Raw genomic sequence first — 53,088 nt, forward strand, 5'->3', positions numbered from 1 at the left:
AAGATCTCTTTTCCCAGACATAAGGAACAGGGCACTGGGAACAGGAAGTGGTGAAAGGTATCTGACGTTGGGCTGAGGGATTCCATTTAGGTGTTGACCAGGAGCCCGTTCAATTATGGTCACCTTGGACTGCACCTGAGCTGTGAAAATGATTGTTCACAACAAATCATCATCATACATCACAATGAACTTGCACACCCCCATTGATGGGGGGCATCAATGTCAGTCAAAACCCAGCCCCAGGCGATCCAGGAACATGAAAGAGAGCAGAGCATTGAGTTGCTACGGTCACTTTATTTCACCTCAGCACAGGTACAGTCTGTGTATATATATAAATATAACCTTGTTACTGAGAGAGACTACTTTCAGCTAGTCCACAGATGGACAGTGAAGCACGTGATCAAAAATGCAACAGATCTACACAACACAAGAATGAACAATTACAATGTTTTTATAAAACCTACCTACACCTACCTACCCTCTACTTTAAAAAGGAACACACGCTGAGATGGCAGATGGAAATATGAGCACCGACAAACACTCAACACTGGTACCCACTGCTTAGCCATAGTGTTATGGACTTCACATAACAGACAGAGAAAAACAGGATTCACATCGCAGGAGGGAATGCTCCACAGCCACAGCACGGCCACCAGCACACACCCCAGCTGCTTCAGGACTGATTCTGTTTTTTATATTGCACCGGGGAAGTTGAACAAGAACAAATTCTCATTTCCAGCGACCTTCTCGGAAACCTGACATCACGGCAGCGCATTTCGAGGAGAAGCCTGAGTCCAGTATCCTACTCAAGGATACAACAGCAGTGTCTCGCCCAAGATTCGGGCCCTCAACCCTTCAGTCAGTCTGAAGCCCGGCTCCCCAGTCCTCACTGCTGGCTTGTGGAGAAAGGGACTGCACACATTTCTTTGACAACTTCACTGGGTTTACTGGAAGTATTTCAGAATACAGCCGAGGGAAAGACGCCCAGCTTATCCCAGATGAAATTGAGTGAAACCTGCTGTTTCACCTTTGTGAAAAAGGGTTGAACTTCTCACCTCGCGTCAGGTGAGTAAGTTTATTTGTTCTCACAGATTGCCGATCTATTGGTACAATTTTTTCCCCCATCTGTTCTCCGATTTAAAAGCCTTAATCGTCTCTGGGACACTCATTCTAAATCACTTCCAGGGAACACCCCAACAGACAGAGAACGAATACATTTCCGCAGAACTAATTTTAGAGATCCGAGTTCGAGAAATTTGCTGAGGCACGTTTCCCTGAACGCAAAACCGCCGCGTTCAGAAAACGCAAGTATTCGACAGAAGATATATAGAACAGCCCTGACCGGACTTTTCCTAGGACACAAAAAGAAAAGTTAGTTTGTTCCTTTGCATAAAGATTCAAGTCCACGGACAGGTGAAAAATAAGACAGCACTGTGACAAAACATGAAATAAAAACAACTCTAAAAAGCCCCTGTGGACAGAGAATAGAGACTTGCAGTAAACTGTTCTTCATGGAGAATGATCATGTTTAAAGCTTTAGCCACAAAATCCCAGAAGTCATTTTGTCAGAAAAGCCAGAGAGAGCAGAGAAGTTCACTGGCCCTCACAGATGTAGTTAATCACAACTTCAGCCGGGCTGTATCAGTCACTGGGACAGACACACAGGCCTTGGTTGGTTATACTACATAAGAAGACAGCAGCAAGAAATCGACAACCACGAGACAGCTTTCCAAGCACTGCTATGGCTCCAAACTGGAAGGACAAAACCAGGACGGACTGACTTGATTTTAAAGGATAGATCCCAGAATGGACTCTCCCTGGGAACTGCTTACAGACTCACGTCTACAGATGCATTATCACTGGAAGCTGCAAGTCCTGCCTTCTGACTGCACAGATGCAAGCCTGTCAGTGTGTTTCTGTGAGCTGCGTACAAGCTAGGGACTCGTTCTCACGTTCAGGTTTTTACAGACTGAGAGCGTATGTGTTCCACCCCCGTTGCAGTTACACATCATGCAAAAAGCTTTGGTTGGCAGTTGCAATGAGCTGCAAGACCTTAAGCACAATGAATTACTATAGAAAGTTCAAAAAGATCTTCTTTCCATGCCTTTTAAACAAAAATAATGCAATTCCTAAAGACTAAAAAACTGTTTTTACAGCTTGCTCATAAGAACACCACTGTAGCATGCAATCTTCTGTACCTCTGTACTTCACAACTTGAAGACTCCTGAGCACCTTGGTGTGATTTGCTCTCAGTAGTATTTCGTACACAGTATCACCTGCAGTACCTGCACAACACTCCTTTAAAAGCACAAAGGTAAAAAGATTTTTAAAGTCTGCTTCCCTGTTGCCTTGGCATCTTTGATTTTCCTGACAGGCTCATTCACGAATGAGCCATTCGATCGATGGCTCTCTGCTCACTGCCCAGTGCCCAGTGCCCGCAGTGCCCCAGAGGATTCAAGTGTAGACTGGTATATTGCAAAAATGTGACGGAAGATTTTTATTTAAGGGTACTATGCTATTTTCCAAACTAAGATACAGGTCTTGTGATTTTATTTTGAATACACTGGATTAGGTCACCTGACATATTGCCACACTAAAGTTTCACAATATCTGCAGTTTCCCTCGGCTTTTCTATATTCTTATACCATTCATTGACCTTACAATATCTTACATTTCCTCGTGTTCTGTACGACCCTCTAACCTGCTGCTCCATGCTTCAACCACAATTTCCCTCTGCTTTACTCTGTTTTTACTGCATGGCTGCTCTTTGGCATCTTCGTTCTAAAGCATGACCCCGCCTGGCACCCACTGCAGCGCAGGCCTGCTGCTCTGGGACACAGCTCTGCTCTCAGTCTGGCACAACGACACGAGACTGGAGGACTGGCACCTGAGCAGGGCTCTCCTTTGCCACCCCGAGGACGGATATTTGAAGCCGACGCAACCTGACGGACTTTGGTTTGGACTTCTGCGCTCCAGAGACGGCAGCAGTCCAGCAGCCTCTGTTGAGGAGGCTCCTTAACGCACCTGTCATCTGCAGGCAGGTTCTGGGAATTCCCTGGGAACGAGAAATGCAGCCGGGAGCCCCGCATTACAAAACCCTGAGGTTTACACACCCCTCAAACGGCAAGAGGAGGAAAACGCTTTTGCACAGCGTGCCCCACGATTCCTCAAATATACATGCGATGATGGGAGAACACATTTTGTTAAACAAAATCCAGCTCATGAGCAAGGACTCTGATGGGGCCCAATTGGTTTGGATTTGTCTTGTGTGCACTCAAACACCCACCTCAACAATGCCAGCTGAGGACTGGACTGAGGAAAAGAGCTCCTAACATACTGGGAACTGGGGTCACCAGCCTGTCCCTGCTCTTCCCATCAGCCCCCGAGCAGTCTTGCTCCCTCAGCTGACAGAGGAGGCTGGGTTGAGGAAATCGGAAGGCAGGGAGAGGCTTTACTGCGGTGCTATGGCGGACTCTGTGTGGCTGTGGTATGATATAGATAAGACCTGTATGGCCTTATCGGCAATCTCTCTTTAAATTAACAGTGTCACCCGTGCGTGCTTCTTCTCCAGAACACAGTACGCCGAAGTGTCTCAGAAAAATGCGAACCATTCATTTACAATAAAAAACAATTAAAAAGGAATGCATATGTACAAATGACGCCATGTGTTGCCATGGTGCCAGACCCAAACAGATCTTCCCTCCTGGGCAGACCTCCTGCCGGCTGAATCCTGCGCCCGGACGATTTGAACCACCGGGTTTAAAACTGTCCCGCGAGTGAAGGTCCGATGGGATGGAACAGTTCCTCCTGAGAATAGCGGTTCAGAAGTTCTGCAGTACGGGCAGGTTCTTGTAGAGATCCAAAGAGGCCGGGTTCGAGAACGCTCCTATCTGGGTCACTTCCTTCCCGGCGATCACCTGCTTGACCGCGACTTCCACCTTCTTCCCGCTTATTGTGTACTAGAACGACACACAGAAAACACAACACAGTCTGAGCCTGATCCAGGTCTGAACAACGCAGGTGAACTGCATTTACAGCACATACAGTAGCACTCCTCCCGGAGGATCTCACAGCACTGCTCTTGGTGGAGGGGACCCACTTCATCCTCCACCGAAGATCAACCACCCGTCTAGGTGATGTTGGGCGGCCATTCTGCCCCTGCAGCCCCACTACACAGCAGATCAGGGGGAGGAGAGAGAAACTGCTTCTCCAGCTGGATGGAGGGGGGAGTGGAACTTTGCCAGAACGCCGGGCCCAACTCTCCTACACTTCCGAACAGTCGTGAGATCTTTCAGGACCAAGAGGTAGACCTCTGTTTGATGTCTCACCCCCAAGGGCTGAACCTCCAGACACAGCGATCGGGCCCTCTGACTGCCCACACTGCCTGGCCTTGTCGCTTGTGCAGCTGCGATGTTTGTGCCATCGCTCACGAGAAGGAGCTCGAACGGCTCACCTACAGAACTGCATCACCAAGCAGCTCCGCCTGATCATCGGGATGGGCTCCAGGATTTTCCGGTATGCCCGCCTGCTGCTGCCATTCACCTCAACGCCCTGCCTCACCCTGCGCTGTGCCCGGTTACTATTCAGTCTGTGCCCTGTCACCCTGTCTCACTTTTTACTGACAACCGATAATTACCTCTAGATACAATTAGGAGGGCCCTTTGTTCCTCAGACACGTTCCTATAAAAACAGGCTAATTGCAAGGCAAGTGGAAAGGTCCCAGGTAGGCTGGCAGCGTTTTCAGAAATTGGGAATCTGTACATTTCTCCTCTAGGTTGATTTAAGCACCCTGGTGTCTGTCTGTTCTTATAGTGGCCCTGTATCTTTGCAGAGTCTCAGATACTGTGAAATGAAACAGCTTCTTTCCTTGTTAATTTGACAAAACTGCACCATCTCACATTGCTTCCACTCCTCTGGGCTAGGACTGTTAAAAGCGAAATGAACAGCAGAATATTAACTCGGAGCTTCAAAAACAGAAACATCTTAATGCTACTGAAGAGAGGAAAAGGCTTCATTGTAACACTGTGCTCTTTTATCCCCGAAACTGGATAATTATTTAAGTCATTATGGAGACTCCCAGAGACACAGACTGCAAAAACATACAATATTATTATGAGACAGAATCAGAATATCATGTTTTCACTTGAATGTTTTCTGTCCGTAACGGTTACTGGAGCATACAGTAAAATCTTTCATATAATACTTCACCAAGAAGGAAACATTAAAAATACTGTACAGTGTATACATTCTTTTTTCCTCTCTCACCGTTTCATTCCTTGTCAGCGTACCAAATTGCCGATCCATTTAGAACATTATCCTGTTCAACAACTGAAAGTCACACACATGCAAAAAAAAATTGGCACACACACGCACAAATTCCTTGATCATTTCCGAAGTGCTATGTGCCTCAGCTCTGTGAAAGCTGTTTTTCTCTGCATGCTGTTCACACAGTTTGGGCTCAACCGGAGGTGTCTGAGAAACACGGCCACCTTTTCTCAGGTGCCATGAGCACAGAGCCAGACATGTTTCAAAAACAGAGTGGGGCTAGGGCTATCTCTGAGTATTACAGCATGCCACGATGTTCGAAAATGTTCGTTTTATTTGGATGCTACCATAATCATCCAAATACTAATCAAATGTCAAAACCAAAACTAAAAAGCTCAAGCCTGAGGAATAAATGAAAATGAATCAGTTTTTACCACTGGAATTGTTGCTGGGCAGGAAAGTGAGCACATTTTCATTTTCTAGCTCTGCTCTTGGCCAGAGACAAAACCAAAATGGTGCCTTCACACAAATATTTAGAGCAGTGTTTCTCAATCTTTTACTTCCTTCACGCTCACATAAATATAAAAAAAATATTGCGACACACTGCCCTGAGCATATTACTGATGATGGTGAAACAGTGAACGAGCAGCACAGTGGTTCACGTTGCTGCCTCACAGCGCCGAGGCTCTGGATTCAGTTCTGGACCTGGCGTGCTGTCTGTGTGGAGTTTGCATGTTGTCCCCATGTTTGCGTGGGTTTCCTGTCACAGTCCAAAGACATAGCGGTAGGTGAATTGGCTTCTGGGAAAACTTCTGGCCAGTTTTCCCAGAAGCCAGTTCTGGCTTCTGACACTGGTGTGAGTGTGTGTGTGTCTGTGTTTGTGTGTGCGTGCCCTGTGACAGACTGACATCTTGTCCAGGGTGTACCCTGCCTTGTGCCCTTTTCTTGCTGGAAAAGATTCCAGCTCCTCTGCAACCCTCACGAGCTCTGAAATCAATCATTTCGGGGAAGGTCTTCTAGTCTGCGTACTAAGTACTATAGTTAAGAAGTGATCACTGCAAATGCATTAGAACCTATACAAGGACATTTCCACACAATGGCACGATGGCTATTTTTGACAATGGTAATACCTGCTTTTCGATTATTCTGAGCTGTCACAGGCAACAGATGTCCTTCTCCCAAAATTTAGAATGAATCACAGATCGGGTTCTACGCTGTGAACACACTGAGAAAGGCAGGAGATGCGTCCTAACCCCTTAAATTTAAGACTGCAAAATTTGAGAGCTACTAACAATTAAACAGACGAAGAAGCTAATGTGCATGAAACCAGTCCTGGTAATGGTTTAATACCCGGACTGTGTCACTAGCAGCAATGGCACTGCCTAGGATCTGGAATGTGAGGCCAGCACTCATTCTGCTCTTTTAGGCTATATTGCACAGAGCACACCCAGCTCTCTACGCACAGAAATGAACAAGTCAGGGTGCAGAGAAGGTGATCACAGGCACACTCCAGCAGTGCACTGTCCTCTTTCTTTATGTGCCACTGCAGTGCTCTATACTTGCCTCATCTTGTGACATCCTGCTACCCCACCCAAGCCCCGATGCACGAAAGCAACAGGCAGGTTAATTTAATAAACCCCGTCAACAGCTGAGAGCACATAAGCTCCTTTTCATCAACGCGACGTGCCGCGCAAGTCATCAAGACCCCCGTCAAAAAAAACCCAAAGGGGGAAAGAGACTAGAAACAGACCCCCGATGTTAAATTGCTATTTAATTGTAATTCTGCTCGTTTGGCTCGTGGCTCGTTAAGGAAATGACGTCACTGCCTTCCGAAAACTAACATTGTACCTCGACTGGCCACCATCGACCGGGCAACTTCATCAGCACACTGTATGAGAATACCCAGTGAGATGGAGAATAAGGCAAGGAATTAAAAAGGCAAAAACAGTGGTTTGTACTTAAATCCAATTACCTCATCCTCATTTCATTTCTTTCATACATTTGCCACTGAACGCTTTCCCGCTGTTGCCTGGGAAACTTCAAAGCAGACTATGAGCTGTGGTGACAGCCTCTTTTGTCTCCGATATGAGTTATCTGTGGCGTTGCTGTCCCAGCTCCATTTTCTTCTCAAGCACAGTCAATCCCCCCACCTCCTCAGCCCATCATGTCTTTAGCGGAAGTGTAACGCATTCATTTCATTACCTAATTAGCAGAGAGGTTTGTGGATGCTCTGCTGTTAATAGCAGCCAGCTGTGTCTCAGTTAAACTGCTCAGAGGCGGACTCTCTCGTAATGACTGAGGACAGCCTCACCAAGACCTAGCTAAGCACTAGTGCTCACTGTGAGACTCCCAGCCAAACAGAATCGCTTCTGAATGACAGCTGTCTAGCCATCTAACTGTATCTTTGCTGGCTGCAGACTCAATGTCTGTGAAATAAATATTTAGTGTGGCTCTCAAAGTAACTTAAAAGCCAACGTATTAAAGCAAAAATTTTGTCATTCTTTACCAGCTGAGCATGAGGTGACTGGGTCAACCTCTCAGTGTGTCTGCAATGAGGTTGGGCAGGTTGTCGCCTCGTTTCCTGAAAGTCCGATTTTTAACTGTCATTTCTTTGGTCCAGTTTTGTGAGGCCGAACCCGTCCAGTCTACCGAATGTTCGATTACACTCCAGAGCAACAATGAAAAATTCGTTTTGTTTTCTTGGGAGGCTCCTTTTCATACCCTAGAACTGACAGTGACAGAATGACCAGTACCGGGATGACATTTTTTCAGGTAGCTCAAGAGAAAGACTGGGCAGGGCCTGTGTATCACTGGAAGCCTGTATAGGGAGGCATGAACAGAGGTGATGTGCTACATTTTAAAAATGATCACCTTCAAAAAAAGAACTTTTCTCCTTTCTTGACTGCATTTTTGCACCCCTGATATAAATACCATCCTCCTGTGCGATCGTCCTCATCAGGCCCTGCACGGTCTCCCAGGCCCATTGCGTTCTGCTATGATATTGTTTGTTTTGTGCGTGGTGTCACACCAGACTAACTTCCCAAAATATTAGGAAATACCAGTCAGTTCAACAGGTACCCTCAGTACAAGGAGATCACTGGCTGTCTTGAGCAGAGAGAGACAGACTTAACTCACCCTCCCTGGGCAGAACAATCTCCTATCATAGTCCTGTTGGAAACTGGTGGAAATGGTAGTGTGGAATCCCACACTCCACCTTCAACTGAAGGCAAACCTTGCTGGGAGATAGAATGGGGAGGAGATTTAAAACCATTTTCACACTCATTTTTAAGATGGGAAGAGCTGAGTTAAAGGTGGAAAGGCAGCCTGGTACGAGGAATGAGCGAATCACATTATTTGTGCCGAGTCCAGAGGCTGGCTCTGTGATGCACGTGGGAGGGATATAAATGAGGTCCAGTTACCGGAATGTCCTGAGTCTCGAGGATGAGGGCTGGGATGTGGCGGGCAGACAGGGCCTCTCGGATGGCTTGGCGGATGTTCTTCACCAGCCCCTCGCTAAAGGTTTTGTCGGGACACATCTTCAGGAACAGAATCACCCTCTCCTCGCCGTCTTTGTTGTACTGGGGAACACAAAGGCTGTCGGACACTTCCTCAAACGCTTCGACTGCAAAAGTGAGGAGGGAGAGAGAGCGAGCGAGAGAGAAATCGGTTGTTAGTCTTTGCTCCAGACAAGACACAGGGCAGAGAAGGAAACTAAATTGTCACTCTTTTTTCACCCGGGACAAATTTAGGAATACAATCCAGTGTTTAGTTCAAGCCATCTATTATAAATGGTCTAAAAACATGCTGTATACTGCAGGATTTTAATTAAACTAAACAAAGCATTTATACACTAAATGTTGCATGACTTCTATCATATAAATATATGGAAATAAATAGAAACATTTAATCAAGAAAAATAACCTGATAGATATCAATGCATTCTGTATTCTTCAATTTGTGTTTTTTCAACACCCGTTTTTTCTCTTGCTTTTTGATACTTTCTTATACTCCGTCACACTCCATCAGGGACTCAAGACAAGGTCGGTGTCACACCCGCGCAACCTCACCGATGTTGTAGATCTCCGAACTTCCGAACCGCACACCGTTGGGATTCAGCGTGCCATCGCTGCAAACGACCAGAAGCAAGCGACAATCAAGCCGACGGTTTTAAAACCGAGGAGAGCAGAAACGCAAGACGGAGGGGAGTCTGAACATTGCGTCTGAGGCTCACCTTCTGCCGAGCATGATGACGCCTCCCGTGTGGGGGTTGATTTTGCAGTAGTCTCCATGGGCCCAAACTCCTAGGAGACACGACACAGCAGCTGTCAGAGGCTGAGCGGAGCGCCGGCTCGCGCGCTGCTCTATCGTCTGTGAGGAAGTGCGCGTCTCTCCTTGAGAAGAACTCTCCCCCCCCCCACGCTTTGCTCGTAATGAAAGAGCAGCAGACTGAACATGAGGAAACAGACTCAAGGGAATTGAAAAAAGTTCCCAGCAAAACCCATTTGACTCCCACTCCTGCTGGAGACTGTCCGTGGGGCTAGATTTCTGTTCCGCAGTCTGGTGACCCTGGTGTCCTTATATTAACTGCTCCGCTTCAGCAGAAGAAGAGCAGGTTCGTGCTCCCGGCTTCTCCCTTGCTGATGGCCTGTGAGCCTGCGTCTCCCACACAGGCGACCGTCAAGGCCGAACCGCCTGCTGTAAAGGCAGCTCTCAGCGCCTCCTCTTTCACTTCGACAAACCGCAAGAAAGATAAACCCCCTTGATTTAAAAGCTTCTAGAAAAAAAAAATCCACCTAAACTCCAGCCCAGCAGACGCACGTGTGACAAACACTCCTGACTCTCTGTGGTCATTGAAAATCCCAGGGCGTTTCTCGAAAAGAGTAGGGGTGTTACCCCGGCGTCCTGGCCAAATTTCCCATTGGCCCCTACCAGTCATGGCCTCCTAATAATCCCCATGTCTGAACTGGCTCCATCACTCTGCTCTCCTCCCCACTGAGAGCTGATGTGTGGTGAGCGTTCTGGCGCACTATGGCTGCCGTCGCGTTTCTTTTTGAGAAACGCCCCCCTACTGGTCCCACTAACACCTCTTCCAGCAGCAACCAAATGTTTCCCAGGAGTCTCCCATCCAGGTACTGGCCAGGCTCACACAGCTGAGCTCCAGTGGGCTGGTGGTGGTGAGTTGCAGGGTGATATAGCTGCTGGCCAGATTAAAAGAGATTCACAAGCCTGCTAAGCTTGTCACTGGACGTTTCTCTGCCTCGTTCTGAATTGCAGAACATGGTGCTGTGCATCCCTGGAAATGTGATGTGGTGTAAATTGGATGTTTTACAAGTTATTGTGAAAATGTTGCTTTCAGTGCGGTTTGAAATGCAGTCATCAGTGCTGAAGCCCGATATCTAAAGATATTGCTGCAATTCCCCATTAAACTTGCGTCTGAAGCAAAGTTAGTTGTGCTCATGCTTTTCCAAGCTCCCCCCCATAGTGGACGCGGAAAAGCCTTTTTCTGATGTTGAGCCCTGAAGTAAAACCTCAGATACCACCAGTCAGGACGTCCCGGGGGGCAACACACAGCTGGCAGAGAGCCGCCAGGGCTTTGGGACAGACTCCAGCAGAGACCCCTGCCACTGCGTCGGGCACCGCGGGGCTGGCATTAACGGCCCCGGGACAGCAAACCGATCTTCTGATGCAGCCGAGGAAGGCAGGAGCAGAGAGAAGGGAAAGGTGGCTCACCGGGGAAGGTGGAGAAGTAGGCCTTGTGATATTTGCTCCCGTTCTCGTCGTTCCAGAAGTGTGTTGGCTGGCAGGGCATGGGCTTCAGGCACACCAGCTCGCCGCTCTCCCCCCAGACGGGCTTCCCTGGGGGGGCACAAAGAGGGCAGCGGGTTTGAGCGGCACCTGTGAGCAGCGCAGCATCCTCTTCCTCCTTCACGCGGGACCGGATGTATCTCCGAAGCCGGAAATAAAAAACTGCCGCAGCTCAGCGTTCACCTGGCCAGGCTGTTCAGTTGTTCATCTTTAGGGATGCTGAGCAAAGCAGGTGCACAGCACCCACTTACAGGTGACGTCCAAAAATTAATTTCTCTATTGTTATAACTGTCAAATTTTACGAAAAGTAAAGATTAATGTCAGATGAAAGACTGGTGCAATTGCAGTTACGCCACGCCTTTTATACTGAGGATGACATTTTTTCAGGTAGCTCAAGAGAAAGACTGGGCAGGGCCTGTGTATCACTGGAAGCCTGTATAGGGAGGCATGAACAGAGGTGATGTGCTTCCTATACTTTACCTTCGTCACTCCAGGCTTCTACCGCCATTCCCAGATTCCGGGCCTGGATCTCCCCGCGGTGCACCGGCACTGTGAAGTTCTGCCCCATGAAGCAGGAGACGATGTCCGTGCCACCTAGCGAGTCAGAAGGAAACGGCTTAGTTAAGACGCACAGCCAATTTCTTTGCTCAGGTTCGGACGTACATCATTGGGATCTACAGGGGCAGCAAAGCGCAGTGGGTAAGTCTCTTCACTCGTGAGTGGTGGGCTGTGGTTTGAGTCCCTGCTGCAGACCCTGCTCTTATGCTTTGAGTGAGGTGCTCGACCCCGGTTTCCCCCCTCTGTTTGAATGTTGACCAGCGTGGCTGATGTTCCACCCCAGTGCTCTCTGATCACCTCACTTGTAGAAACTAGGAAGAGCTCTGGCCAGATAAGCCATACCTATTGGGCTTTACTGCATTTCCTGCAGTTTGGGATAGCACAGTGGACTTTCTTTTAACAACTCTCAGTGAACTTTAGTAAGGTTAACCATACCCTCAGATAAAAACAGCACTTGAGTCATGTGTTTCGAGCCCATTTAACACAGACGCTAGGAACGGTAGGTTGAATTCAGCACTAAACTGCCAGACATTAGGGTGAAGGCCTAACATAATTACAATGCAAACACTAACAATTCAACTCCTTCAGAGGAATTCCACACCTGTTACCAAACCTCTGCACAATTGGTTTTGCACTGCTGGTGCATCGTTAAGCTGTTTTAATGACAAAAAGACATTTTTGTGCAACATACAAACCCCTTCGACTGCAGTCAGCATTAGTATGTTTTTCTGTTCTTTGACACAACAGCTTTTGTGAATTTACTAAAGACTAAAGACTAAAGACTAAAGTCAACATGAAATGAAGTGGTTGGGAAGTGGCCTGTGGCGCACCAGATCTGAGCTCAATATCTGAATGAAACAGCTGAATGTCTGGAGTTTCGGATCAGTGCTCTCTCGGGTCAAAAGTGGCCGTCCCATGACCACGCAACAGTGTAGGCCATGCTGGATCCAGACGGCTCTGGGCTGCTCGAGAACCGGTCTGCAGATTCTTTACCAGGTGGAGGAAAATAGCACACCATACCAACCCCCCCAAACCCCACACCCCATGCCCTTGCTGAGGATGAGTCAGTCTCTCGGCCAAGATCGCCCACGGCCCCGAGAGGACCAGGGGGTGCAGAGCAGGACGCGAAGAGGAAGGGGAGTTCTCCGACAGCAGCGACACAGCACACAAGACGGAGTTGTGCTTCCTGTGGACGATCCACACTTCTGAGCAAGGTGGAAAACGATCAGACAGGCGTGTAGATGGGAATTTTAATTAGGGCTCATGTGGGAAATGAAAAGACCAGAAAATATCTGGGGACCACCTAAGAGCCCTGGGGTAGCTCACAAACTGCGCAGAGACTTTTTAAAGGGCTTTAGATCCTATCTTGCTGTTGCCATTCCTATTGAATTCAGTCCTGAAATTTCAATGAATATTAAGTTCTTGCAAAGTGAAGTTTTTTTTTTTTTAAATTAAAACTACATAAAAACAGCTTTCTCCCTTCCCCCTCTGTTTTTTTTTTCCAGACGGAGAGAAAACTGGGTTTTGTTTGTCTGTGTGTGTTTTTTTTTCCGGTTTTCCAAAAATACAACAGCTACGCATGATCACAGGCGAGCTGTAAGAACCGCTTGAAATCAAAGCCAGGAAACACCGAAGTCCCAGAAGAGTACGCGAGAGTCGTGCTGCTGGGAGTTCGAGTTTACCGCAACTGCTTAAACACGAAGGAAATGCTTTTTTTTAGATAAAAGCACATTCTTTTTCATTTTCTTCGGGGTGCGGGGTGGGGGACTATAACACCTTCCTCCTACGAACAGGCTTGTCACACTTGTGCAGCTTCACACCAGATGTCACACCGGAGCCGGATGAGAGTTCAACAGCTCCCCTGTTAACGCGGCGGGACTATCGACGAGGCGGACCAGCACTCAGACGGATCGCACATGGAGAGACGGCAACCTTGCTGCGAGGCCAGAGCCGGTCGCTGCCCGGGAAGGATCAGGACCTGCAAACCGGGCTCCGCAGCGAGGAAGTGGCCAGCCTGTTGTAGCGGAGCTGGTGTGGTGACGATAGCGCCCTCGCTGCGCGTAGCAGGGACCTCAGCTGCCTGGGCTGAGAGAGGTCTCCTTCAGCTGACACGGTTGGTGCCCTGTTGCGTTACGCCGGAGACCCGGGTTTGTGCCCCAGGTGTGGGGGACGGAACGGGTGGCGGGGGGCACGACCCCGTGCGGAACCGTGACTAGCACACTGTCTCAGTGGGACATGGGCTCCCTGGCTAAGCCTTTGACACAACGTCACGCCTCCTCAAGAGCTAACTGCGGTGCCTCAGTGCACATCAGCACTTTTTGCCTGGTCTACCATCGTTTTGTGGTTCACTACTACATATTTCTAGTCCCACGACATACATATTGTTCTTCTGTTATTATTTATTGTGTTTGTGATGTTAATCTGTCTACATTGTGTGGTGTTGTCTTCTGTTCTGTGTATGTCCCGATAGTGCGATAAACTACTCCACCCACCCTTCTCCTCCTCTTTCCTGCTCCCTTCCTCCTGTTATCACACCTGGAAGCCATGAGCGTTACCGACACATTGCAGAATTCCGGAGAGAGGTTCTGAGCATTTACAGTTCTGGCCAGGAGTCTGCAAGGGCCTGTCATGGAGACCAATGTTTCATTCCAGGAGGACAAACCCCTCCTGGGATCCGGAGGCAGGATATTCCATTATCCAGAGGGGATGGGTGAGGATTCAGTACGGTTTTGCTAGTCAAGAAATATTTCAGTGTACTTGTGTACTTTCTTTCTTCTGAGGCAAGGGGAGGACTGCTTTGTGACACCATTAGAGCCAGGACAGCTCATAAGTCACACTCAGGGCAAGCCTTTGCTTGCAGACAGTCAGAACGCATCTATGCTCAAGATCTGAGCATTGCAATCCATCCATTTGAAGATTATTGAGTACGGGACAGTTACAGCCTCCGAATGTGCAGTCTTCCTGCTTTACAGAGCTTGTTCTGCGACGAGGCCCCAGCCTGTGTATCTCTCTCACCTGTGTACCTCCCTCCTGCTACAAGCCCTCTGACCAGGGCTCCAGCTCTGATCTTGTACAAGAAAGAATTAAACATCATTCATGGAGCTTTAAAATGTTATTTCACGAACCAAGACAGGGGACCACCAACTGATGTTGTTGTCATCATTTAAACTGATAATGTCCCAGAGTGTCAAAGGGGTAATGTGAGCTGCAAATCTACTCTACAGGCACCTATACTTGTTATAGCGTGCTAATTGGTTTGATTGGGGAACTAAGAATGAGACAGAACTAAATCAAGTTCTCCTGTAACAGAATCTGGGTTTAAAACAACTCTGAAACATCAGACATCAGTGGTCTAAGCCATGTGGGCTGTAATGCACTGTACTCACAAATCACATATATGAGGCTGAGACAAGAAAATCTAGTCAACCTGCAAATATTTAGCATTCTGTATGCAGGACGTGACTTTGAAACTTCGTTCATGATCCGCAATCTGCTTTTAGGGAACAGACAACCCACAATGAAGGAAAAAACAGAACACACCTATAATGACTCACTACAAAATGTGCCCTATTTCTCAAAAGCTACAAGGTGCTTTGCTACAATGAGCGGATTAGCTGATGTCACTGGAAGCAGCTGCCATGTGTAAGTGCTTCCCTATTAACAATTAAATGCTCACTTTCTATGCACCCAAATGCTTCGGTCCGCCCATTAATCTTCATTTATTTCTGCTCACCTGTTTGGAAGTTTGCGAAGGGGAGCCTGGAATGGCATGATTGCATTCATTTGCAGTGATAAATGATTAACAACGATCATTCCTCCGAGGACACGTCACGCAATCGCGTCACGCAGGGCCACCTGGGAAGATGGACGCGCTCGTGCAGCGACAGGGGAATTGTGATGGTACTCCGCGAGCAAGAAACACATTTCAGTCTTCCACGCTGACAAATGAGCTGCTAAAATGAGGTAGCGGATGTGATGCGACCCCTACTGTACCTCATCCTCAGATTATTATTATTATTATTATTTTTGCCCCTTAGAGAGGCAATCTGCTGCTCGCAACACAAATCCGAGAAATGCGGGAAAGACCAACCAGAATGGGGAACCACAGCAGAAGTCTGCGTTGGAGGAAATGCAGCATCGGAGACACAGTGGTATGCCGACCAGATCTGATCAGCCTCAGGTCAAGGGGAGAAAGGAGAAAACATGAGGCATGTGAACAGGGCAATTCATGAGAGATCCTGGGATCAATCTGCTACTAGAAACTAAAAATGATGAGGCCAAATGACCTCCTCTTGTTGGCCACTTTCCCCTACAGAGACCTAGTGCTGCGTGGGGGCACTGCTGCCACATGGCTGCCTGGCATCACCTGGGTGGGAGTCTTCGGGATTAAATGGGTGAGATCAACGCAATAAACTGCACCGGAAGCAGAGGGAGCTCCTGGAAAGCTCTGGCCCAGCAGGGATGCACAAAGCGACACAGCGGAGGGTCGCGCGCGCACACACAGCGCCGTGCTCTGCGAGACAGCATTGAGGCTTGAATCCAATGAAGACTCGGCAGATCACAGGCACAGGAGCCCGGCGGGGTGGGCCGTTGGGTAAGCCCCAGGGAGGGGCCTGGTCTCCGGGCCGCCCCGCGGAGCCTCACCTGAGATGGAGCCCAGCAGGACGCTGCCCTTGATGCAGCGGTAGACGTACTCGTAGCTCTGCGGCTTGAGGGGGGAGCCCGTGGACAGGATGGTGTGGAGAGTCTGCAGGTTATGGGTCTCCGCTGCACAGAAAAAAAACAAACAAACAAGCAAATTCAGCGAGAGCCGATGAGGGTCTGCTCTCTGCCCGAAGAATGCCATGGGGTCTGCCTGGCCCACTGAGCAACCAGGTGTTTGGTGAAATGTCATCGGAAGGACAGGAACCCCCTGGCACGGTGCCCCCCGTCCCCATGCTGAAACATTTGCCAACCTTCTTCCTAAGGAGAAGGCAGCATGGTCCTCAGCCGTTCGCACTGCCCCCTGCTGGCGATGGAGGTGGGGGGTGGGAGGATTAGGATGGAGGTCACCTGTGCCTCTTTGGAGGTGAGGATTCAACCCTCTGATCAGACAGCAAAAGCAGCAAAAGCAAAGGGCTGTGCAAGAGACTGAGCCTTGCGGGGCTTTTCCTGTGTTAGTGTTCCTCGTTGCAATGAAAGTCCCAGGGGGATTTCCCAACATTTATGCCTAAAGACATGGAACGCACATTAAACCAATCGCAAGGCTGATTTTGTGCTCCGGAGAGTGCTAGACTCAGATTACCTTATTGCCAATAAAGGCAATCTACATATTTACACAGAGGAGAAATGCAATTAGTTCTAAATTCATTTCCACAAACATACGCGCAGATATCCCTGTTTGTCGATTCCTGGACCTCATTCAGCTCCTCAGATGGCATCGGCAGCAAAGAAGAGAGGAAAGAACAAAGATCTGAGTTTGTTTGGATCTATAATGGCGCTGTCTATGACAGCACGTAGCAGACAAATTCAAAAATGAACACTTCTTAGAAAACTGGTCCATCTTGTAACATATCTTTCAAAATACGTACAATCCAATTCAATATATATATATACTGTAAATATGCCAGAATAAGGCTTCTTAACACATAACCTATGTGGCAAAAATACTGGATAATCTCATCCAACATTAACAGAACCTTCTCCAGAAAAGAAATTAAGGTCTTAATGAAATGCTGATTTCAGCTGCTTCTTCAGATGGGATCTTTCTCAGCTGGGATCAGATTGGATTATTCTCAGATCTTTGTCACACTGCTCTTCTTTAATTTCGAGCCAACCAAGAGGTTTCTTAATTAAAATCCGTCAATGCACATGTCTAAGTATGAGTGGAAACATCCGATTTTTACATTCCTTTTTTTTCCCCATTTGTTGTAAGTTGGTTCAACACCAACGAAAAAGACGGTCTAGACCCTTTTTTTAAAAAAAAAAGCGTTTGATCAAACAGAAAGCTACTCAAAAATAAGTCACTGGTGAGTTAAGGGCAAAACTTCAGGGGAGGCAAGAGATGAACTTGTCTTTGCATCATTGATGGCTCCCTCTACAGCACAGTGTCCCCAGTCACCATACTGGGGTATTGGCTTGGACTGGGTCCAGGGGGAAGGGCGCCACCTACTGGTCTCCCAACGCCACTTATTACAGCAATCTGATTTTCCTTGGAGGTCTCCCATCCCAGTACTGCCGTACTTCAGGAATAAACTACAGGAATACCATGAGGACTTGCAAAAAACATCCACTAGAAGCATTTATCATGTTACATTGCTATGGCCCAGGGTGGTAAAGCACAGTGAAGGAATTTCACACCACAGAAAAAAGGAAACCTGGTACGAATAGGGCTATGTTTCCATTTACCAGAGTAAACTTCCAGAACGGATAAACCACGTCGCGAAAACGCTTGAATTTCACTCGACAGCAACAGACTCGGCGTATCCAGAGGAGTGAAATTGCTGTCGGCTGATTTCAGCCTTGGGGACAGGCAGACCACCAGAAGACAGACATTGGCAGCTGTGAGCATAAGCCCCCCCCACCTACCTCCCTGCTTGAGCCCACACAGCAGCTGAAGGGACTGCATCTCTCAAGAGGAAGGACAAACCTACAGCCCGCTCACCTGGTTTCAGGTTCCTTTCTTCAAGCACAGATAACCACTTCGCCCCCGTCCCAAAAACTGTTATTCTGCAAGGGAAGAGAACGTAGATATTTCATTTTGAACAACCCCAAAAGAGAACAGTAGGCTACTCACTGATCAGAATACACAAGGCTCACACGTAACCAATTATTAATCTACATATTATTATGTCTTTCAGGATATAATTTGATAGGAAAATGAGAAACTGGATTTTTTTTAGTATGGTATCTCTCTTTTTTAAAAAAAGAGTATAATTTGACACTAAATGTCGCTGTCTATGAGAATGATGTACTTTTCCATTACAATTTAGTTGTCAACTGTAATTTTTTTTTAATCAAATCACTCAGCTTGCTTAAATTACTTCAGACAAGGCCCGATCAATTACACCAACAAGCACACACAAGCTTTATTAGCAAGTTTAATTTTTCAAGGAAAAATCACCTTTTGCACTGTTGCAAACAAACACAATCCATCTTAATGGCAAAGTATACAGGCACCCTCTTCATGCATGACCTCCAGTGGTTTTGCAGAACTGAGCACAGTTCTACTGAAACCTCATTCTTTCCTTGGACTCACAGTTTTCAGCTGGTTCAGTGCCAACCAGCGCAAGGCTGAGACGAACCCAGATCAGAGATTACGAAGATGACCATCAACAGGCTGGAAATAGGCAACACATTGTCCCTGTTGCCAGTGAATTGCCTCAGTCCCACGCCATTCCTAGTCTGTTATAAAGGGTTTTAACACAATGCAAACTTCTCAGTTTAATACAGCCTCAGCCTACCCATTGTTGCAAAGACACAGCTCCAGTCCAAGCAGAAAGGTTGCCAGAACAGTCCCAGAGCTTCTGGTACTCTGCCATGCAACAAATCAGAACTTGCTAATGAAATCATGAAAACGCATTTCCTCAAATCCCAATGTTGAGATTCCTGGTCGAGATTCAAAACAGCAGACTGTCTTAGGCTTCTCAAACTCTAAGGAGAAAAGCACCAGCAGTATAATGAAAATAATCAGTTGCTAAATGCAATTTCCACCAATAACCTCATCAAGCCTTTAAGATATTTTTTCTTAACCAGCACCACGAAGCACCTGTCAGCTCTCCTAATTCCCGAACGGAGACAGATTTGCTCCCAGATAAACCTCTTTAGTTTGCAAATTGACAACACCAGCAGGTCAATTTGACAACAAACTGAAAACAAGCTGGGTTCAGAGGTCAACAGCTGGGTCACAGCTCTTCAGCAAAGGTAGGGCTCTGCTGAGACAGAAACATCCTGACCTCCCATCAAGATGTCAGCCTGAAATTAGACTTACACTGTTGGAACAAGGCCTACTTCTTATTCCAGGCAGGCTGTTAATGGATTCCCCACAAACAGCCTAGTCTGTGAAGATTTTATAAGACAGCATGCTTGTTCCAATCAGAGACAGTGGAGACCACGAGGCTCTTTGGCGAACAGGCAATAGATCTTTATTTTATAGAGTCGGGGACAGGCAGCAGCTGAGCTGGCTGAGAAGATGGAGCTTTATTACTTAATGGACCCTAAGCCGAAGAACCGAACTCACAATTAAAACCCCACAGCAGATTGAATTCTGACGCAGATTCTTTGCATGGGCTATTTCATGTAACGCAAAATTCCAACAGGTTTCAGAGCTAATAAACAGGGTCTCAAAATCAGGGTTCAGGTTTAACAGTGAACAGCCTGGCTGTGAAGTTACCCAGAAGTCCAGGAGTGGGATTGTCTGAATCCGCTTGAGCTCGTGGGTATAAGCCCCATCATCTGCTAAGACACTGGTCCTATGAACATCCTGTACACATCAGGTCTGCAGGGCCACGGGCGTCTGCGTCTGTCCTGGGCACCAGCTTGGCCAGGTCCTTCGCCCTGCCACTTCCTCACCGCTCAGCACACGCAAGGACAGACTGCGGCCGACTTCTTGTGCTCTCTCTGAGGCCGAAAGAGAGGCCCTTCGACCTGGACGGCGCCCATCTCCAGACGCACTCCGTCCCAAACCCAGCTTTGTTATCAACGCCGTTCACGTTAAAGTCCATCGCCTTTGATGTCCGCAGCCGGAACATAATGATGCAGGTCGGGCTTTTCCCAGCGTGCGCGAGATCTTTCGAAAAAGAATCATCCTTTTTTCTGCCTTTCCCGGTACTTCGTTGCCTAGGCAACGTGTGATTTATAAGTGCCATTTTTCAGGTGCACTGAGCTCTTTGGCAAGCACCAACTCCTTTTACAGCTAACTGGCACAAAACTAAAACACAGACATCTTGAAATATTGCAACGACAGCGTCATAAAGCTCCACAAAGAGAGAAATGAAAAGCACATCAGGTTGATTCGCTTTCAGAGATGTTTTTTGTGAAATTTAATGGCAGCCCCATCTTAAGTGCTTCCTCTTTGTCTTCTTTATGCTCATTAAGACCTGTGAGGCGCAGTATTTCATCCTGATGCTTCTTTAACGGTGAAAAGCAGACTAAATCTGCAAGGCGTTTTTCTCGGCCCACCACCTTTGTTAAATTCCTGTTTCGTGTGAAGATATTTGTGTTTTTTGCCCCTCATAGCTTGAGTAACACAATTCCCTGTTCTGTCACAAAGCACCCCTGATCACTGCAGGTGTGCACAGAGGACCCTATCAAGCACACAGCCATTCTCAGGAAATGACCCAGGGTAAGAACACCAGAAGCTGCAAAGGTGTTTAAGGGGGTAAAAATCTCTAGAAGGTGGAGTCTAGCACAGCACAGGAGACCGTGATGGTAGAGATGGTCTGAAAAGCATGAAACATGTACAGTATAATCATTGTCACACCATGGCCAAGACACCATCCATCGTTACCAAGCCAAGCTTTAAAACTTAATAAGAATTCCTTACATTTATACAGCTCTTTTCATCCCACAGGATCCTAAAGCATTTTTTACAGCCAGGAAGGGACCCAATTCATCCAGTGCTCCCACCTGGGAGACGTACAGCAGCCCCACTGGACTGCAGATAGGAGGGGGAGGCCAGACTGCGCAGCCTATCTCCGACTCTCCCAACGAGCCAGGGGAGAGCTTGATGACCAGCCCGGCAGGAATGTCGGAGAGGAAGAGAGACAGGGGTCAGAGGGAAGAAGTCAGATCAGAGGGACGGGAGTCAGATCGGGGGTGGATGGGAGGCAGATCAGAGGGACGGGAGTCAGCAATGAAAGAGCTGAAGAAGCTGATGGCCCAGAGCAGCACCTGCAGAGCAGGAACGAGCGCAACATGAAGCCGCTGGACACAGACACACCAGCCTGGCGTTTGTGACTTTTAAACGCATCAACCAGGTGGGGCTGCCCACTGCTGGTGGCAGAGGGGATCCCCACTACCTGTAAAGTGCTTTGAGTGGAGTGTCCAGAATAGCGCTATAGAAGTGTAAGCAATTATTATTACTCAAACTCTGGATGAGTACAGATCTTCAGCACGTGTCTTTCTCTGTTATGATACCCTGTATAACAGTGCTGAAGAATCATCATGCTTATCATTACAGTACACACACATGACGCGTTATTACGACACATTATACCTTCTCTCCTACCGTGTTCAGTGAGCCCTGCCAATTAGTTATGATCAGACCAACACTGCAAAAGCCACTGCATGTATTGTGAGGTCCTTAACAAGGTGTATAGAACAGCTTTCTACGTAACAGCACTAAACCCAGGTCCCACGTCTTTTTAGTTCTGTGTTTGGATTCCTAACACATCCACTTCACACCAGTAATTTGCCTCTTCTGAAGCCTAAAGCCAACAGCTGCATAAACCTCAATAAAACGGGAGAAAAATCAATAAGGGGTCGAAGGGGATAACATTGGTCCACATCCCTATAAAACACCAGCGTAAAAGGTTAGAGCCATGCCGTTAAACATCACAACTGCCCCCCTCCGGCAAAGCACGCGATCTAGTGACTGCTGATGCCAAACTCTTGAAATCCGCCAGCGACCCGCCACCACTCAACCAAATGGCATTTATTCTCCCGGCCATCATCAGTAGGGTTTTGAAAAACGTTCATTCAAAAAACGTCTTGGGCTCCAATGCTCAGAAAAAAACAAACAAAGCAAATGTACGCAGCCCGGCCAGTGGGGGGGTCAACGGTTCAGCAGGTTTTACAGTGGTCCGAGTAAGTAATGAATTAACGAACCAATCAATTAAGAGCACAGAATAAAGCACCACGGGACATTCAATGTACACTCCTGGACTACAGTCTGTGAATAATTCTGCCTTTTTCATCGACTGATTGTGAAAAGAAAAATGGTAGGCAGACACCTCCTATCCTTTTCATGGAATTCTTCAACAGGATCCAGTATTCAAGGGAAAAATAGTGCAAAGCACAGCAAAGTGCAGCAAAACGTTGGAAAAGCATGACACTAGGCACGGGAAACTACAGTAAAGTACAGCAAATTCATCACCGGAAACATCAATAAGCAAAGTGGCACACAAGCAGATACACACACAATGATAATAACAACGCAGCCGGCGAGACAGAAGTGGTGTAATGAGTTACAAACACTGGCGAAAACTGAAATTAGTTCAAGACGGCCACAGAAATGAATACTGCAAGGGACACTTTGATGTTTTGAGTATTACAACAGGACAGGAACATTTAGGGTTGAAGCCAAGTGCCGTTTCCAGAGATGATAAGAAAACCAAAACGATGAAAGGGAAATGGTCAGTATATTGAAATGCCCAGGTGTTTACCAGGGAAGACACGAACAGCATGGCTGGGGAAAGCTCTATATTAAACTATAGCAGCACAGAGGAGGAGGTGTCACAGGCACTAGGAGTCTCCAGGGACTGATGCTACGCTACCAATTGTACCTCCAGAAACAGAGAGATGCTGGCACAGGCTGTTAGCACAACTGGTCCACCTGTCACTCAGGACCTTTACTGGAAAATCACCAGCACCCACCCATAAAAAGTTTAGACTCCTCCCCACTAATAGCTGGTGTGTGGGGAGCGTTCTGGCGCACTATGGCTGCCGTCGCATCATCCAGGTGGGGCTGCACACTGGTGGTGGTGGAGGGGATCCCCATGACCTGTAAAGCGCTTTGAGTGGAGTGTCCGGAAAAGCGCTATATAAGTGTAAGCAATTATTATTATTAATTATTATTATTATTATTATTATTATTATTATTATTAGTTGCCTTGCAGATATCACATACTTGGAATGCACCAGCATTTTACTGCATCAGCTTGTTCGCGCTGACCGTTTTCTGACTTTACTGGGGCCAGTGATTGTGCGTTCAGGCTATGAAAGTTTATGACGAGGTACTGAAAGACACACATCTGAAAAACAAGGGTACAGTGCACAGCAAATGTTAAGGGCCTTACTTAAGAGGGGCTGAAATTCAGCTACACTGACAGCTTTATGGGCCACGGGGAGCTGGGACTGCCCCAGACTGTTCACATTATTTCGCTGGCTAATGTATTTAATATGAGAAGTGGAAAGGCTCTTTAATGGCGAGTTTGAAAGCCTGGATCTCCCCCGGCCTTAATGTAATATTTATTCCTCAAACTGCTCCACGACAGAGAAGATAGCTCTACGGTTTTGATATGGAACAGCTCCGGGCTTTTTCACATTAACTGAAGAAAAATCCCAGCTTTCTGGAAGGTGGGAGGGGCAGACGCAAGGATTAATTCGGTGTCTCGCCTGCTCCTTTCCAGACAAAGTCAGGGGACGTGACTTTCACGAGTAACTGCAATTTCCCTCAGTTAATCTACAGGGATAGCAAGATATCAAAGCCACTGCTACTGTGCAACAGGTACTAGGACAGCAATATAATTTAACACAATTCAGCATCATTTTAACAGAATTTTACACTCCAGAAGAAACTCCTTTATTGTGGGATCTCTGAAAAATGCCCTGTTTGTACAACAATTACAAATGTCAAGGGCAGACAAAAGAAAAGAAAAGGGCAAAGTACCTGAACCTAACTCAGAAGTCAGTCTGGTTTATCTCAGCAAAGCCAGATCTTTTAAACTCAGTCAAGAGTTCCTTTAACTCGGGAAAATACGTTAGGCGGTTTAGACAGGCACGAATCATCCACTGGTCCTGCCTCCACAGTTTCTAATTCTTCCGGCGTTCCCCTGATCTCCTCTGCAGAGCAGGAACGAGCGCAACATGAAGCCGCTGGACACAGACACACCAGCCTGGCGTTTGTGACTTTTAAACGCATCAACCAGGTGGGGCTGCCCACTGCTGGTGGCAGAGGGGATCCCCACTACCTGTAAAGTGCTTTGAGTGGAGTGTCCAGAATAGCGCTATAGAAGTGTAAGCAATTATTATTACTCAAACTCTGGATGAGTACAGATCTTCAGCACGTGTCTTTCTCTGTTATGATACCCTGTATAACAGTGCTGAAGAATCATCATGCTTATCATTACAGTACACACACATGACGCGTTATTACGACACATTATACCTTCTCTCCTACCGTGTTCAGTGAGCCCTGCCAATTAGTTATGATCAGACCAACACTGCAAAAGCCACTGCATGTATTGTGAGGTCCTTAACAAGGTGTATAGAACAGCTTTCTACGTAACAGCACTAAACCCAGGTCCCACGTCTTTTTAGTTCTGTGTTTGGATTCCTAACACATCCACTTCACACCAGTAATTTGCCTCTTCTGAAGCCTAAAGCCAACAGCTGCATAAACCTCAATAAAACGGGAGAAAAATCAATAAGGGGTCGAAGGGGATAACATTGGTCCACATCCCTATAAAACACCAGCGTAAAAGGTTAGAGCCATGCCGTTAAACATCACAACTGCCCCCCTCCGGCAAAGCACGCGATCTAGTGACTGCTGATGCCAAACTCTTGAAATCCGCCAGCGACCCGCCACCACTCAACCAAATGGCATTTATTCTCCCGGCCATCATCAGTAGGGTTTTGAAAAACGTTCATTCAAAAAACGTCTTGGGCTCCAATGCTCAGAAAAAAACAAACAAAGCAAATGTACGCAGCCCGGCCAGTGGGGGGGTCAACGGTTCAGCAGGTTTTACAGTGGTCCGAGTAAGTAATGAATTAACGAACCAATCAATTAAGAGCACAGAATAAAGCACCACGGGACATTCAATGTACACTCCTGGACTACAGTCTGTGAATAATTCTGCCTTTTTCATCGACTGATTGTGAAAAGAAAAATGGTAGGCAGACACCTCCTATCCTTTTCATGGAATTCTTCAACAGGATCCAGTATTCAAGGGAAAAATAGTGCAAAGCACAGCAAAGTGCAGCAAAACGTTGGAAAAGCATGACACTAGGCACGGGAAACTACAGTAAAGTACAGCAAATTCATCACCGGAAACATCAATAAGCAAAGTGGCACACAAGCAGATACACACACAATGATAATAACAACGCAGCCGGCGAGACAGAAGTGGTGTAATGAGTTACAAACACTGGCGAAAACTGAAATTAGTTCAAGACGGCCACAGAAATGAATACTGCAAGGGACACTTTGATGTTTTGAGTATTACAACAGGACAGGAACATTTAGGGTTGAAGCCAAGTGCCGTTTCCAGAGATGATAAGAAAACCAAAACGATGAAAGGGAAATGGTCAGTATATTGAAATGCCCAGGTGTTTACCAGGGAAGACACGAACAGCATGGCTGGGGAAAGCTCTATATTAAACTATAGCAGCACAGAGGAGGAGGTGTCACAGGCACTAGGAGTCTCCAGGGACTGATGCTACGCTACCAATTGTACCTCCAGAAACAGAGAGATGCTGGCACAGGCTGTTAGCACAACTGGTCCACCTGTCACTCAGGACCTTTACTGGAAAATCACCAGCACCCACCCATAAAAAGTTTAGACTCCTCCCCACTAATAGCTGGTGTGTGGGGAGCGTTCTGGCGCACTATGGCTGCCGTCGCATCATCCAGGTGGGGCTGCACACTGGTGGTGGTGGAGGGGATCCCCATGACCTGTAAAGCGCTTTGAGTGGAGTGTCCGGAAAAGCGCTATATAAGTGTAAGCAATTATTATTATTAATTATTATTATTATTATTATTATTATTATTATTATTATTATTATTATTATTATTATTAGTTGCCTTGCAGATATCACATACTTGGAATGCACCAGCATTTTACTGCATCAGCTTGTTCGCGCTGACCGTTTTCTGACTTTACTGGGGCCAGTGATTGTGCGTTCAGGCTATGAAAGTTTATGACGAGGTACTGAAAGACACACATCTGAAAAACAAGGGTACAGTGCACAGCAAATGTTAAGGGCCTTACTTAAGAGGGGCTGAAATTCAGCTACACTGACAGCTTTATGGGCCACGGGGAGCTGGGACTGCCCCAGACTGTTCACATTATTTCGCTGGCTAATGTATTTAATATGAGAAGTGGAAAGGCTCTTTAATGGCGAGTTTGAAAGCCTGGATCTCCCCCGGCCTTAATGTAATATTTATTCCTCAAACTGCTCCACGACAGAGAAGATAGCTCTACGGTTTTGATATGGAACAGCTCCGGGCTTTTTCACATTAACTGAAGAAAAATCCCAGCTTTCTGGAAGGTGGGAGGGGCAGACGCAAGGATTAATTCGGTGTCTCGCCTGCTCCTTTCCAGACAAAGTCAGGGGACGTGACTTTCACGAGTAACTGCAATTTCCCTCAGTTAATCTACAGGGATAGCAAGATATCAAAGCCACTGCTACTGTGCAACAGGTACTAGGACAGCAATATAATTTAACACAATTCAGCATCATTTTAACAGAATTTTACACTCCAGAAGAAACTCCTTTATTGTGGGATCTCTGAAAAATGCCCTGTTTGTACAACAATTACAAATGTCAAGGGCAGACAAAAGAAAAGAAAAGGGCAAAGTACCTGAACCTAACTCAGAAGTCAGTCTGGTTTATCTCAGCAAAGCCAGATCTTTTAAACTCAGTCAAGAGTTCCTTTAACTCGGGAAAATACGTTAGGCGGTTTAGACAGGCACGAATCATCCACTGGTCCTGCCTCCACAGTTTCTAATTCTTCCGGCGTTCCCCTGATCTCCTCTACCGCAATCTTGATTAATCCCGTCCAGGGTGATAGAGGGCCCGAGGGGGGAAAAAAGGAGGAAGGTCTCTTTGCCAGATCTGCACGATAAATATCCGAAAGCTGCCAACAGGCCCCACCAAGAGGACATCAGAAGTGTGATTTAAACCCACACTTTATACTTCACATCTGTTTCAGTCCTCAGCAATGCCATCAGCACTAACCAGAGGAAGTCCCACTTAACAATGACTGAAATTAAATTAGCTACATCAAAGACATTAGGCTCCGGGTTTTAATGGCGACATTTATCTATATTAGCCGATCCCATAGCTGGGGGGTCTTCTATGTGGTGTCCTGGGACGTGACTTGTCCCGCTGCTTTCATTTTTACGAGCCAATTCATTTAACACCGAAACAATGGCTTATCGAACAAGTGGACTCTATTACAACATCCCTTTCTTCCCCTTCTCCTGCCCACAGCAAGGAGCCCTCAATCAGGAATTGATCAAACGGCAACTGTTTAAACTCGTTAATCCAGGAGGGACCGGGGAAAAAGAAGGGCTTTGTTCCCTCCACCTTTTGTCTGGAAAGGAGCATTTGAGCACAATGGCAGCCGAACCACGCTCGCGCGTCAAAGCACTGCGGCACTTTCACTGAGGAATCGAGCTCCATTTAATCGGAAATATTCACCCCACACGGCAGGGGACGGATGTCCCTCTTGGTGGCCCCGTATCTCTAAAATGGCCTTCAAGCGCCGAGCCCTGCTCGCTCAGTCGCTCCCGGCCGGCCTGACTGAGCGCTGGTGGTGTCTCTGGGGCAGCGGCCATCTCCCCGTCACCTCGAACCTGCCTGGACGTTTTAAAAAGGGCTCGTCGCCACCCGCACCCCCACCCCTCCCCGACAGCCTCCTTCAGGTCACGCCCAGAAGCGGGGCGCCCCAGGCCCGACTCCATCCCACCACCCTGGGTGCTGGTTTCAAAAGAAACTGTTTTTTTTTTTGTGTTGGCCCTCATTTCTCATTTGGGGCGGAGCAGTGGCTTTGTGGCTCAGGATCTGTGCCTGTGGCTGGAAGGTTGCCGGTTCAAATCCAGCGGTTGGCAGAGGAATCCTACTCTGTTGGGCCCCTGAGCAAGGCCCTTAACCCCACCTGCTCCAGGGGTGCCGTAAAAATGACTGACACTGCGCTCTGACCTAGCTCTGCGCGCTAAACTCAAAACACCTAAGCAACCTGCCCTCCATAAAGTCCCAGGATCACAGCGTTTTGTTTTGCATGGATCCTGCACATAACAGATTGCTCATGCACTATGCACTGTCCATTGCCATTCGAATTTGTATCAGAAAGAGCGATCAGTATTGATCAGACAGATTGCACCGGTCCACGCAAGGTGTGCGCTAAGCTGAAAATAAGGCTAAGCTGATTCCTAACCTAAAGGTCAGCCTTTTCAGTCCATCAATCTTACGCTTTTATAATGCGGTGTGCATCTCACGTCAAGAATAATGAACTGCTTTAACGTGGACTTTTTCAGCCCAAATTACTTTACGTCCAGGAGAAAACATTCCACTCAGCTCCACTAGAGTGCAGCCTGGTTTTTCTTAGTTTAATTCGTTTTTGATGAAAGGAAGGACAAGCCCATTGAGTGCCAAATTTCTGTTTTTAATGGTGAAACTGATCTAGGATATTATCTGTGGGAAAAAAAAGAAGCCAGCAAAAACAAAAGTCAGCTGGGCAGATACGTAGCTGACATTTTCAACTTACTTACAGAGGCCAGCTGGCAGAATAACCTGAGCAGTTTGGTTTTAGCCCTCATCCACAGCACAGAGCACAGGGCCGAGGAGGGGTATCCTAGAGGAACTGCTCAAGGCAGGAGCTGGGACTTGAACCAGGAACCTCTTGGTGACACAGCCCCTGACCTTGACCACCGCACCCCCCCAGCCTTTGACCCCTGTCAAATCACTGCCAACGCTATAAAGAATTCCCAGTTCTGCCGCATTTCTGTTAATGCTGATAAAAACACAGAGGAAAAGCCTGCCCCTGCCCTATTAGTCTCTGACGGCTCTTTAATTTTATTGACAGCTTCTCATTACAAGAGCAGGGAACAATGCAGGCCAGCCAAGCCACACGGATCGTCCCAGCAGTAACTAAAGCCTGACATCTAAAGAGAAAAGATTACACCGCAGCTCCATTGCCTGTGATCTTTATCTAATAAGCCTTGGAAAATGAATATTCACCTGTCGCGGGAGATTGCACAAGTCGATATTTATTTTTTTTCCCTCTGAACTAAAGCAGACGGTGGCTTACAACGTCTTTCTCTTTTTGCTCCAGTCGACACAAGACAAATACAAAGAGGACCCAGGGAAACTGCTGATCGGCCCTGATCGTGAGAGTCGGGGGGGGTGGGAGGTGACGGAGGAGTGGAGACAACACTGGCATTTCAAGACACGCAAAACACAGGGCAGGGGGAGAAATAGAGAATCTGCTTCACCAGGCTCCCATCTCTGGATGCAAAATAAAGCACAAACAGCCGCCCCCACCCCCCCCTCCACCACCCGCCCACCCCCTAAGAGCCATGTCTACTTTCTCTGTGCTCCCTGGGACGTCTGTAACCTTTGCAGGAAAACAATGGTGGCGAAGTGTAACCTTTAGCTTCAGATGGGTTGTTCAACATGATGGCAGCCAGTTAAATGTCAATCTTAATATCACCGCTGAAGCCTGTCATTCTCCAAACCAATTACTCACAAATGGCCCCCTTGACAAGCCCCCCTACCCCCCCCTCCCTGGGGCCGCCCTCGACTCCTCGTTCCTGCGCTAATGCAGGCGCCAGCCCCACCACCCTCGGTCAGCCCCAGAGACTGGCCCGGTCCGGTCCCTGCTCTCAGTCAGCCCCAGAGACTGGCCCGGTCCGGTCCCTGCTCTCGGTCAGCCCCAGATACTGGCCCGGTCCGGTCCCTGCTCTCGGTCAGCCCCAGAGACTCGGCCCGGTCCGGTCCCTGCTCTCGGTCAGCCCCGGAGATCCGGCCCGGTCCGGTCCCTGCTCTCGGTCAGCCCCAGAGATCCGGCCCGGTCCGGTCCCTGCTCTCGGTCAGCCCCAGAGACTGGCCCGGTCCGGTCCCTGCCCTCGGTCAGCCCCAGAGATCCGGCCCGGTCCGGTCCCTGCTCTCGGTCAGCCCCAGACACTGGCCCGGTCCGGTCCGGTCCCTGCTCTCGGTCAGCCCCAGAGACTGGCCCGGTCCGGTCCCTGCTCTCGGTCAGCCCCAGACACTGGCCCGGTCCGGTCCGGTCCCTGCTCTCGGTCAGCCCCAGATACTGGCCCGGTCCGGTCCCTGTCCTGGGTCAGCCCCAGATACTGGCCCGGTCCGGTCCCTGTCCTTGGTCAGCCCCAGAGATCCGGCCCGGTCCAGTCCCAGCCCTCGGTCAGCCCCAGTGGCTCGGCCCGGTCCGGTCCCTGTCCTTGGTCAGCCCCAGAGATCCGGCCTGGTCCGGTCCCTGCTCTTGGTCAGCCCCAGAGATCCGGCCCGGTCCAGTCCCTGCTCTCAGTCAGCCCCAGAGACTCGGCCCGGTCCAATCCCTGCTCTTAGTCAGCCCCAGAGACTCGGCCGGGTCTCTCAAACACTTAACTGAATGAACTGCTCTGCCTCACAAGACTTTTTTAATTACTGCCGCTCTCCAGGCACACGAGGACACAGGGACACGAGTAGAAACTACAAAGATCTACAAGGAAGTGCATTCAAAACAAAGAACAGGAGGCACTTCTTTACACAAAGGGTGGTGGGAGTGTGAAACGAGCTGCCCAGCCAAGGTGCTGAAGCCGATAACCTGGATTCTTTTAAGAAACAGCTGGATGAGTTCTGCTCACGACCAGAACAGGCCCGGCGGGGCCAAACGGCTCCTCTGGTCTGTGATCGCTCTTGCGTTCTCACCCCAAGCGGTCCACCAGGTCCCACAGCACATTGGGAGACGGGACGAGAGGAGAGCCATCGTACAGCACGACCGAGGCCCCGACAGCCAGGGAGGACACCAGCCAGTTCCACATCATCCAGCCGGTCTGGGGAGAAAAACAACACACGCGCACGCGCGTCAGCACCGCGGCCATTGGGGTCACGACCCCGCCGAGACTCCACCAACGCAGGAAGTTCCTGCTCCGCAGGGCAAGAGGAAGGAGAAAACGAGGCATGGCGCTCTTGTTTAATTTAGGCTTTAGTGGGTGGGGAATTTCTCACACTCATCGGGATAAGGTTTTGCTAGAGTCTCTAACTCCCTGGGAATCACTAATAAGTGACTTGATCTCTTTAGAAATGTGAAGATTCGTCCTTAAAGGTGAACTGGAACATTTTTAAGAATTGTGAGATAAGCCTTCGAGAAAGAGGAGTTCAGTATATACAGTACTCCTTAAGCCATTATATATAATTGGGGCGGAACAGTGGCTCTGTGGCTCAGGATCTGTGCCTGTGGCTAGAAGGTTGCCGGTTCAAATCCTGCAGCCGGCAGAGGAATCCTACTCTGTTGGGCCCCTGAGCAAGGCCCTTAACCCCAACTGCTCCAGGGGTGCTGTATAAAGCCTGGCTGACCCTGCACTCTGACCCCAAGCTTCTCTCCTCCCTTCCTCCCGTCCGAGAGCAGGGGCCACACTTACGGTGGTGTAGTAGATGATGACATCACTGCTGCTCATGTTGCCGTGGAGAACGTGCTCCTTCAAGTGCTGAATCAGGGTTCCCTGTGGAGACAGAGGGGGGGGGCATTAGAGGAAATGAAAGTGAATGGGAGAGCCAGATGGGGGTGAGATGCAAGAACACAGGGGCCGCAGAAAACTGGGGTGGCATTTTAGGGTGTTGAGAGTCACCATCCCATCAATGTCCGTGGAGATGGCCTCTTTAGTGTCATTCTAAAACATCAGACTTCGGTGGACGAGGGACCCCAATTCACCACATGTGCCCCAGACCTCCAAATCGGGGCGGACCGGTGGCGCTGTGGCTCAGGATCTGCACCTGTGGCTGGGAGGTTGCCGGTTTGTATCCCGCGGCCGGCAGAGGAATCCTACTCCGTAGGGCCCCTGAGCAAGGACCTTCACCCCAGCTGCTCCAGGGGTGCTGTACAATGTCTGACCCTGCACTCTGACCCCAAGCTTCTCTCTCTGTCTGTATGCGAAAAAGAATTTGGAGGGGCACATGTGGTGAATTGGGGTCCCTCGTCCACTGAAGTCTAATGCAAGAAATTGTATATGGCTAATAACATGATCTTATCTTTTCTTAAATATCCCTTGTAGTGATGCGATGCTCTTCCCATGACCTCTCAGCACTCCCTGAGCTTTTCTGACACCACCGCCCCGCCGCAGCGAGAGACAGGCTGCGGGTCCTTGATCGTCCAGACCTCAGAGCTCAGACCTCAACGGTCACAGCAGAACCCCCGGGCCGGGCCGGGCAGTACCGCGTGAAGCACTATCCACAGGACTTCAAACTGCTCTGCGACACAGGAGTCCGGGCAGCCTAATTACAATCTGGATTTACACTTAGATCACAGCGATCATACACCTGCAATCGAGTCTTGTTTCCTATAGGACAGGACAGGAGCACGGCGTTGCTAGTGCTTGATTGAGACCGCCCTGTGCTCTGTGAGCGATCTCCGAAGCCCCAGGGCAGTCCGGAGACGTGCCCTACTCGCCTACAAAGAGACGTATAAAATCTGTCATCAAATTAAGACGGCTGACAGTGACGTACGGCAACATCTTAAACTCGAATTAAACCACAGAACACAGGCTTCTTGCCTCTACCATTATTTTCAATAAGAACCACGATAAAAGAAATCCTGTCAGCACCCTTCACTGAAAGGCAGAAAAAAGCATTTCCTAATAAATGATGTCTCCAACCCACACACCAAACAGCAAACAACGTTAAAAAAGCCAGGCTCATTTAATCGCTCCAGCTGAAAGCAGGTTGCAAAGGGGGGGTATTAAAACTTACACGCGTGTCCTTCAACACATCGGGGATACCCAGTGATCCTACAGGACTTCCCAGCAGCCCCCTGGGTGAAATATCCCTGCCTGAGCTTCTGCATCAGGCCATGCACCATGCACTGAGCTGCAGAGGCTGCAGTAGTTGTTTGTGTCTGTTCCATTGCCACACTGCCCACATCCTCCCTGCTACAACACAATAAGGCTGCTTACTGTAATGTAGCCAAGCAGTACGGTAAAGGATAATGAAAAAACCATGAACTCTGTCAGGTGGTAGAGAACCAGCACACTGCCGCTCAGAAGCCAACGCAACGAAAGACTGGACACTCCCTGCACAAGAAGCTGCCTTAATTAACAGCACTACAGGAAAAAAAAAACACACAACACCACTGTTGTCAAAGCAGCGTTAACAGAGGGTCAATTAACAGCACAAAGACGCCGCTAGATAATTACCAGGAACGAGCTGCTGTCTGAGAAGATGTCAATACAGAAATGGCTGCAGTGTCGCTTTTTTTTGCCTGGGCACTTGTTTGTGTTGGAGAACCGTGCTCATCAGTGCATTCCCTTTAATGAGCCTCTCTTGACATGTTTACAGACAACGGGGATACAATTGCTTAAATGATTTAGTCAATGGTGGGCAGTGAAATAGCCAATAAATAAGGCACTGTATATCACTCTCACTTCTGCACATCCGGCCGCTGTAGGCTAGGAGAGGGTGTCTTGTTTTAAATCGAAAATCGTTACCTGCGCGAAGCACCGAGTCACAGGCAGACGCAGGGAGACAGATTCTGCCTCTGTCATTTTCACCGCAACACCCTTGTCATTTCAGGCCCAGAGCGAAGCAGAAACGTTCTACACGTTTGCCACCAGATTTCCGCTGTCAGTGGGGGGGCTTACTGTACGTCGATGATCAGGAACGACGGGCGAGACCTGTGATTGTGCCTGCTTACGTTTAAGCCTTTGAGCTCAGGGGAGCTGCACAAACGACTTCAAGTACAGTTTCAATACAGCGGAATATTTGACAAATATCAACAAACAGAAACTTGCCATGTATTACAAAGGACTTCAATCTAAAACTGTCTGAACGTGAACTAAATTTGGCTTAAACAGGAGGGAATTGATGTTGGCATCGTTGATCTCCACTCTTTTGGTGGGACTCTGCTGCCACCTAGTGTACCCCAAAAGAAAAGCCAGCAGTAACGAAACTATTGTGACAAAAAACAGTCATGAAGCACAGAGGGAAAAAACGTCTGGCTCCAGAGGTCGAGCCCACATTAGCAGCAATTTGCATTGAATCTAGGAGCTGCGACAGACTGAAGAACGCGGTCAGGTGCTGTCGCCCACACACTGTTTTGCTTCTCAGACCTCCTGGCTAAGACACACAATTGTCGCCTCCGCAGGCCCTGGACAATTACTCCCAGAGACGCTACAGAATGAGCAGGAGAGGCGCACAGAGCTATCTTCCAACGCCTGCGGCCCTCACAGCCGCCCACCCCCGCTGCGCCCCCAGTTCGGCCCCAGGAGCGGTCAGGACCTACCCCCGCGGAGTGCACCATGCACTTGGGCGCCCCCGTGGTCCCCGAGGAGTACATGATGAAGAGGGGGTGCGAGAATGGCAGCTGCTCAAACTCCAGCTGGGGGTCCTGGTCCCCCTCCTTGCCTGTGGCCAGGAAGTCGTCCAGAAACACACTGGAGGAGGAAAGCACACCGAGGGACCCCGTGTGAAGAGCATTTCTCTCTTTCAAGAGGTCGTGGAGGAGATGCGCCCCGAGAAACGCCAACTATTCTAGTCGCTGAGCTTAATCGGCTAGATAGAGGATTTCACTCAGGTGGCCCAGCAAGGTTAGTAAAACAGATCATTATCGTCCCTGGAGCACAGGAAACACCTCCCTCTTTTCAGGGAGACTTCGCAGAGCTTTCTCGGAACCTACAGGGCTTCTAGAAAGTCTCCACCCTTTCTACAGTAAGACGTTTCGAGGCCTAACAGCCAGAAACCGCAACGCGTTGAACTGTGACCTTTATCTACATGCGGCACCACACAAGCTCCAAGTGAAAACCAGATGCTCACGAACTCTGAAGGGCCCTTACAAACGAGAAACCTAGGAAAATGGGGTTGGATATGGACATACACACACACACACACCCCTCGGCAACAGCAAGTGGCAATTTGCTGGGGTGAAACCAGGTGCCTCCCAAATCACACAAGGGATTCTCACGTTTTCAGAATAAAACCAGCTGTTCCTGTACCTCTCCCCTCCTGGGCACTGCAACTCAAAGTAAAGAGTCAGCAGCCATATCACCCTGCAGCTCGCCGCTGGCAGCCCACTGAAGCCCAGCAGGTGTGAGCCTGGTCAGTACCTGGAGGGGAGACCTCCTGGGAAAAACTAAGGTTGCTGCTGGAAGAGGTGTTATTGGGGCCAGCAGGGGGCGCTCACCCTACGGTCCATGTGGGTCCTAATGCCCCAGTATGGTGATGGGGACACTATACTGTAAACAGGCGCCGTCCTTCGGATGAGACGTAAAACCGAGGACCAGACCAGGTTCATTAAAAACCCCAGGGCAGAGTAGGGGTGTAACCCCGGCGTCCTGGCCAAATTTCCCATTGGCCCTAACCAATCATGGCCTCCTAATAATCCCCATCTCTGAACTGGCTTCATCACTCTGCTCTCCTCCCCACTGAGAGCTGGTGTGTGGGGAGCGTTCTGGCGCACTATGGCTGCCGTCGCATCATCCAGGTGGGGCTGCACATTGGTGGTGGTGGTGGAGGGGATCCCCATTACCCGTAAAGTGCTTTGAGTGGAGTGTCCAGAAAAGCGCTATATAAGTGTAACAATTATTAATTATTATTATAAAGAGCCAACTGTGGGCAGCAAGGGGCTGTCAAAAGACCTCCTGGATAAAGCTGCAGAAGGCACAGAGCAGGAGATGGATATAAAATGATTGCAATATATTATCCATTTCACCGCTGTAAAGGCAGTATCAGTATTCAACAGCGCAGACTGCACAGGGAGGCTCTCCGGAGAAACCAGGACTCTCCCCGGCTCTCGACCCCTACCTGTTGGGAACCCTGGACAGGTCCGTGTCCTGCCTGGAACGGACGTAAGGGATCACCACCACTTTCTTCAGGTCGGGAAGCCCTGAAAGACACCGGTGGAAGGATGAAAACCCCCCGTTTGGTTGAAAACCCCCCTGGGCCGGCTGAGCTCCCCTGCCGGGTGTCCAGCGCTGGAGGAAATTCCTGAGGCCGGCGGGTCAGGGGAGCAGCAGGGACAGTCTCAGTCCAGCCCGACCACGACTGGCGGCGCTGTCTCGGGCTTTTAAACCCCCCCGCCCCCCCGCCGTTACAGGACACTGCAAGCTCTGTGTCGAGGTCTTCCAGCGTCTTATTTCCACACTTTTAAGGAAAAACAAAAACACGTCTCTGAATTTCAGTGAGAGCAAAACACTACATTCCCTATTTTACGCAACATAACGTGTAGAGGTCTGTACACAATATAATATGCAAAGGGACAAGGAATGGGTTTATTCCACGCTGAAAAGAGAAGAAAGGAAACACAATGTTTCGGCTGTGGAGCTTTCTTCGTCTTTCTTCTCTTTTCAGCCTGGAATAAACCCATGACTTGTTCCTGTGCAGCCTACGCATGCTGACGCAGAGACCCACCTGAACCCCACAATATAATAGCAGGGCCACAGCCGCTGGGCTGAGGGGAGATCTCTCTTTAGCTCGCCAGGCTGGGTCCCTGCTGAGTGACGCCTGAGGCCTGGGTTCGCATCCCCGACGGTGGGGGGCCGACCTGTGAAGGCAGCAGGCGAGGGCGCCCACCTGAACCCCGAAGCGTTACAATACCACAGTTTATATTTTCTGCAGCACTCTACGTATTTTGCCCTCTATTCTTGCACACTCAGGTCTGAAGGTGGGCCTAGAGTTCCCTCTCTGGGGCCATAACGAGGGGGTCTGAGGGCAGGTGTGACCGACACCACCTCAGTTCATCGCAAAGGATGTCTTGAAAAGGCAAACGCAGCCTATACTGCCGCATGCGTCCTGGGGACGCAGGGGACACTCCCTGCACCCCCAAATCTCTTTCCATGACGTCGCTGACGGGAACCGCGACACCCCCCCCCCCCGCAGTTCCCCGGTGGTCTCCCCCATCGCCCCACCTTTCACGACGCTGCGCAGCTTCTCCATGTGGTCGTGGGTCTTGTTGTTGTAGACCACCTCGGCCACGGAGAAGATGAGTTTGGGCTGGATCTGGGAGAAGCGGTCCAGGACACCCTGAGGGGGAAACGGAACCGGGACAGGGAACCGTCAGAACCGCCGGGCGTGTGAAAGAATCTAAATCTAACAGAAACAATCTAAACATTTGGACTGGATCCAGTCGTGGTTCAGACGCCACTATAGATGGAAAATTATATTATTTACACAAAGAACAAGTAAGAAAAGCACCGTAACTTAATAACGCGGGTATGTTGTTTTAATGCCGTTACATTGACGTCTCAAAACACGTCACGGTCATTTTTCGCTTTTTCGTGATGTACCGCTTTTCACCGCTGGAGGGCAGTCAAAGCACACAAAACAAGATTCGGCTCTCTGCAAAAAAGCCCTACTGCCTCCTGGTTGTCGAGGAATCTCTCCTTGGCAGGGCTGGGTTTTTAATCACAGTGTGATTAAACCGATAATCCCTTTCGACCGAGGGAAACAAATTAGCTGGAGATGAATCTTAAAATTATGAATCGGACAGATAATCTTCTTATCAAAGATATGAAATATCCTCTTCTGCCTCCTACTTCTTTGGAGGAAACGTAGTTGCAGTTACAGTCCTAATTCATACCTAATTCAGACCTACTGGAGAGCCTTCACACCTTATAGCTGAACAGTGACGACAGAGATGCTGCCCACTCATCTTCATTAAACAAAGAATTGCCAGTGAGGTCTCAATAAAAGCCCAACATTTAACAACCAAGTTTAGATGTTTTAATTCGCAAAAAGCCAGTAATTTGTTCTTTGCTATACACACTCAGTTTTGTATTTGCCATTTGTGCCTGGGTGCTGGGAGTGTGGAATAAGCTACCCAGCCGTGTTGCCGAAGCCGATATTCCAGAGACGTATGGATCAGGCTGGACGGCTCCATTCGTTTGCACCTGATTTTAAGTTTTTCCCATCTTGACTCACAGCTAGGAGCCCTGCAATTCATGTTTTCACTTGTCGCAGGTGACACTGCCCCCTGCTGGAGCTCCGGCGCTGATGGGAGGAGAGTCACACTCAGCTAGTGACTTGACTCAGACTCGGAACCCAGCCTCCACAAGGGAAAGCATCTTCATCAGCTGAGTCATAAGGGAGAGGCCTCTTTTATCTAGGTTCTTGTTTTGCCAAGACCTTTAAACACCCGAACTAGAGCTACCAAATTAAATGGAAAACTGCAACGGTATTTTTTTAACTTGGGGTTAGAAAGATTCAGCATTGATGAGCGCATTTCAAACCTCAATGAAAGTAAAATATACACATAAACTCGTAAAACCCTCAATTTACACCACAAAATGGACTAAATTTCCAGGTACATACAGCACCACATTGCCATCATTCAGAACGAGATTCAGAGATTCAGGAGGAGGTAACAAGACTTCCGGTGACGTGTTTCGGCCTAATTTCATTGTAAAGAAGCAGGCTTGTGAACACATCTCTTTTAATTCAATATAAATAATGCTCTCGACGTCCAGAGCAAGAGAAAGGTTTTGCCGACAAATACTACTTCTGAACTCTGCATGCACATCACTTTGGGACATTTCTGCAGTGAAACGTCTGCTGCACAACCTGTACTTATTCGCTCGCACATCACATCAGTCATTACTGGGACTAGTGAGCAGGAAGGGCCGCATGGCGTCACGGTTCGTGGGAACTCTTGCTCTCGCCCGTGGCAGAAACAGGAGTTTCCGACATCACTGGGGCAAACATTCCTTTCACAAAGTTCACGATTTTGCACTTAATTCAGAATTTGCGATGCCGTCAATGAATTTCTTTTTTGTTATCTTCACTTAATAACCAATCGGGACTGCGGTCCATTTCCACAGTCACTCATACAGAACAGAAACACTTCAAAGCTCAACACAGTCACATTCAGTCAGCAGCGGTCTATGCCTCACAGGGGTTACCGCAGAGTCTAGCCCCACCCACACCTAACTTGTCCCACCCCCTGACCCCACAGGAGTGCTGAAATATCCCGAAAGCTTTCTTGGGTTGTCCCCAGCTCGGTTTCATAAACAAGTCTGCTTCGTACTTACGTTCACCCCGAAGTCCGGGGACGTGGAGCTCCAGATGGCCCCTATACTCGCGGCGGCCAGCATGGCCTCCACGGCGTGGATCCCGTTGGGCAGGTACCCTGAAACAAGAAGGCACCCCTGAGCGCAGGCACGGGGACAGAGAAGCCCCAGGACCAGCACCAGCGCGCTCCACACTTTTCCCTCACGCACGACGGGGGGCAGTAAAATGGAGGACTTTTCTTTTCTGAAGCACAAAACGATTTCCTGCAAATTCTGGGGCTCGATCCTAGAGACCCCCTGTGCAGGCCAATCCTCCTCGAGTGGACAAAGGCGCCCTCTGGTGGCCCCATAGGGACACTGCATATACTTTGACTCCTGCAGACCCCCCATGCACTGGCTAGAGTTCTTTAACAAAGGTAGATATTTCTGGTTTCCCAAACCTAAAAATAAAGTCAAGGTGAGACCACCCCCAGGCTTTTGGTATCCAGTCTCAGCTATGGCAGCCTGCATTGCCCTCAAATCCACTCCACTGCAGAACTTCCACTCCTTAATCATTTTAATGGGTAGTAACCAATATGGCAATTAGCTTGCTGGGCCAATTAAAGCTCTTGCAAAAACAAGAGACCTGGAAAACCCACAAGCTCAGCAGGCCTGCCCTGCAGCAAATCGGTCTCTACTACTGGTTTTATTGTTTTCTGATAATGAGGCGCACTCTTTACAGCTGGCGTGTCAGGAATGACTAAGAGCGAAATGTGGACTAAGTATGACCCAGAGATCATAGCTTTCATTTTGCCTGGCCGGGAGGCAGCAGCAGAAGCTGGGGTTTAATATGTTTTGCACAGAATCCACCCATTGAATGCTGTGGCCAGTCATCAGGAGCCTAGCATAAAGCCTCTTTATCTCCAGGTTCAAAGTGCTCCTACTGCTTCCTGTAGTGAGCCCATAACATACACCTTGATCTCAAAGAGCGACTGCTAGGCATAGCTTAGCTGACAGCTCTTATTTCAGAACAGTGCTGCTCTTAAACCTGAGCAGGTAGGGAAGGAATAAAACAGAATGCTAACCTTTATCAGCTTATGGAGTTTTAAACTGGAGAATTTAAATCGAGGAATGTTATGTTAAAATTGGATAACAAAGTAGTAAGACCTTGTTAAGAATATTATGCATAATTCTGGCCGCCATGTTATAAAAAAGATACTGCTGCTCTGAAACCACAACAGAGCAGAGCCACCATTCCTCTGCTTAAGAGACTTTCCTATTTGAGAGGCTCAGATAACTGAGTCTCTTCAGTATAGACCATACTATAATACAGTGAAGACTCCGAGGGGACCTCATTGCGATATTCAAAATATGAACCAGACGACACAGGTGAGAACTAAAGGGAAATGCATTTAAAAATAAAGCAAATCGCATCGTTCTAGTGTGACTGGATTATGTATTTTTTAAAAGAAAATCAACATAAATATTTCAAGAGACATTATTTTTCAGTCTCCCAGACTGTCTCACGTTTGATGTACTGTAGCCTTGCAATACTGATGGGAGTCATGCCCCGGAGGGACAGGGAGAAAATGGGTCACGCAGTTCAAGATTCGTACCGGGAGGAGCCTGACCGCGCAGATCAGGAACATGCCCTTTCCAGGCCTCATGAAATAAAATTAATGTTCTGCCCACGGTCCAGCCTGTCAGTAAGTAACACCAAGCCTGTACTGGGCTTTTACAGCTACAGCACTGGACCTGAACAGGAGGGTCTGAGGTTATAAACTGTCAAAACATCACCTACTGCTGGTCAGACGAACAATGTCTCTAGTCAAGAACATCCCTTGTAAGATCTATGTCATAAAAACATTTCAAATTAAACTGATCGTGTATAAACCTAAATACAATTGATAAACCAAACCCACTGGACACAGGCTTTGCAGTCAAAAGCAATACCCTGAAATCCCCCCCCAACTTACACATTTCTGTTTCGGTAACTGAACCACTTGAATTTTGCACTGAACTTAAAATACTGCCACCACCTGCATTTTGCTGTCTAAATGCTGGTTAAAATTAGAGCTGCTACCATGTTCCTGTCTCCAAGAATTGTGATGTCATTGGTCACTTTCTACATCAATGTTATGTCATCTTTTATGTCATTTGTCGTGTGAGGAAAACATGCAAGTTAGCATTTCGCTGTACCCAGGTACAGATGACAATAACCTTGAACGCCTGGGTGACGTACCTGGATCAATAAGCTGCTGAAAAACCAGAGGCGCTACAGTACCTGGGCTGAAGAGCCTCCCTTTCATTCGTGACCATGTCTAGATTCTCATCAAGCGGATTTAACTAAAGCCTAAACAGAACGCAAAATTGACACTGCGCGTGTTCTCCTGCATGTGCAGGTTTGTATTTCCCATTCTGCTGTGGAGTGTCCCCGATGGTGTGTGAGCAACCACACCTCACACCCACCAGCGCAAACACACCCCTTCCCACGCTCAGATCCTGCTCCCTGTTCCTGCTTGGCCTGGAGCCCTTTTTCTACTACTGCTGTCAACAGCGAAGCCGCGAGCCCACGTTGGGCGAGACAACCTCAACTCCTGACTTTGATTCGCTTATTTCGCATGGAACAGACTCGCTCCTGAGCCCGTGCTGCGCTCTGGGTGTGTTTTCACCGTGACAGTAACCCCTTCGCTTCGCAGGAAGTGCTATTTTGAGCACAAGCTACTCCCACAGGACCAGTCCGCACATGTGGGGCCGAAGGAATTCGAGGGAATGGAAGCGCTAGAGGAAAACAGACCGATGTCTTGATTTCCGCGATCCTTATGAGCCCAAGTGATGGAGTGTAGCTGGTTGCGGTCGGCCGACATACAGGCCTTCCAAACTGACCTTCCAAACTGACGAAACTGATGAAAAAGGGACATGAGATTGATTGAAAAATGCCAGACTGGGCAAACCCCCCCCCCCCCGGCAAATGATGTTTATGTTGACACGCCACATTCATCTTCTAGACAATAAGCAATAAAAAAAGGCAAACATGTTGCAATCCGGGCATGACTGGACTGTTCATTCTGAAGAAACCTGCTGGGCTGACTGTCAATGCCAGAGTCTGAATACCTGTATTAGGTCCAACACACACTGCAGTCTTATATCATTCTGTAACACCGCACACGCCTTCTACCGAGATCTCCGATGTGTTATGAGAGGCTACAGTACGAGCCTAAAGGTGTCATATAGTGATCTAGAAGGATGCCGTTTTCCTGCCTTCTGCTAACTACCCAAGCCCATATCAATGGCTGGTTGAGTCATGGGTACCCTGAGTACTTTGCCCTAATTAATGTCAACTGACAAGTCGATCAATAAAAACATAAGAAGGAGGTCAAACAGGAAATGAACAGAGACGCTGGAGGCGTGGGAGGCTCGTTGTGCTCTCCCTGCAGCTGGGAGCCCAGCAGTTGAAAGAACTGGAGCGCAACGGAATGAGCTGCATTTCAGATCCAACCCACAAACCTGAGACCCTGCTGAACAGTGACGTCAGTCAGGAGAGGCACGGGACGGTTAAGTGAATTGCAGTGCATGCACTCTATAAATAACTCCAGATTTGCTGAACAACAAGGACAACACTGCTGCCGCTCAATTCTATTATACTGAACTAAATATGGCTATTGTGCCAATAAAGTGCAAACGTAACAGCAATCTCTAGGCACAAATTTCACTGTGCCATTACCGATGAAACCTCTTCCTTATTGGTGCAGGTTGCAGTTTAGCCTGTTTGGTCCACAATATATCCCTCAGCTACAACAAAGCTGGGCAGTAAAAAGACGTGGAGGGCAGACCGCCTGTCCACAGTGGTGTTATTTGAACGGCATCGGAAACATGCCTGAGGCAGAGCAAGACAAGATCAGTCCCTCGAGTGCAGGAGCAGGAGGGGTTCCTCTCCTGGTCCCTGGGCTCTGTCGACAGTCCGCCCTCACTCCTCTAATGCTCCACACAGGATTCCAGCCAGCACCAGCTGCTATTAATAGGCTCTGATCTCCAACTGCCAACACAAGCAGGCTAATCACAAAAGCAACCAAATCCCTTCAATGGAACAGCCCACGAGGGCCAGGGTGCTTCCCGTTGCTGAATTTATTACCTCATCAATCAAGGCAAGTTACTCATCAGGCTCATCAGGGCAAGTTACTGGGGAGAGTGTGAGCGAGCCTGCGTGTGCAGGGTGGGGGTCACAGCAGCAGACACTGGGGGTTTGGGAAGACTGCCCTGTGTCTCAGAGAGACCCCGAACAGGACACGCAGTGGCCACGCAAGCATCACGGGTGGGAGTCTGAGCAGACGCACTGGGACCACATGAAACGAAGGCACAGGGGCGGGAGTGGGGGATTGTGGGATGCCGGCTCCGCTCAGCGACGCCAGCCCCTCCAAATTCCAGAGAAGTGGGAAACCCCACTGCAGCCCAGCCTGCACTCAAATCAGTCTTTTTTAACCCCTCTGCCAAGCGCTGGGGATTCCAGTCAGTCAATCCAGGGTGCTGCTATTCTGACCAGACTCGGCCAGGAGCCCTCGGGTTCGGTCTGGGGCTTAGCCTGAGCCTGCAGGCATCGTTGGGCATCTTCAGCCCTGCATCCAGAGTGCCCGCCTGACCCCCGACTGACCCTCGGCTGTGTCAGCCTGCATCTCCTCCAGATCTGCCCACAGGCAGCGGCAGGACAGCGCTGATCTGGACTAGGAATGTATCTCAGCTAAAATACTGAATGAAACTGTTATTATGAGCCTGAATCCCCATTTCTTACAGACAACAGTTTCTAAAGAAGTACAACACTTATTGATCCAGTATGCCAATCCAGTACCGCAGGTCCAGCTGCAGAGATTTCCCATTAAGCAAATAAGAAGAAAGGCTTACATGACACCTGGGTGATTTAAGCTTTGACCTCTTCTTGACCAACTCTAAAAACAAGTGCTCCACCTGTGACCGGTCTTCTGTAGCTGTAGTGATATTTTCAAAACCCAGGTCACAGATTACTGCCCAGAATGCTCAGGACATTTCAGGATATTACTAATGCAAACAGTCCTGTTTTCAAGCAGCATCGGTTTCATTTCCATCCGAACAGAACAGCATTACAGAACACAGGATTTCACACTGAAAACTTAGCAATGTTGTACAGTCGTAAGCAGTCAATTCACTTCGACTGACGCAGTTTTAACCCACTCATCAAATTTCTTTTAAACAATGCTTTCCTGGCATTATTGGATCTTGTCCTGTATTAACCATTTGTTTAAAGCATTTCAATATCCAGATCCTGAGTCCTCTTGCAGTGATGGCAGAAATTTGAAATGCTGCTCTTGAGCTCAAATTGTACTTGTCAGAGCTGTCTGATCTTATGTGAGGGGCTTGTGGTAGGAAATAACGTGGTGGGAGCTGTGAGGCAGCGGCGCTGAATGGTCACGCCACTCTGTTTGGTTGAAAAGCAATGCGGACCAACAGATCAGACCTGTTCGGGTAGGTTACGAGATTCAGAGATGGACTGATAGGAACACAAGCCACGCATGAGGCTGTGTCACTGAGGCACTGCAAGTACGTATTTAAAAGCACCAACCAAAAAATGATTTCCTCCTTTCTCTGCCAAGCCATCAAGCTTTAAATGTGACCTAAAAGACCTCAGGCCAGTGATCTGAAAATTGTTTAGCAGAATGCCCTGTACAGATGGCAGGCTTAACATTCTGTTCGTAAAAAGCACTAGGTACAATAGCCAATATCCCATTTTTCAGCTATTGTCTTCTGCCATCTGTGCTACAACGCCCAGAACATCAAACTTCACAGGAGATGCTTGCATACGTAGTGGAGTCACAGAACAGGATAAGCAGAAATGAGGCTCATTACCAGTGCAAATATGTGACCTAATTAAGGACACCTAATCAAGATTCAATAGAGGGCACTCGCAAAACAGGATTTTTAATCTACTGGCATCTGTAGTACACGGCGCGGCACACAAGCGAGGCAGAGCTAGGATGGTGATTACCGCAGGCGCCTTGGCCTCAGTGGACCAGGGATTCTCTCATTCCAAAGAGGGCTGGGGAGGGGGGGGGCGTTGAGCTCCCGGCCAATCAGGGAGCAGAGAAACCCTCCCAGGACAGAAGCTGCTGAAAGGCAGGCCTGTCGGAGCTGCTGAGGCAGGAACACAAGCGCCCGGGCCACATCACTCTTAACTCCACATTGTCCACTGAGCCCACATCCCGGGAACTCGCTCTGTCCTCCTGATTCCCCCCCACTCAGTACTGTGTAACTGTGATACAGCTCCAGGGGTACAAATGCCAGACGTCCCACAGCTGGCAAGGGCTGAAATCTTCGACCAAGCAGACATCCACAGCAAGTCTGATTCCTCGCACAGCCGCCCTATGCCTTGAAGAATCCGTTACATAAAGGATCACAGGCCGAAAAACACATGAGGACAGAGGAAATACAGTCACGTACAGAGACCATGTCATGTTTAGCCCTCCAGTCTAAATCAAGCAGCCTGTGCAGCCCAGCAGAAATCATGCTTTTCTTCTGTTCTCAGCTGCTGTCTTGGCTCCCACCAGCCTGAGCCATCACAGGGGTGTTGCACCTCCAGATGCCCCAGAACAGAGCTTATTTTCCATTCCTTGCTGGATACTATTATTATACATTGACTTCATTCTAATTGGATAGTGAGCAAAACTCCCACCCGCTGCCGGACATCTGACTGTGTTGGTGGTGGTGATGGATCCCTGGATGCAGAGGAACCGGTGCGTCTCTATCCTTAGACTTCAGAGCCCCTAACATCAGACCATTTCAAAGCCACGGGCAACGCTCGGAGCAGGAGTGTGCAATCCTGCGTCAGGATTCTGACGGGACGTCCACAGGGGGCGAGGGTGGGCACCAACATATCCTCTACGCTGGCTCTAAGCACTGGAGCCCCCCAAGGATGTGTACTTAGTCCTGTCCTCTACTCCTTATTTGCAGATGATTGTGTCACCAGGCATCACTCAAACTCCATCATTAAGTTCGCGGATGATACAACAGTCATCGGCCTGATCACAGATGGCGAGGAGCCTGTGTACAGGGAGGAGGATGAAACCCTGGCAGCATGGTGCCAGGAGAACAACCTCTCTCTGAACATCAGTAAGACTAAGGAGATGATTGTGGACTATAGGAAACATCAGAGAGGAGATCACACACCTATCTACATCAACGGGACTGCAGTGGAGAGGGTCAGCAGTTTTAAGTTCCTGGGAGTTAACATCAGTTAACAGGACTTAACCTGGACCCACCACACCAACACCATGGTCAAAACAGCACGGCAGCGCCTGTTCTTTCTCCGCAGGCTAAAGAAGTTCAGCATGCCGTCACATATCCAGGCCAGCTTCTGCAGGTGCACTATTGAGAGCATCCTGACCGACTGCATCACTGCCTGGTGTGGGAGCTGCTCCGCCCGGGATCGCAAAGTCCCGCAGAGGGTGGTGCAGTCAGCGCAGTTCATTAGCACATCCACGTCCTGAACTGTTTTCTCTCCTACCGTCCGGTAAACGCTATCGAAGCATTCAGTCAAAGGCCAATAAATTACACAACAGCTTCTTCCTCCAGGAATAAGACTGCTAAACAGTCACGCTGCAGTCACCTTCAGCAACCATGCTAATGGTCCCTGTTAAGTGGTGAGGTTACATGGACATACAATGAAAACTGTGTTTGGCACACTGCATATTGCAATATTTGGACATCACGTATTGCATTCACCCTGGATATGTAGCAGTTCTATTTATATTGAGTTTTTTTCTTCAATTTTTAAGTGCACTATTATTATGTAACCTTATTCTGTAACTTTTAATTCTGTGATATTTATTTTTATTCCCACCCGCCCCCACCCCCCCGGTGAGCTTGCTGAGCGACATTTCATTGCCAGAAATTACTGCTGCACGCTGTACTGTACTCATTTGCCAAACTGCTTTATACCCATCCATTGCTGGGCAAGTGCAAGCCAATCTGTATTGTTGTGCATTTGATAAATAAACTTTGATTGATTGATTGATTGATTGATTGATTGATTGGAGGGCCAGTGAAAACCTGCAGACTCAGTGCCCTTCCTTAGGAACAGGACTGGGGATCCCTGGCTCTGAGACAGGAACTGGATTGTGACATCAGGAAAAGTCGAGCCGCACCGCTGTCTGGTCAGAGCATCAGAGTGGACTGCCGAGCCTCCCCGATTCACTCACTCCCAGCGCCCTGAGCACAACCACCCCCCCCCTCCTGCCTCTCAGACAAGAGACACACAAGCACAGCGCCCCACCCTCCTCTGCCTTTCCGACGCGGACCCAGCACGCAAGAGTCCCAGACCTGCAAGCCCACTGAGGTTCGCAAATGTCAAGAGTTTCTGAGACAGAAAAACGATCCTTTGTACTGCCTCTGCACTCCGGCAGCATAAAGCGCCCACTGTCTCTCCACATGCCTCCAGTCCTGCATCGCGGACTGCGACTCCAGTGAGCTTCCTCCACTGCAGCGCTCTTAAAAACAATGGATACATATAAAAGCCTGGGAACTCATCCTGAAGAGCTGTTGCCGTCATGGAAAAACAGACAGGGAAACGAGGAAGAAGACAAAACTTGAGAGCACAGGAACTAAAGTAACAACCAACGAAAGTGATCTGCAAGCCTGGGAGTGGGTTTTGGGATTTGGTTTGGCTCCATGAAGGCCGTCCAACAAGTATGGGATTTGGGGATTCTGGGAGGAGGCTCACCCACAACACGGTCCCCCGCCAGGATGCCCATCTTCCTCATGGCGGCGGCGTACAGCGCCACATCTCGCCGCAGCTCCCCGAACGTCACCTTGGTGATCTCCTCCCGGGCCTCCGCTGCAAGAGACACACAGGGTCTCAACCGGACAGGAAACCCAGCAGGCGGAGAGGCGGCCAGACATCGGATGGACAGACAGACTACAGACTGACTCGCTGAAGCAGGGACAGACAGACATTGAGGCACAGACTGACAGTGGAACTGATGGACAGATGGACAGACAGGCTGACTGGCGCACAATCTGATGGACATCACATCCCATCGGATGGACAGACAGACTACAGACCGACTCACTGAAGCAGAGACGGACATTGATGCACAGACTGACAGAGGAACTGATGGACAGACATGGACAGACAGGCTGACTGACCGAGGCACAGATGGACGGACTAGACTGGTGGACTGACGGACAAACAGACAGACTGGTGGACAGCAGCGACACTAGTGTGAGAAATGGCACTTGTTCTCCAGGAGCTCAAAATCCACAACTTGCTGCCTTGCAGAGGGGTGTGTTTTTAAAGGGGAACTGCATCACTGTTTTTATATTTTGGAGTTAGAAAGAATCATTCAATGAGTTTAATGATTAAATGAGTGCATTTCAAGCCACAAAAAAAGTAAAATGTACACAGTAACTTGTAAATCCTCCAATTTACATCACAAAATAGGATACATTTCCAGGTATGAGCAGCGCCGTGTTTGCGATTCAGAGCATGGCAAAAAAAACTTCCGGTGAGGTGAAGCGGCCCCATTACATTGTAAACAAGCAGGCTGGTGAACACAGCTCTTTTAATCAAAAAGAAATATTGCTGCAGAACCTGTATTTATTCACTCGTACGTCGTAGTGAGCAGGAAGGGCTGCATGGGAACTCGAATGCAAGATTGCGATAACATAGCGTCTTACAGTACTTTCAGGAGTTTGCGCTTGATTTGAAACACGTACATTTTTTCTATACCGTCAAGGAATTTATTTTGTTACCGGGATTTCATAAACAGTCTGGGAAATTGGTACTGCAGCTCCCCTGCAAAGTGTAATAACTGACACTCCCATCTGCTTTCCACAGACCTGAACTCATCACATGTCTGGCATGGAGATGTCTTCCCTAGAATGACATTTTTTTAAACTCAATATCCAATTAGAGTAGCAGAGAAAAAAATACCTGCAGCAGAAGATAATGCAGAACAAGGTTACAGACAACTGTGCTGATGCCTTCTGACATTCAAGGCTAAATCAGATTTTGTCTAGCTCCAGGAACATATGTTTCATTTAATTTGGAGCTCCAGGCACATTATATTACGTAGTCTAGATCTGGAAAGATACGTCCACAGCGCCGAGCTTTCACCCTATTTAAGGTGAAGAGCCACATTAACTATTTATTAAAATTAATTTAATTACATTTTGTTGTAATCATTGCTAATTATAGCAAAGCTTTACTTAAAAGCCCCAAATCTGGGAAATATTGTTTAACATCCACATACATAGGAAAAAAACAAATTATTTTGACACGTATAATTTTTCTCAGGTCTGAAAAAAAGGCTAAATAATACACATTTTATTCTGAAAATACACTACAGAGACAGAGGGATTTGCTTTATGTCATGCTATTCTGTTTCTTTTAGGTTGGTTTGTTGCAAATATCCCATTAACATTTTTAGAACAACTGAGAATGGCAGGTGTATTAAAAAAGAACTAACAAAATAGCATTTAAACAAACAACAGTGATGTCACTGTGTGGAGCCTGAGGTGTGTCCATATTGCCACGTATGTCATGTAGGCTGTGGGGCACAGAGGGTGGGGATTCACTCAGGAAACACTGTGTGAATTCCACACAGGAAAACCAGACAGGTCTGTAACATAATAATTCCATTAGGACAGACACTGGATACTGGACTGGAGATTCTCCAGGCTATCGCTAGAGAACAAGTCTAACAGGTAAGAGCAGATACTTATCGCTTGTTAATGGTAAGCATGGATTTAAGCCTGGCTTTGATCAAGATTTTTGGAAAAGCGCATATCATTTCTTCCCTTACTTCAGCCTCCACGGTCAAAGGCAATACTATAGTGTGTTTCCATAAAAATCTGTTTGTTTTTTTCCCCAAGACACAGCATAGCAATTTGATTTCCTGCTGCTGGGTCTGCCAGTCTGCATTTCGTATAGCTCGGGAAAGCTCGCTCTCTGCGGAACAGGAAGGAAGTGTTTCAGTGGGGACGGTTTTCGGAGGCGCGCGCTTACTTGCAGCATACAGAGCCACTTTGTCCTTGTCCTTGTGCTTCAAGAGGTTCTCAGCGTAGTTGAGCCGAGAGCCTCTGAACCACTCGGGAACATCAGAGATGCCCTTTGTCACGTCAACCACCTGCATAGACGACAAGCAGAGCCAACAGAAGATGGTTATATACTGTAAAACTACACATATGAAACACATATAAAGCACTTCTGACCTTACAAAAGACTGGGAAACATTATCCAAAACTTCACAGAGGATGTATTAGGTGTTAAAATACAGTTTCCTAAACATTTATGTATTTTCTCCATTCCCATATTTAAAATATTAGCTTTGGGAACCTAACACCGTTATTTAAAAGCTGCTCTTCAGGCACAGAGCCATTCATTGTAGGAACACACTTGTAGCTGAGAAATATAGGTCTCACTTCTAAAAACATCGGACATTTTTGCAAACGAGAAGAATCATCTTTCTCGCTTGGTAATTGAGCAGCTAATTAAATCCACTGTAACACTGGCACCTTCTCTAGCCTTTAATCTCTATCTACCCAAATTAACAAGATGTGTGTTTCAAATTGCCTTCACTGCCATAAAAAACTCCCGATGAATTATCGGAATTACGCAAATCTACAATACGACCATTTCACAATGTTAAAAATGACGGACAGACAGTAGCTCAGTCCATGTGATGTTCCTGGATTTTTTAAATAACAAATCCTGTCTACTGGGACAGCCAGTGACATGAAGGCAGTCACTGGATCTCAGGGTCTCGCTGTGATATTCCCACAGGCCTTGCAGCCTGTGGAAATGTAATTTTTAGGGAAAGGGAAACATTATTGTATGGGTGAAAAGGGGTATTTTTAGGATGAGTTTTTGTTTCGGGTCTGCATCAGAACTAACGGATCATTTTGAATCCGAATAAACTTCCCAGTTTTTCCTCCCACTTCAGCAGGAGGTGTACTCACCTCCTCGTAAGTCTGCGAGCCGACGATCCCACAGAACTTCCACACCTCCGCCCAAAACTCCGGATAGCTCTGCACCGACCACTGGTACAGGTCACTGTAGTTAGCTGGGGGAAAGACATTTCTCTTGAGAGGTATACCACGGTGAAAGACGAAAAATGCTGTGATGATGATCATAATAATAATAATAATTATATAATAACAATACTTATATAGCTCTTTTCTGGACACTCCACTCAAAGCGCTTTACAGGTAATGGGGATCCCCTCCACCACCACCAGTGTGCAGCCCCACCTGGATGATGCACCAGTACACTCCCCACACACCAGCTATCAGTGGGGAGGAGAGCAGAGTGATGGATACATTTTTAGGTAGGTGTACTTGCACTAAAAAAGGAGTAAAACTAGAAGTGATGTAGAGCACAGATGCACTAGGCAATTACAGTACTCATGATTCGACTGCTGCTGTAATCTACTACGACTACCAAGATGGAGTGCCAGTTTGGTGTGCATATTGTGCATACTGCTTAAAAGCTGAAGGAAGCCTGTGCTTTCAGCCAAAACACAACCTGCTGTACACGTGTCTATGTAAATACGTGCACACCGGGCAAAGGTTCTGCTTTGAGTCCGATTCCAGTCTTCTCCATCCCCGCTGCGATCTGAGCCGCAGAGGGGCACTCGATTGCGTAAGAGGCCCAGACTGTGCCACTCACGTACGACCTCATCGGAGGCCGGAATCTGCTTCAGATTACCAGCCTGAAGTCGAGTGTTTCGTTTCACACAAACAAGAAAGACATAAAGGCCGCGGAGCTGAAAAAAAAGCACATGCCACCGAGAGGAACCGTGTGCATTGGATCCACGCGTGTCGCTCAATCGGAGGGTGCAAACTCCTGACAGCTGAGGTGCTTGTACACCGCGGAGCTGAACGGATTCGGGTTCTGTGCTTTAAAAACGCAGAGGCCTTTAAACATCCGTGCGTCACCCCTAAGGGCTCAGTGACAGTGCAACAGTGCTCCACAGGTGAGGACACAGGCTGCGTGACATCACCTGCGTCCCGAAACAACGCCTCTGTGTCCGCACTCACCCAGACTGAGCCCGAAGTCCCGGTTCACCTGAGCCCTGAACCTGTCCATCTGCGTGTTCTTCTTGGAGTCCGGGTACCACAGCACCTTGGACTCCATGATCTCCTCGCTCACTCCCTCCGTGTCCTTGGACATAGCTGGAAAGCGCCTCAAGTCACTCCGGCAGACCCCGGACAGCCCCCGGTTTCATCGGGACTGAGGCTGCACTTCCTTGACAGCTTTGCAGTAAAACTGCTGTTGACAGTCCCTCCCACCGAGAGCTCCGCCCTCCGCGCCCAGCGCGTATCCTTACCCACCGCGAAATAGACCCAGCGTGCTCCGTGCTGTCTTAACTCTTCTGTAACGTCTTAGAGGATAACGAGTACATCTTTATTTAATGCGCGTTAGGCTTAGTATGACAAAACACCGAAGTGTTAGAAGGCGTTAATGAGGTATCAACAGCAGTTTTACAACCTCGTATTATGCTCACTGAGACTCCTAGACTGGCGCCCAATGATGTGATGTCTTAGAGACATTTTAGAGGGTCACCAGATCCATCAAAAACGAGTTACCCCAAGGACCTCTTTC

The 53,088-nt window shown here is 48.4% G+C and overlaps 1 protein-coding gene across 1 annotated transcript; it reads right to left on the bottom strand.

Annotated features, from left to right (window-relative positions):
• Positions 1-274: 274 nt before the first annotated feature.
• aacs (acetoacetyl-CoA synthetase) lies at positions 275-52,768 on the bottom strand. The gene is made up of 18 exons (XM_069182016.1): positions 52,524-52,768; positions 51,444-51,547; positions 50,491-50,611; positions 48,205-48,318; positions 39,504-39,601; positions 37,386-37,500; positions 36,283-36,364; positions 34,766-34,916; positions 31,914-31,994; positions 31,201-31,325; positions 18,272-18,336; positions 16,273-16,395; positions 11,551-11,664; positions 10,996-11,121; positions 9,497-9,566; positions 9,333-9,391; positions 8,685-8,887; positions 275-3,959 (listed from the first exon to the last, which is right to left on the bottom strand). The coding sequence occupies exons 1-18, from the start codon at positions 52,654-52,656 to the stop codon at positions 3,822-3,824; spliced, it is 2,022 nt and encodes a 673-aa protein (XP_069038117.1). The 5' UTR covers positions 52,657-52,768; the 3' UTR covers positions 275-3,821.
• Between the last annotated feature and the right edge of the window lie 320 nt (positions 52,769-53,088).

This window comes from Lepisosteus oculatus, chromosome 22 (assembly GCF_040954835.1).
Source record: "Lepisosteus oculatus isolate fLepOcu1 chromosome 22, fLepOcu1.hap2, whole genome shotgun sequence".
In the NCBI taxonomy this organism is placed as follows: Eukaryota; Metazoa; Chordata; class Actinopteri; order Semionotiformes; family Lepisosteidae; genus Lepisosteus; species Lepisosteus oculatus.

Excerpts from the sequence above, each read along its gene's own strand:
- aacs (XM_069182016.1), bottom strand. The coding sequence starts at position 52,656 with ATGTCCAAGGACACGGAGGGAGTGAGCGAGGAGATCATGGAGTCCAAG. Across the intron at positions 48,319-50,490 it reads AGTGGCTCTGTATGCTGCAA|CGGAGGCCCGGGAGGAGATC; the intron begins GTAAGCGCGCGC and ends TGTCTCTTGCAG. Across the intron at positions 3,960-8,684 it reads TCGAGACTCAGGACATTCCG|TACACAATAAGCGGGAAGAA; the intron begins GTAACTGGACCT and ends GTGTCGTTCTAG.